This window comes from Silene latifolia, chromosome 1 (assembly GCF_048544455.1).
Source record: "Silene latifolia isolate original U9 population chromosome 1, ASM4854445v1, whole genome shotgun sequence".
In the NCBI taxonomy this organism is placed as follows: Eukaryota; Viridiplantae; Streptophyta; class Magnoliopsida; order Caryophyllales; family Caryophyllaceae; genus Silene; species Silene latifolia.
In genome coordinates this window covers 155,529,893-155,601,981 of record NC_133526.1, presented here as the reverse complement: position 1 = coordinate 155,601,981, position 72,089 = coordinate 155,529,893, and the positions used below count along the sequence as shown (strand labels likewise).

Sequence of the window (72,089 nt, the reverse complement as noted above, 5' to 3'; positions counted from 1 at the left end):
AGGAACATGACATAGATGACATTCTACTCTTAACGAGTAGTGAACCCGCAACCTATAAAGGTGCCATGACTAGTTCCGACTCAAAGCTATGGCTTGAGGCCATGCAATCCGAGATGGACTCCATGTATGAGAACAACGTATGGGATCTTGTTGACTTACCTGCTAAGGTTCGTCCCCTTCAATGCAAATGGCTTTACAAGATAAAGCATTCTGTGGAAGGTCAACAAGATATCTATAAAGCACGACTAGTTGCTAAAGGTTTCACCCAAGTGCCAGGTTTGCACTACGATGAAATATTTGCACCCGTAGTCATCTTTGCGTTCCATTCGGATTATCTTAGCGATTGCCGCTTTTCATGACTATGAAATTTGGCAGATGGATGTGAAAACCGCCTTCTTAAACGGTTTTTTGGAGGAAGAGTTGTACATGGTACAACCCGAAGGTTTCATCGATCCAGAACATCCTAAGAAAGTGTGCAAACTTAAGCGTTCCATTTATGGACTTAAGCAAGCTTCTAGGAGTTGGAATCATCGTTTCGACCAAGTGATAAAAGAAAATGGATTTACTCGATCGGTCGAGGAACCATGTCTATATATCAAGTCGAGTGGGAGCAAGATTGTCTTCCTAATATTGTATGTCGATGACATACTCCTAATTGGGAATGACATACCTGTCTTAACTTCGGTAAAAGTATGGTTGAAGAACCATTTCCAGATGAAAGATCTGGGTGAGGCACAAAGAATTTTGGGCATCCGTATCTATCGAGATAGATCACGTCGGATGTTATCTCTCAGTCAGGAGTCTTATATAGACAAGATACTAGAGAGATTAAGCATGACAAACTCCAAAAAGGGGTTTCTTCCTATGGCTCCAGGGGTGCATTTGAGCAAGTCTCAGGCACCAGAGACACCGGAAGAGAAAGAGCGCATGACACGGATTCCTTATGCCTCGGCTATAGGATCAATCATGTATGCCATGATATGCACACGTCCGGACGTGGCATATGCATTGAGTATGACAAGTCGATTCCAACAACATCCAGGTGAATCACATTGGATGGCTGTCAAGAACATTCTTAAGTACCTACGGAGGACTAAATATTGGGCATTGACTTATGGAGGCGAACAAAAGCTATGCGCAACCGGTTACGCAGATGCTAGCTTAATGGCGCTGCAGTCAGCTGGATTCGTTTTTACTCTTAATGGCGCTGCAGTCAGCTGGAAGAGTTCCAAACAAAGTGTTACAGCAGATTCTACGACTGAGTCCGAGTACTATGCCGCGTCTGAAGTTGCAAAGGAAGCGATATGGATGCGTCAATTCTTACAAGGACTATCTGTAGTGCCTAGTTCGAATGACCCGATCACCATCTATTGCGACAATAGAGGTGGCATCTTCCAAGCTAAGGAGCCAAAGTCTAGCAACAAGTCTAGACATGTACAACGGAAAGCTCATCTAATCCGAGATTACGTGGAGCAAAAGGAAGTAGTGATAGAAAAAATTGCTACAGATGATAACATAGCAGATCCTCTCACTAAACCATTACGACAAGATAAGCATGAAGGGCATGTTAATTCCATGGGAATTAAACGTGTTCCTGAGTTGTAGTACTCTTTTATGGATTAGATTCATTCTCTTTTGTACTCTATACGACATCATCGTTTTGATATTTATATATTTTGTTTTTCATGTGGATTTGTACGACAATTTTTGAACACCACAAAGTGAACTGAACAAACATAATATTTTTGGTCCTTAATTGCCCACGTGAGCTGATAACTCTGGCAATTATTTTGTGACGTTGGTTGATGGTGGGTTCAACGAGCCATAACTCAAAAGGTTGACTGACCAATCACAGAGGCGATTTATACGGATATCTCGTAGGACACAATTGTGACATCGACGTGGAGTCCTAAATGTTTTATAACATTCGGTGCCAGGTCGTGGATAGGACCTCCATGGTGATCCTAAGAGTCGATTCTTTTGACTATCGATTGTCTCTTGAGACTAAGGCGATTTTTTGGGTGACTTTGGTTTCTTTCTCACGGTCATCCGTAACAGGGGGCCAAGTAGATTTTTTCTGGGTCATTTCATGCTGTGCTTAGGTCGGAAGGAGTCGAGTTGAAGGAAATATTCAGCCTTTATCAGGTACTCGATATTTCTCAGGGCCACTCGAGGAGTCAGAATCGAAATGCATGGCCATGCTCGAATACGAATTCGTTTTATCAGTTGAGTTACTCTCTAGTCGGGAAACCACTCTTGATACTGGATCGATTGTAAAATACGACCTTTGCGGATCCGGATCTGCAAATTGTTTTACATTGAGTGGGAGAAATTTTAAATGAATATGAGAATCGGTTATCGCACATACACTTGTACGGACAAGTGGGAGTTTGTTGGAGCCGTGTCCTCTAGTTAGTGCGGATAACGTTATTGCACATACACTTGTACGGACAAGTGGGAGCTTGTTGGGGTGGTGTCCTCTGATTAGTGCAATAACATTTAAATCTCTAAAAGGATCAAAGGGTATACTTTTGTATTATTATCAGTTGGTCCACGTTTATCAATAACGGTTGGCTTGCTAGATAAGTTTGACGTTATTGTCATACTGATGGCGGTGATCAACTGGTCCCTAAAAGTCACACCTATAGGATACGTTTGAGAGATGTGACGGTATGGAAATACAGTCACGTTGATGCCTAATTTGACTAAACAGTTAGTCGGAGTTATTGACTAATAATTAGTCAAACGCGATGTTGAGATATTTATTTAATACAGATTAAATAATAATGGCTAAGACGAATTAAACGGTTAATTCGTAAATTGAATATAAACGATTATATTTAATTAATGTATATTGAATTAATTATACAATATTGTCATTGTCGGACAAGTATTAATATATCGACTGAGTCATGTTACTAGTTGATATTTTAATAACCGATAACCGATGACGATTTATAATAAAAACCCGTCATATACATTTTAGCATTTTCGTGTCGGACCATGGGTTAAAAATAAGGAGAAAGTGGAAAGCACACTCCCTCCTCTTGAAGCTCACGGCCGAAACACACAAAAGGGGAGCTTCTCTCCTTTTGTGACCTAATCATCTCATTTGCAAAACAATTAGGGTTTCGGGGCAATTTTCTTTGAAATTTCTAGATCTCACATCGAAAAACCTCACAACAACTCTCTCAATATTGCAAGTCAATTAGAGAGTATTTCTAGCACAAGGGGCATAGTCTCAGACGGTCTTGGGTGCAACGATTAGGAGGAAATATACTTTGATTTCTGTTCTTAGGCCGCATTCACAAAGGACCCGAGGTTGATTCTTGTTCTTTATCGTTTTCTCTATTGTTTTTCGTTTATGACCATAAATCGCATGTTAATTTTACGTTATAGTCCTAAAATTTAAGGGTTTTATACGGATATTACCCCACACGTACCGGATGGGTCCTAAAGAGATGGAGGAGCTCAGGAAACAGTTAGATGATCTGATAGAGAAGGGATACATTAGACCTAGTGTATCGCCGTGGGGAGCATCAGTTCTTTTCGTGAAGAAGAAAGATGGGAGTTTGAGGTTGTGCATAGACTAGAGAGAGCTGAACCGAGTGACAGTGAAGAACAAGTATCCTTTGCCAAGGATAGATGACCTGTTTGATCAGTTGAGTGGTGCATCAGTCTTTTATAAGATAGATTTGAGGTCGGGGTACCATCAGGTGAAGATGAGAGAGGTGGACATACCAAAGACAACTTTCACGTCGAGGTATGGCCATTATGAGTATGTGGTGATGCCGTTTGGGTTATCTAATGCACCGGCTGTGTTTATGGACTTGATGAACAGAATCTTCAGACAGTTTTTGGACAAGTTCGTGGTGGTGTTTATCGATGACATCTTAGTCTACTCTAAGACTAAGGAGGAGCATGAGGAGCATCTGCGGATTGTGTTGCAGACTTTGAGGGAGCATGAGTTATATGCTAAGTTGTCCAAGTGTGAGTTCTGGTTAGAGAAAGTTGCTTTTCTGGGGCATGTGATCTCTAAGGAGGGAGTAGCTGTGGATCCGGCAAAGATTGAGGCAGTGACAAAGTGGGAAGCACCAAAGAAAGTTGCTGAGATTAGGAGTTTCTTGGGTTTAGCTGGATACTACAGACGGTTCGTGAAAGATTTCTCCAAGATAGCTAGACCTATGACAGCTTTGATGAGGAAAGAGAACAAGTTTCGTTGGGATGAGAGTTGTGAGAAGGCGTTCAAAACATTAAAGGAGCGTTTGACAACAGCTCCTATCTTAGCATTGCCTGAAGGGATCGAGAACTTTGAGGTTTATACAGATGCCTCAAAGAATGGGTTGGGATGTGTGTTGATGCAGAACGGTAAGGTGATTGCCTATGCTTCTAGGCAATTGAAGCCGTATGAGGAGAACTACCCTACACATGATCTAGAGTTGGGTGCAGTGGTGTTTGCTCTCAAGATATGGAGACATTACCTTTATGGGGCGACCTTTAAGATATTTTCAGATCACAAGAGTCTCAAGTACATCTTCACTCAAAAGGAGTTGAACATGAGACAGAGGAGGTGGATGAAGCTGATTAGCGATTATGACATGGATATTATCTACCATGAAGGGAAAGCCAATGTTGTTGCAGATGCTTTGAGTAGGAAGAGTGTACATTCCTTGTGTACAGCTCTATCTTTGATGAGGTTGAGAGATGAGGTGGGGAAGTTTGGGATACATATGATGCAGAGAGGGGATGCTGTGGGAGATTTGACAGTGCAGCCTGATCTTTATGATGATATTCGAGGTAAACAGGCTTTGGATCCTAAGATGGTTGAGTGGAGAGTTGGGGTAGAGAAGGGGACAGTGTCTCGATTCTCTATTTATACAGATGGTAGTTTGAGGTTCGATGGTAGGTGGTGTGTCTCTAATGATGAAGAGCTGAAAAAGACAATCATGACAGAGGCACATTGTACACCGTATTCAGTACATCCAGGTGGTGACAAGCTATACAAAGACTTGAAGAACACGTTTTGGTGGCCTGGGATGAAGAAAGAAACAACTGAGTTTGTGGCCCGTTGTTTGACATGCCAGAGAGTTAAAGGGGAACATCGACGACCACAAGGTAAGATTCAATCTTTAGAGGTACCTGAGTGGAAGTGGGAATCCATTTATATGGATTTTATCGTGGGTTTGCCAAAGAGTCAACAGGGTAACAACATGATATGGGTAATAGTGGATCGACTGACCAAGTCAGCTCACTTTGTGCCAATGAAAGATACATGGACTAAAGCACAATTAGCTATAGCTTATCGAAAGAATGTGCTAAAGTTACATGGAGTCCCTAAGGACATAGTGTCTGACAGAGATGCGAGGTTTATCTCAAGGTTTTGGAAAGAGTTGGAGGAATCTTTGGGAACAACTTTGAAGATGAGTACAGCTTTTCATCCTGCGACAGACGGTCAAACTGAGAGAACAATCAAAACTCTTGAGGATATGTTACGAGCTTGTGTGATGGACTTTGGTGGTAGCTGGGAACAGAGGTTGGATTTGATAGAGTTTTCTTACAACAACAGCTATCACTCTAGTATTGGCATGACACCGTTTGAGGCTTTATATGGGAGGAGATGCAGGAGTCTGATTTGTTGGGACGACAGTGCTGAGGCAGTGGTTCTAGGACCAGATATGGTACATGAGATGGTTGAATAGATTAAGATGATCAGGGAACGGATGTGAGCAGCTCAGGATAGGCAAAAGAGTTATGCAGATCTACATCGCCGGGATATAGTGTTTCATGTTGGGGACAAGGTTCTTCTGAAAGTTTGTCCTATGCGTGGGGTTATGAGATTTGGGAAGAAAGGCAAGCTGAGTCAGAAGTTCATCGGTCCTTATGAGATCTTAGAGCGAGTTGGGGAAGTTGCATATCGCCTGGCTTTACCGGCTGCGTTAGAGAGAGTGCATAATGCGTTTCATGTATCGCAGCTGCGGAAGTATGTGAGTGACCCATCACATGTGTTAGAGGCAGAGAGCTTAGAGCTAGATGAGTCCTTATCATATCTTGAGGTACCTAAGCAGATTCTTGACCAGAAGGTTAGGAAGACTAGGAGTGGTGAGACAGCTTTGCTTAAGATCCTTTGGTCTAACCACGAGACTGAGGAAGCTACATGGGAGGCAGAGGATGCCATGAGAGAGCGTTACCCTTTCCTTTTTGATCAGGTATGTATGGTTACGGGGACGTAACCTTGTTTCTTTTAGGGGGGTAGGAGATGATCGCAAAGAGTTTTTAAGTGTTTTTACACCCTTTTTATGTTGAGTCGGTATAGTTGTTGTCATTGAGTCTGGTTGAGTTTGGGTTAGTAACATATTTTATGTTGAGTTTTGTTTTGGTTGTTGAGTCGGGAGTGCGTAGTGTGAGTCTTTGTTTTGTTGTGGTTTGAACTTCGGGGACAAAGTTCTTTTTAAGGAGGGAAGACTGTAATACTACGTATTTATGAGTCTCTGGGTACTCTATCGAGTAGGCCTTACTCTGTCGAGTAAGGGCGAGTTGCAGATTAAAATAGTTTCTGACCTGTTGGGTACTCGATCGAGTAACGTGGGTACTCGATCGAGTAAGGGGGCACTCGATCGAGTACCTTAGCTACTCGATCGAGTAGCCGGTTTACGGGGAGTTATTTCTCGGGTTTTGTTAATAATGCGATTAGAGTATATAATACTTCCGCCATTGTTCTTAAAACACTTTTCAAAACCTAATCACTGTGAGAAGAGAAATCAAACTACGTCATTCGCTTTAATCGCATTGTTGGCAAATCCCGGAGCTTGGAAGGTCGGATTTCACCTTTCTTTATACCGTTGTGATCCTTGCGTCGAGGATAAGACCTATATACCGTTTTTATAATGTTTCTTTAAAGTTGGTTAAACCCTAAATTGGGGAATTGGGGGTTTTGTAGTATGTTATGCTTGGTAGTGATTATATGTTTGTATGTTAGGAGGAGGATTCGTAGAGGAAGCTTTTTGATATCGGTTTGTGAGATCGTCGATTGTTGTGCTTTCCAGGTAGGGTTTCCCTACTCATTATTAGTTACATAATGTGTGGTGATTGTGCTGTAGTTAGTGATTGTTGATTGATTCTGACGGTTGTTGATGTTGTGTTGTGATTGTGATTGCTTGTCTCTGGTTCTCGAGATGCGTTCTCGGCTGAGTGGAGTCACTTGCGGGAGTGGCTTCACGCCCTAGTTTCACCCTTCGTGGAACCCACCACGGAAGGGGATGTGCACATTAATGGGACAAGGTTATCGCTCGGTATGATGAGCGGGGATTTGGTGGGTACGGCTGCGGTCCCCCACTGGAAGGGCTGGTCCAATGGACAGTCGGAGACGGAGATTGATTGGAGTGGGTGATTGTGTGTGACTGTTTGAGCTATGTTGTTTTTGATCGTTGATTATATAAATTGTGTAATTAGTATCGACCCTGGTTTATTGTTTTAAAACTGCGGTGATCCATTCGGGGATGGTGAGCAGATATTGAGCGGTATGAGTTGAGTCTCGGGATAGCTGGGATGTGCCACGGTCGATGATAGAAGTCTTCGTAGCTTAATAGTTTTCATAAACATTTCAGTTAGATCAGTAGACATTTGGTTTGAGAACATGTATTCGTATTTTGGTTTGGTTTTTGGATTGTAACCTTTCACTAAAGTATTTCTATTTAAACGTTGTTTCATTATTGTTTATTTGATTATCATTGCCTCTGGTAACCGAGATGGTAACATCCTTATACCTGGGTGGTCCTGGTAAGGCACTTGGAGTATGGGGGTGTTACAGTTGGCCTGGATCTCGACATTGTCGGCATACTGTTTGGCAAACTCAACTGTGATCTCATCCCAAGTGGTAAGGTTTTTCGGGTCCAAGGAGTAGTACCATTGGCGAGGAATCGATTCCAAAGAGGACGGGAAGATCCGGGTAAAGAGCTCCTGTTTGAACCCCTTAATGGCCATGTAGTCCTTGAAAGCACGGATGTGGTTGAGTGGATCCTCCACTCCCTTGAACTTAGGCACATCAGTCAGGGTGAAGTTGTCAGGTAACTGGTCCCCAACAGGTTTGAACCTTCGGTTATTCTCAAGGTGGATATTGTTGCCCCGGGCTAGAAGCTGTTCCTCCAGGAGTTTCAGCCCCTTCTCAGTTTCAGTCAGAGGTGGGGTATTATGTTCCCCAATTTCCTTGTTCTCGAGGGCGTCGATACGAGTCTCGACGCGATCCAGGGTGACCTTAAGAGCGGTAAGCAGGCTGGCTAGCTGATTAGTTGTGACATCTCTGTTTTTATCATTGTTGTTGTGGTTGACAGACGAAGTTGAAGACGGGGCCATGGCTCTGAGGCAGAAAAACGGCTCACATTACAACTCAACCCGACACGGTTCCAAGACTGAACGCAGACAACACAGAGGACGAGACAAAGATCGACTCAACAAGACGGGGTGACAGTGTGTGGTCCCTCGGTGCTGACTCGATTTATGACGTGACGGTGTTTGACCGAACCTTTAACACGAGTCCAACATGACGGCGTGACGCCATTGGACGGGTCTCGTGGTGAGATGACTCATAAGTAAAGACCCATAAGTACGTTCGCTTTGACTCGATAGACACGAGGCGGAATTTGAATGGTGGACTGAAGTTTTCGAAAATAGGAATTTTCAAAAAGATTCATTTGTCGCTTTAATGGGCGGCTTCCGAAGATAGAAATCTCCGCAAGTCGATCAGTTGAAAAGGGTTGTCTTAAGTTTATTTGCAGAAGACGGTTTGAGTTTGAGTCGGCTCGGAAAACAGTGTGTTGCTACCCAAGACGGTTTTGAAATTCAAAATTGTATGTTTTGAAAATCGAGTTTAAAATGTTTGAAAAGGTCTCGGGGACGGTGCATGGTCCTCGGGATCTGAAAGTGTCTCGAGAAAAAGGTGTGTGCTTTTCTCGGGTTTTGAAAAAGCCATTGTCGACGCGAAACGGGTTAAAATCCGTGTCTAGACGCGGCGATTATAACGGCGTAAAAAGGTGATTTGAAATGATTATACAAAACCGGGTTTGAAAATCGTCATTACGACGGCTTAGGAAGGCGTGTTGAAATGGTTATACAAAACCGGGTTTGAAAATCGTCATTACGATGGCCTAGAAAGGCGTGTTGAAATGGTTATACAAAACCGGGTTTGAAAATCGTCATTACGACGGCCTAGAAAGGCGTGCATCGGTCAGCGAAAGACCGAGGTTTGAAATGGGCATTATAACGGCGCGAAAAGGGTGTTTTTGAAAGTTTGAAAATGACACAGAAGGACTTATGATCAGATAGCACATAAGCACTCACAGTTCATTATATTATGCATCATGCTGGCACGGGTTTTGGCATAGAAGGATGGGTTACACACCAAGCAATCAAACCCCGATTTGCGAGAGGGATACCAATCCAAACAAAATGTGTAAGGAGGGTGCCCTAGCCTCGTGCTCGAAAGTGATGAAAGCTCTTTGACGAAACAGAAATGTGTAACGTCAATGGTATGCTTGACTCAATCGGGATTCAAAACGCAGGGATGAGAAAACTCATGCCGACGAGACGAGCCAATTGGTCGAAAAGGGTTAGGTTGTGGGCCCGGACAAGGAACCCGACCGTGACCGTAATATCAATTAATGCATTCCAACCAAGACCTCGTTCGAGTCTCACCATCTAGGGATCACAAAGACGTAAGTGTCCTAGTTCTCCCCAGCGGAGTCGCCAATCTGTGGACATGGGCCACGTCTCGGTCTGTGGATTTGGGGGGCCACCTACCAATCCGTAGTAACGGGCCACCTGCACGCCAAGCCAATCTGTGGACATGCAGCGGTCTTTTGAAAGCCACGCTCGGCGGCGTAAAAATGCTTTCGACCGGATCGTTTTAGATCGGTCGGTTTCGTCTCGGTAAGGGTCTCGAAACGATTAGAGATGTTCGGAGTCGCCAACAAGCATTTGTGGGATGCCTGGAACCCGTTCGAATTCCACTTTATACCTCTGTCAAATCGTAGCACAAAGCAGCGTTTGACATAGGTACTAAAGATAAGGAAATCGTTCCTCTTTAGCATCCTATCTCTAGAATGACTCTCGTACGCCCTGGATAAGGTCGTGCACTATCCAAAGTTTCTGAGTAAGAGGTGAAGGTACGTATTGGGAAGCCCTTTAATCAGACACCCAATCCCGCCCGCCTTTAGCGGCCTCTACTGATCGATCTTGGTTGGTTGAATGCAAAAGTTGATAAAACGGTTTAAATGCATGAATGCGCATCCAATGATTTAAACCTAACATGTGAGAGCTTTCTAAATCGGTTGACTTAATCCAAGTATCAAGTATAAGATGTCGAGTTGGATTAATGGTTGATTTGCATGCAAGACGGAAATTAAACATCCATTTACCGTATTAGGTTTAGGGTGCATAACATGATCCATTTGTCCTAGTAAGGCATTTTGCAAATGTGGTTTTGAATAATCGAATAGTCATCTGATCCGTCCTATATCCGGGTTAACCGGAGTCGGGATCGTCCTAGACTAATGTTGGAAGGGAACATGCCCTGTACCAGACGGCTATAAGAGGCGCGAGCCAGCCGGCGGTGTAAGGGGCCTCCCTCTGGTTTTGAAAATGAGAAATGGAGAGCCTGTTTAGGCGCGAGTTAGCCAACGGTTGTATGCCATGTTCTGAATAATTAGAAAACGTTATAAAACGTGTTGAAAATGGTTATTTGAACCCGGTTTGATTTGAAAGGGTCGTTTAGACCGCATTTGTTGATTTGAAGAACTAGACTCGAATAATCATCATTATTTGATAATATTCGGTGTCGGGTTCGATTTAAAAAACTTGACATGAATATTTTTGAAAATGATTATGGACTAATTGTTTTAAGTCCATTTTGAATGTAATTAGTCGATACTCATCATCGTACCCGGGTTAAAATCCGGCATGGTATGTAGATCCAAGGATGATTTCGTGTTGGTGACTAACATGTTTGTTTCAAAATGTAAACAAATGAAATAAAAGGCTTTAAAATACCTTTTAAATGTATTAACCAAATATTATCACCGAAACACGGATTTAACCGTCATGGTATGAAGAACCAAGGGTGAAAAATGCTTTATGGTTAAAACATGTGAAATGAAACAAAAAGGTTTCGAAAATACTTGAAATGGTAAAAACCGATTAGAAATATGAAAAATGGATTAAGGGAAATGACGAGAACAAACACGGTTGATCTCTGGTCTGAGTACTCCATTTAGGCGCGAGCCTGTTGGCGACATAAGGGGCTTCTGCCTCAGACCAAAAATCGGTTTTGGCTCGTTTATTCCATGTTTTGGTTCATGTTATGCATGTTTTAACATGTTAAAGTCATGAAACAAATGAAAACATAATAAAAGGGGATTTTTACACCCTCATACTTACATGTTTGGTTATGGCGAGTGACGGACGTAAGTGTAACAACTCGTTTGATCGGAAAAAACTCGGTTTAAAACCGTTTTGGTAAGTAAAAGAGTGTTATAAAAGTTAAGTGATGGTGTAGTGGTCAAAGTGGTCGGTCAAGTGATTTAATGCACGATAACGGTACCAAACAATGTGTAAGGCTCGTGTTTACGATCGGTAGGTCGTAAATACGCGTCGGATTGTGACTTAAGAAGTCGAGTCGAGAATTTTAAGGGAGAAAAGAGGGGACGGACACTCGCGTAAGTCTCAAATGGGTGGCATTTGAGGGGTATTTATAGGAGAATGAGTGGTTGTGTGAGTTTTGAGTGACGTGGCCACCTGGGCTACTCAAAGAGGCGCGAGCCACGTCGCGGGTCTTCGAGCTGTGTTGTCGCTTTCACAACAAACGCAATCATGATTTGTTCTATCCTAGGATTTGTAGTCATATGTTGGTACTTGACCAAACATAAATCCGGGAAATCTTAGCATAGAAGGTTTGAAATGTTTTGGTTTTTGTGTTTGATTCGGTTTGACTCGTTGTTGGAGTCGGGATTTGAATTTTTGAGTCGGTTTTTGGTCCGGTGTCAGTTTTGACTCTAGTTAGTGTCATTGTGACCCCGTCGTCGTGCATTAAACACTCCAGGTATTTTTAAAATGTTTTAAAATGTTTTGTTTTCAAAATCGTTTTAAGTTTTCCGACGTAAAGTTGTACACAAACTGTCGATCAAACGCTGCGATCCCAAAAGATGTTGTAGTCCAATAATCATCGGGTGTTTGTTGGAGTCTCAGCAGATACTGGGTATCTACAGACACTATCATGAAGATTTGAGTTAACAGATATATAGGAGTTCCAGGACGACATGATAATCATGAGTTTCGAGGAATTAAGTAAAGTAACAGTTGGGTAAAGAATTTGCATGGTATGAGATCAAGGTGGTGAGTCGGGTGACGATACAATTAAGGATTGAATTGGAAATAGTGTTGAGGTGATTTTTGTTGATGTATTTGATGTTCGTTATTTGGGATGATAACCAAAGATAGGAAAGAAACTGTGATGTTTAGAGATGAGTGTAAGAAGTTTGATGTACGAACGGTGGTAGTGTGGAGGTGTTGTCACTAGTGGTTAAGGGTGATGATAAATAGGAAAGATGGCAATTCTAAAGAGGTTGACTTTGTAGAGACCGAATTGATATGTATGTTTGTGAGGAAGTATAAGACGTAGTCTTAAGAGGCGGTCTCTGGTAATGAGTGTTAGCTGTATGGTTATGTATGGCAGAAGGTGCTGGTTATGTGAATGGGAGAATGTGTTATGACGGGCATACGAGTTAAGCTCGGGTGAGAGGTAACCTTTGTCAGGTGATAACTTACGTGATCAGGATTGAGTAGTTGTTTGTGATTACGGGTCTATGATGTGTATAAATGTTTGTGTGAGGTTTTGACCTCACAAGAAGTAGTATGGTGTGATAATTATAAAGTTGTTGTATGAATTTTCTATATGTTGAGTACGGTAACCTAATTGAATGGTAATAGTTTGATTGACCTGGCATGGTTAGTTATAATTGTATGTGTATTTATAATACATGTGTATTTCGTGAAATGGTAGGGATAATGGTCATGAGGTGCTTATCCGTTTATTCATATAATATGTTGCGTTGTGATTTAGTAAAGTGGATTTGAGTAAGTTTTCTTGTCCGAGAAGTTATTTCTGAGTCAGTGTTTATGGGATTGTGTATGTTGCGATGTCTATCAGTGTGGTTGTGGTGCCTCGGGTGGTGATCCGGGCACGATACTTAGTGTTGTGATGCGGGTATTTTCGCACTGCGCTGTGGCTGTTGATGGCGGTGTTGCGATGCCGTCACCGGTTGCGGTGGAGTAGGCGGGATGATTATGATTCGAGTTTCGAAAGTACATACTAGTTATACATAAATTGTTGTTTTGTTTGATGTTGCTTCCTGTGAGTTTCAGTTTGTACAGATAGACAGTTGTTTTGTTTATTGATATTTCTTACCAGTTAAGTTTGGGAATGAGGGTAGAGTATGATATGAAAGAGAGTTGTATATGTTTTCGTTGTTGTCATGGTATAGTGATTTTCTATTGATGGGACACAGTTGTCAGAAGTTGTTACAGTACATTTGATCTTATTGTAGATGAGGCATCGGTGCACATAGTCATGGCAAGTGATTCGTAGAACATGTGTGGTAATGATCTGAAAGCTGCAGGTGGTTCATAATCTTTCGTTGAGACAGTGAGTGTAGGGTGTTGGGAATTTGTGTCATGTTAAGTTATGTATGAGTTTTGCGGTAATGAAAGAAAAGAACTTGAAGATCTAGTGTGAGTGTATGTACTAATTGTGGATCGTAAGTTATGAGTATGGAGATAGGTGCAGGTATAGAGGATTATGTCGTTGTGGCAGTAATAGGGAACAATTGAAGTTTTGGTTAAGCTAAGGATTTTGAGGTATAGGTTAGGTGGTGTGACGAGTGAATTGAAGTATGCGAATTGTTTAAGTAAGAGAGCCTTAGATATATGCATGGCGAGTGTTTAGATTATAGGTGGTTATCTTTGACATGCGGTAGCGATGGGGATAATGAGAAGATATAGCTAGGATTTAGTATTTGTGAGTTACGAGGACGTAACATTTATCTTAAGAGGAGTAAGATGCGATAAAAGATATTTTGATGGTTGTGCATATGGTAGTATAATTGGAAGTAGAGTGTTGGTGTAGCATAAAGGACGGATATTTGTTTTGATTGATTTTATTAAAGGTCATGACCGTGCTTGTAGTAGTTCGATGTTTAGGAATGGGAGAATATTTCAATAGTGTTGATAGTTGGATGATGATGTTATGAGTGTGAGTAAACTTCGAGGACGAAGTTCCTTTTAAAGGTGGTAGAGTGTAACATTCCGTTTGATGTTATGAGTATCTTGATATTGGATTTTCTAGTGGATGATATGTTACGGAGCTAGCAGCGTTTGTGTTGGTAGTGTATGGAGTTAGTGTCGAGAGAGATATAATGTAGTTGATACGATATCGTGAGACATGTTGTGGAGGTAGGAGTAGTTGGTGGAGTTAGTGTTAAGAGTTCATGTTTTATAGGGTGAGGTTTTATTTTGAGTTCTTAGTTGCGTTGTTGTGTCTTAATCGAGTTGGTAGATTTGTTTTTATGTATGGGTTGAACTTCTGGGACGAAGTTCTTTTTAAGGAGGTAAGACTGTACTACTACGGTTTTATGAGTCTAAGGGTACTCTATCGTGTGGGGTTTACGCTGTCGAGTAAGAAGTTTCTGACGCAAAACAGTAGTCTGCCTGTAGGGTACTCCATCGAGTAAGTTGGGTACTCGATCGAGTAGGGGGCACTCGATCGAGTAAGTGCCTTACTCGATCGAGTAAGTGTGTTTGACGGGTCTGTTTGACGGGTTTTGCTAATAACGAGAGATTAATATAAAACGCTTCCGTCATTTTCTTTAATCACCTTTCACCTTTCTAAACCTTTCAAAAGAAAAAGAAGTTATGTAGTTCTCTCTCGTCGCGTTGTTGGCAAATCCTAATGGCTAGAGTCGTCGGATCGTTAAGTTCTTTACGCCGTTGAGACCGTCGTATTATGGGTAAGATCCTTGTACCGTTTTTATATTGTTTCATTGAGTTTGGTTAAAACTCTAATTGGGTAGATTTGGGGATTTGGGGGTTTTTATGATTGTATGATTAAGGTAGTATTTGTACGAATGAATGTGTAGGTGGAGGGTTCGTAGAAGAGAGGTTTTGAGACAGCTGCTAGATCGTCTGATTCTGTGATTGCTGTTCCAGGTAGGGTTTCCCTACTCAGTATTAGTTACATAATGTGTGGTGATTGTGCTGTAGTTAGTGATTGTTGATTGATTCAGACGGTTGTAATTTCATATTGTTGATTGTTTCAGACGGTTGTTGATGTTGTATTGTGGTTACTGTTTATTTGTCTGTGTTCTTCGGGGTGCGACCCTGGCTGAGTGGAGTCACTTGCGGGAGTGGCTTCACGCCCTTGATTCGCCTTCTGTGGAACCCGCCACAGAAGGGATGTGCACATTAATGAACATGTGTTTATCGCTCGATGGAGATGAGCGGGGCTTAGGTGGGAACGGCTGCGGTCCCCCACTGGCGGCGAGGAGTATCTATTGCGATGGGTACTCTGGCAGGGCTACACACTTTAGTGTGTGGTCAGTTATGAGGTGATTGGAGATGGAGACTGGGTTTGTGTGTGAGCTGATTGTATGATTGTTTCAGTGTGGCTTTGATTGTGTAATTAGTACTGACCCCGTTTAAATGTTTTAAAAACTGTGGTGATCAATTCTGGGGTGGTGAGCAGTTATTTTTTTTTTTTTTTTGGTGAAGAGTAAGTATATATTAATAAAAAAAAATAGGGTATCACAAGAGTTATGAAAGAATACAATCAAAAGGAATCAAAACTAAAACAGCATTATGAACAAATTGAGATACTATCTATCCAAATCTGGTCATCATGCTTCAGTGGCTTCACATTCCTATGCTTCCATCTCGTCAAAACCTCAGAACAAACTTGATTGATCAATCTCTGTGGGGCAGTCACCTGTTGAATAAGACGGGCCTGATTCCTGACAGTCCAGATAGCATAAGTAACACCCACATAACACGCACCAGTAATTAGCTTCTGAAGAGGACTAGTAGCACGATTTTTGGAGAACCAGACTACCATTTCATCCATATTGAAGTGAATATTCAGTTTGTCTTGCAGGAGGAGAATGCATTGCTTGCTGTTGTGGACAGCGGGGGGCCCACGGGGGCGCTTGGGAGGAAGAGAACAAGCGTTTGCATTTTTGTTGGAGTCGTCACCAATTTTTATGGGAAATTGGAACCGTTCGAATACCTCGTGCCATGTCAAGACACAAAGTAGAGACATGAACACCAAGAACTCGTTACCCTTAGCATTCTATGTCTAGAATGACTCTCGTGGATGCCAATGAACACGGATGTTCGCAGAGATCTGGAGTAAGGGGTGAGGGTACGTATTAGGAAGCTCTTTTGATCGAACACCTAATCCCGCCCGCCTCGATAGCGGCCTCTACTAATGATTAGGGAAGTTATTCGTACTTGATATATCGTCGATTATATGCATGCAATGCAACATCCAAGTTTTAATCCTAGCATGTGAGAATTAGGCTAAGTCGGTTAACAATTAGTTAGCATACAATTAATGTCGAAGTGGGATTTAATGCTCAATTACATGTGAAGGCATACAAATGATACAAGAAATAATGATAAATACAAAAAAGAAAATTGCAATAAAGAAAATTACAATAATTACAATGGAATAGGCAATTTATGTCGAAAATACCTTTAAAACGGATAATTTGAGAAAACGAATAAAGGAAAGAATTAATAAATTAAACAGAAGGTGATAAAACGATTAGTAGTTAATTAATACGTAAGCTAAATAACTAAGTCAAGGCAAAAACGGAGTTCAGAGACAGAATTCAACCGGGACAAAGCAATAGAGTGCGTCTTTTGAACAGCGCAGCGATTCTTTGCGTCTGTTCTCGACCGAATTCTAGCCGTGAAGTTTTAATTGCGTGTTGTTAATACTCGTCGGTAAATTTAATGATTGATTAAATTATTTACTCGGATGAAAGTGATTAATAGGTTATTTACATGTGAATGAGGGTCATAAAAACAATAAAACATGGATGAGACGGAATTAAACGAATTAATAAGATTAATGAGAATTATTAACAAGTTAACAAACTAAATCAATTAATTAGGTTAAATACAACGGATTAATGACGAATATATGATAGATATGACAAATAACAGATGTAAATATGTCAATGATGAATTCCAGAAACTCAATATTGATGAATTGAATCTCGAAAACCCGAATTGAGTTTAATGACGAGAACCCGCAAATATTGATTACTTGGGATTTAAGTCGAATTTATGATAAATTATGTGCTAATGAATGATAAACAATATACATGCGAAATTATTGTGCTACGATAATAAAGAATTAAAGAACAAACGAAACAAAACAAATACTTGACGAATTACAGAGGACGAAGGAAGAAGAAAGGAAGCAGGAACTGCGGCAACCTCATGTAGAGGCGCAGCAGGAACTGCGCTCCTTCGAAGAGGCGCAGCAGTTGCTCCGTCCTTTCTCGACAGTTTGTCTTCTGAAAATCCGTAAAAAGGGTTTTAAACAAAGGGTTTTAGAAATCGGTTTTAATGAATATTTTCGACATAAACCTTACATTAATGATACAAAAAGTAAATAACAATAATAAAAGAGAGATTATACACCCTCAGACTTACATGTTTGAGGAAACGAGATGAACTAAGTTATCGATTAGCGATGCTCGACTCGAATGTAAAGAAAGTGCCCTCGTAAGAGGAAAACGAATAAAGTTGATTAAGTTGATTGATTGTGGAGTTGGTCAAATTGGTCGGTCATGCAAATGAGGCTGGTACTCAGAAGGATCCGAGCTTACGTGGTCGAATGTTCAAGCACGTAGGCGCCAAAAAGTAAGAACAAAGGTCTAGAATGCAAAGGGAGAAGAGAAGGGCGGACACTCGCGTGAGAAATATGAGGAGCAAAGGCTCCTATTTATACTAATCACGTGAAGGAATAGGGTTTCGGAGACTCTTTGGAAGTGAATCTCGGAAAGATATGAACAAGATACGAAAATTACGCAGAAAATGACCAGGGAAGAGGCGCAGCAGCCACTGCGTCTCTTGAAGAGGCGCAGCACCTGCTGCGTCTGTTCCCAAGTGGTTTCCTCCTGCGAAAGAAAGATTTCCGTGTTTAAATTATGGAATAAAGAGATAATTCGGTTTTCCTTAATATTTTGTGTGAATATTACGGGAAATTATTTACCAAAGAATAAAGATTATGAAATATGGAATAGAAATATCCGGAACATTCCAGAACATTCTGACTCGGGATTTAACGGCTATCAGAAAATGAAGACGGTTTTAGGCCCGGACTCCAAATGTACTCTAATTACTGTCAAAACGACCATATCGGCACGTAGATGACAACTAAGAGGTAGACATTAATATTTGAGCGATCACTTGACGATAAACTTACGAACTGTCACAAATCGTTCTGCGTACCAAACATGCGGCCCAATCATAACCGGGTGGTTTGCGGGAGGTGCAGAAATGAGGTATCTACAGAGCCCCCACTTTGACTGAGGCTTGGACAAGGCGAAAGTCAAAGTATAGCCATCAGGTCAATCGAAGATTACAACCTGACGACTATGGCGACGCGAGGCGGCTCAAGGGGTCTGAGCCAAGGACCTGTCATCGGGAACATTTTAGAGTCTGTCGACTATCGGGGAGGGTCGTTTAAAGTCCATTAGACTACGTAAGGAGACTCGCCAGCCATAAGAAGAAATCATACCTGAGATTCTTTGGAACTCCAGGGAAAACAAAATGCGATATCGGGAGTAGACAGCAGGACACAGTCGGGAACTGCTGGGAGAAATCTGCTTGTGTTCAGCTTCAAACAAACTTCGGAAGAATTGGGGTTGATGTTGATCTCCATGTCTCGAGAGGGAAAGTCTATCCGCTTACTCTCGTTGGGGAAATACAATGAAGGCGTGTCGAAACACCTGTGAAGGAATAAGTGCTCGTTGTGACAAGCGAAGTCTTGGAAGCAACGAATAACGTGTAATAGTCTGCTGTTGACTTAGAAATGTGGGCCGGAACGAAAGATAATCAGGGCCGAAACGAAAGATAATCGTCAAACGGACCAAAAAGATAAAATAGCATCGGGGAAGAGGCGCACCAAAGATGGGCCCACAAATAACGAACTCATAACGAATTTTTTGAAAAATCGTAAGGAGGGAACACCAGGAAGAGGCGCAGCAAGAGCTGTGTCTCTTGGAAGAGGCGCAGCGCCTGCTGCGTCTGTTTCCAAAGGTGTGTCTTCTGCGTAAAAACGCGATAAACAGAGGGATTATTTCATTTGTTTCGAAACACAAATCACACAATACTCTCTCAAATCCTAACCATTTACGCCAAGGTTTGATCCAAAAGCTTGCATTAATCATGACTAATAGAGGTATGTGTCTCATTCTTGCATTAATCTTCCATATTTGCTCAATTTGGATCGAAAAAATTAGGGTTTTTGACCCAATTTGATCGAAAATTTGGGGCTTTTCCCCCAAATGGATTTGCCTTGTGAAATTGGTATTAGAAACGGATAATTGGTAATATAAGGAACATAACCATGTATTTGTCTCGAATTTTCGTTGAATTTTGAGCATTTGAGTGAATTTGAGACGGTTTCACAGCTAAACCGTAAATTGCTTCGAAAATAGCCTTAGGATTGCCCATTTGCGATGAAACTTGATATTTGGGATCCTTGAATGATGGGTAAACTTCCTACCATCTCGGAATTTTGGTTTGTGATGGCTTTTTCAGGACACTTTTCTAGGGCATAATCGCCGTTATAACGAAATGCTGCCAAAATTTCGGCTCGAACCCGGAACTAGGCTTCAAATTAGGCTGGACTGAACCCTAATTACCACATGAGTGATCGGGTTTGTGAGATTATGGCCAAAGATGGCGAGAAAGAGCGATTTCAGGGCTTCCGAAGGCTCGAAAATCCCTTAACTAAGGCTTGTCGTCACGTGACGCGGCCTAAAATACTTTAATGTTGCAGGTGATGAGGCTTCTACCTCTGGGAGAGCTCCCATGGAGATAGACACTGCCGTGGTCGAGGAGGCTTTGGAGCAAGCTTTCACCGCTGCGGTGATGGCTGCTGGGGACGAGATCCATGAGGAGGAGGCTGTTGAGGAGGAGGAGGCCCCGAGACGGGCCAACGTTGGACGAGGAGGTCGTCAGCTGAGGGGAGCACCCGAGTGGGCTGAGACTTGGGAGAGTAGGCACCTGCTTTGGGCTGCAGAGGGTCACCTGTCCTACAGGACGGTGAAGAGCTTGGTAAATAGGAATTCACTACTCATCACCTTCTTCCTTCTTTCATTTGTTCATATCTCTTCCAATTTTATTTCAAAAACTAAATATAGCTTTGTTTCAAATCACAATAGGAGGCCGGGAACATCAGGTCGTTCTCGGGTTACACGACAGTGATGGAGTGCTACGAGCGGCTGTCGGTGGAGGAGCGCGCCATGATCGAGCGCGGAGCGTTCGGTGCTTTGGTGTAGGCCTGGAGGGGTATCGCGAAGAGGAAGCTGCGGGCTAACCTTAGCCTGGTCCGCGCTTTCTTGGACCGATTCCGGGATACGACTTCCACTTTTCACATGCCTTTTAGTGAGGTGGGAGTCACTCTGGAGGATTACGACATGATTTCTGGTCTGCCATGCGGGTCTGAGGTTGTGGAGTGGCCGGAGACTGCCATGAGGGTGGACTCGGCCGAGGCTAGGAGGTTGATCGGCTGGAAATTGTCGCCGAGGGCTGTCACAGTGCCGGGTTTGGTGCCCAGCTCCTACGTTCGAGACTACTTTGCGGGAAAGATCCCGGCGCTGGTGACGATTGACGGGAGGGAGACGACTCCTCCTCCATGTACTGCTGAGCAGAGTGCTCGCTTGTGGCTTTGGTGGTTTCTGTCTTCGATTTTCCTCGGAGACAAGGGAGAGAGGCTGTCGACGAAGCTTCTTCCCTTCCTTTCTGACCTGAGCTCCCTAGGGCGTTGGGACTGGGTCACTGCTGGTTTTGCGGTCCTCATCCGCTTCATGAGAGCCATGGTTCGTCCGGAGTTGATGGAGAAGAGGACTTCTCCTGGCGCTGTCGGACCTGGACTACTGTTGGAGGTATGAACCTTCATTTAGACTAAAATCAATTCCTTTCTTTATCAAATCACGAAAGATCGCCATTGACTATTTGCTTCACAGGCGTGGGTGTACTCCTACTTTCCGGACCTCGCGCCCAAGAGGACGGAGCCGTTGGAGAAGGCCTATCCCGTGGTAAGGGATTGGGTGATGTGCAGGACGAAGAGCAAGCGTTCTTCTCACGGTGTCTACCGGCGGGACGTGAACGCTCTTTAGCTGGACAGCGTAAGCATCTCACTTATATTCATTTGCTTCTTCATTGCTTTTATCGATCATAAGAATGATCCTTTGTTTGTCTTGTCCCAGTGGGTGCCCAGGCCTTGGGCGGAGTACGCTGACGCGCCTCCTTTTGTGGCTGAGGTCCTTCGACCTAGGAGCTCGAGCCGGCTACTGTTGAGAACGTCGATGGGTCCTGTGTGGTACTTGGGCGAGCGTTTGGCTCGTCAAAGCTCTCGGGATGTGTTGACGGTTCCCATCGATCCTCCTAGGACGATGTTCAGGGAGCCTTCTGAGGCTGAGAGGGAGGCCGACTTGGCTGGCGTCGGTGGTGACGCCCTGCTTCTTCCTGGCGAGGACTACTCGGCGTTCCTTTACGGGAGGTTGGCGTACTGGCCGGTAGTGGTGAGTATATTTTCTCTCCTTTATTCTTGATTCTGAGAATTACGATGAAAGATCATCGATTAATGAGAACCATTTGACTTCGCAGGAGGTTGAGGCGGCGGGCATCAAGCCCCCAGAGTACCCCGAGACCCTCGAGTACACTGACGCGACCGGGAGGACGACGATCTCCGAGCTGCGTGACTTTGACGTGGCTGTGACAGATGCTGGCCTGGACTATTGGCAGCATCTGATTCAGAGGGTGAGCCTCCAATTTACATTACTTTTGTGTAAGAACACATTTGATTGTCTGTTCAATTATTTGAGAACTTCTTTTTTGAAAATCCAGGTTGCGCCGTCTCGGTTCGTGGCATTATGGAGGGTGGCCAACCGGCTGCGAGCTACTGCCGTCAAGGCACTTGTCGGCGGTCGAGGCCGTCAGGTATGAACCTTGTGTCGATTTCATTTTTGAATTTCGATTTTCCACTTTCTTGTAATTTCTTGAAATGACTGACATGAGCCAATTTTATTGTTTACAGGGGGACCGTGAGCTGGAGCGAGAGTTGGCCCAGTCTCGGGAGGAGACAGCTCACTTGTTGAGGGAGCTCGAGGTTCGAGACGCCGAGATTGCTGCTCTCGCGGCAAGAGTTGCGGAGCTGGAGGGCGACCGACAGTAGTTTAGTTTTGTTTTTGTTCGTTTGTTGGCTGTATTTTGCACATCTGTACATTTTGACCTTCATTTTGAACATTTCGGACTTTGTTTGGGGCGCGAGCCCCCAGTTTGTTGCACATTTCCCCTTTTTGAGTTGTATATAAGATTGCTTGAGTGCCTTTACTGCTGGGTTGTGTTGCTTGTATCTGCAGGTTAGCTTTGAACAGGTTTGGTAGATGACGGTTTACGCCGTCATGCTGCCGAAATTTATATAGAAATCAGGCAAAACATACATTTGTATATACATATGGCCTGAATTAGCGCAAAACGAAAGACTCAAAAGCACGGAAAAATGACCGGACGGTAGGGAGGGTTACCCCTAAAAAAAGAAAAAAATAGAAACCTATAAGTTAGAAATGAAATGAAAAAGGAATAAAAGAAATATATAAATGAAATAAATATATACATTTGAAATGAATTAAATGAAAATTATTTCCTAAAAAATAACGAATTTAAAATAAAAATTATTTCTTAAAATGAAAATGTGCAAGTGTGATAAAACTGCGAAAATGTCGATGTCGCCTCGAAATGCGTGTCCGCGGAATTAGGAAACACGAAATATGGTGATTTCCTTGTATTTACCAAAATAATAACCCATAGGAATAGGAAATTATTCGTCACGGAATTAGGAAAGATCCAACACGGAAAATCACAGAAGTGTAACTGAGGAAGAGGCGCAGCATGAGCTGCGTCCCTTTAAAGAGGCGCAGTAGGTGCTGCGCCTGTTCCCAGGTGGTTCCGTCTTGGCAGATTTTTGGAAACAGAAATTAGTATAAATAGAGACGTTGATAGAGCTTTTATTCACACAATTCTTCCGTCTCTTCTTCGTCTTATTACATAAAATTATCAAAATAATCTCTCATCATGAATACTTTGGAGATTCGCTTAAAGGAATGGACCAACGAATTTTCAAACATGGAGAAATATGATATGGGCGCCTATAATCTTGGATCATTGTTGAGTTTAAAGCTTATCAAGGTTGTTAAACCGTTCTTGGATGCTTGTCTTGATTATTGGGACCCGAATTACCATGTTTTTGCGTTCCCTGGAGGCGATATTTGCCCATTTCCTGAAGAAATTGCTGCGATTGGTGGGTGGGACCCTTAACACTTGCCTGCCATTCCTTCTACTTCGCAAGGGTACAAGAACAAATTTAGAGACTTGCTTGGGTTGACTAGACTTGAGGTTGACCGTCTAGTGACCTCGAAGGGAGTGCGAATGTTGGACTTCATTGACCGATTTATTAACAGGGCTGACCCCACCGTTTCTTATGTTGCTAGGCGAAGGGGATTCGGGTTTTGCTTGTTGCATGTGTATGTCTTTCGAGGGCATGTTGATGAAGACTTGAGAGGTGATCCCCGTCTTCTGGGCCTTGTTGAGCAAATGGAGCTGTGCAGGAGCCCAGCTTGTTTATGCCTAGAAGAGATCCTGTTGGGTTTGGATAATAGGAAAGCCAACCGTGACCTACCGTATTTGGGAAGTCTCGTCATTCTGCAGGTAAAAGAACATTTTCTTCTTTTTTCTTTCTTTTTCTTTCTCTTTTTGGTTTTTTGTTTTTTTTTTGTCTAATACCCGCTTTTGGTAGGTTTGGCTTATGGAACGACTTCGATTGATCGAGCCCCCAGTTCATGTTCCTTCCTATCATGCTCGTTCGATTGCGATGAGGACCAGGCTTTACATGGTGGACTTCACCCGAGTCTGCAATTATTGGGAGAACAAACTGAAGAGTGATGATGGCCCTTTAATTAGGTGGATTGTACCGTGGTGGCACCTCAAATCTGTCACTGGAGTGTCTTCTTTGGATCCTACTCGATCCGTGCGCATTCCTGGCTTGGAATTCATGGTGTGCATCTTCCCGGAAAGGCTGATGAGACATGTTGGACTAAAACAGATGATTTCGAAGCTTGATACTGTCCCGCAGACTGCTGTGGCGCTTACTACAGAGAGCCGAAGGGAGTGGGCCATTAAATGGGCTCAAAGAAATGCATGGTTCTTGAACTCTTCTGCTAATGCCTTGTGGGTGTCGGATTCTTATCTGCGATGGAGGAAAGCTACTACTCCGGAAGAGCGCGAGAGATTGAGGAAGCGCGAGCCCGTTGACTAAAAGGTGCGCGAGGTGGAAAAGGAGAAAGAGAAACATCTGACCGAGGGAGAGGAAGAAGCCGGGTTTCGAGTTGTTCATCCTTCGAAGAAACCGAAGACCTTTCCTGTCGTGGATATGGTGATTGGAAAGAACGGGAAGTCTAGGCCTCGAGAAACACCGTTGGTGATTAGGTCCGAAGTGGCGCAAGAGCGTCCGGCTCGAGGTCGTGACAAGAAGTATGACAAGAATGACAAGGGCAAAGGGAAGATGGAAGAATAGCCCGAGTCTTTATTTATTATTTATTATTATTAATATTGTTGTAAAAAAAGGTGGGGTTTTTAGAATCCTAGCCTATTTTATTTTTATTATGTAGCGTACTATTTACTAGAAAATAAATGAAATAAAAAAAGGTTAAATGGTTATGAAACCGTCGCGATTTTCTATTTATTATTCTTGTGAAATTCCAAATGCAATGCAAATGTCCTTCTATTCACATTTTAAAATAATGGGTTGTATCCTGTGAAGGATTGCCTACGTATTCATTTAGAAAATGAAATCAAACCCTTGCGCGTAGTTCGAGTAAATGTAAAAGAATAATTGTTCTAAGCAAGAGCTCGTAATGAACTTAGAAAATAAGCATGAGCTTTTTACTTACTCTGAAGGTGCGAATTTAGTTTATTTGATGATATGAGGATGACAAATTTGTCAGAATGCAAGAGCAAAGTGACACTAGCTTATTTCAGCTTGGCCAGGGGCCGTTTATTTAGTGCCACAAGAGCGACACGTGAGGTTACGCGAGGCGCGTTTTTGTTCCTATTCTAGGCATAGTATCGTTTTAGTTGGTCGAGGTTTGTTGGGTTTGAAAATTCATTCCCATCTAGGTCTGTGATTCTAACCGCACCCCCTGGAAGTATGGACTTGACTAGGAATGGTCCGGCCCAATTAGGTTTGAATTTTCCTCGTGGGTCAACAGGTAAAAGAGCTCTAACCGATTTGAGTACTAAGTCTCCTTCCTTGATGTTTCTTGGCTTAACCCTTTTGTTGAAAGCTCGTTTGATACGTGCTTGATATGTTTGGACGTTATGCAAGGCGCGTAGCCTACATTCATCCAGGAGGATGAGTTCTTCATATCTATCCCTCTTCCAATCGGCTTCTGGGATTTGACTTTCGAGTAAAATACGCAAGGATGGTATCTCTAGCTCGACTGGTTGTACGGCTTCCATGTCGTAGGTCAAATAGAAAGGAGTAGCCCCAGTGGGCGTCCTAACAGATGTACGATATCCCCACAAAGAAAAGGGTATCTTGCTTGGCCAATCTCGATAGTTGTCAGTCATTTTCTTGAGAATCGTGACAACGTTCTTGTTTGCTGCCTCTACCGCGCCATTAGTTTGTGGTCTATAGGGCGAAGAGTGGTGATGTCTAATTTTGTACTTGGCTAGCAATTGCTCCGTCTCAGCTTGGAAATGTGATCCATTATCACTAATGATCTCATGTGGGCAACCATATCGACAGATGATGTTGTTTTGTATGAACTTTGCCACGTTTTTAGCCGTGAGACTAGTGTAGGAAGCCGCTTCTACCCATTTGGTGAAATAGTCGATTGCCACTAGGATGAAACAGTGACCTCCTGTTCCGGCGGGGGTTATCTTCCCGATTATGTCAATTCCCAAGGCAGAAAATGGCCAAGGAGATGTCATCGTATAGAGCAATGAAGGAGGGACATGTTGTACATTCCCGAAGATTTGGCAATTGTGGCAATGTCTTACGTATTTGATGCAATCGGATTCCATTATGGTCCAATAATACTGACGTGGGCGTGTCGTTGTACGCCCAATCAAAACACATTTATAATACTCAACATACAACTAGTTAGTGGTAAGTCGAGGTCGATCCATGGGACGGTGTGCTTTGGGTTCTAAGTCTATCTATCTCAATTTATGCTAGTGTCACAATTGGTTTGGGTTTGTAGTTGTGTCCTAGGCTAATGCAAGCAATAAAGTAAAACAAAAATAAAAGAGAGATGTAAACAAATGATTAAAAGCACTAGGATGTCATGGGGTCATAGGGGATTCATGGTGTTGATCATACAAACATGTTTACAAAGTTGCAAGCAATTAATGTTGTGGAGGAACCGAGTTGGTTTATGTCTTACGGTTCATAGGAAGAGTTGGGTCCCGGAGCCGAATCGATTAGATTGTACAACACCTACAAGTCGACTTACTTTCTTCCTATTCAACTTCTATGCATGGTCTAACAAGACTCGAGTTATTTTATATCTTACAAGTCAAGTTGAATAGATAAGAGATGGTTGTAAATGCAAGGATTCATAGGCTTGGCATTTCATCAAACATAACATGTGCATAAAGTTGACATCACAACAAGCAAGCAATTTAATCATGTGAACATATTAGATTAAGCATGAATCAATCCCGTGTTGGTTTCCCCTAATTACTCATTAATCCTGGCTAAATAACTACTCACTCATTATCATGGGAAACATGTCATTAATGGTGTCAATCATCACAACAAGTATAAACATGATAATGAAATGAAGAAATGAACAATAAAGAGTAAAGAGTAAAGGAATTATACCAACTTAAGATGATCCAAACAATAAAGCAAAGAATAATAGAAGAACTTGATGATTGATGGAAGGTTGTCAATCTCCCAATAAACCCAATAATCTTCAATTACCCAATAATAAACTTGAATAATAAACTTGAACAATAATTAAGGAGAGATTAATGTGAGATTTGTGGAAAGATTAAAGAGCAATCTATTCTAATCTACTCCTAATCTAATCTAAGAAAGCTTGATTTAATCTAAGGAAACTTTCTACTCTCAAAACTTGATTGAGATCCCATTATTACAAATGGGGTATTTATAGTAGGGATTCATTAGGTTAACTAAGGCTAAATTAGTAATTGCACTTTTTAGATTTGAACAGGGAAACGCCGGTATTTTTCGAACGATGGGCATCTTTCATTGAGGCTTGAAGAAGATGAAATTGTGCTGCCTTGGAATCCGGGCGTCTTAGGCACGGGACGGGCGGATTCGGTGGTCTGGGCCCGGGCGTCTTTGAGAGAAGACTGGCAGATTCTGGAGATTCTGCCCGGGCGTCTTTGGGGGAAGACGGGCGTCTTCTGAGAAGACGGGCGGATTCCTGAGAAGACGGGCGGATTCTCTTCCAGTGAATTTTCTTGTTTTTCCCAGCCAAAAGACGGGGGTCTTGTGGGGAAGACGGGCGTCTTGAGGGGAAGACGGGCGTCTTGAGGAAGACGGGCGTCTTGAGGGGAAGACGGGCGTCTTGGCGAACAGCTTCTTTGTTTGAGCTCGGATTGTAAAACGGACGTCATTTTCTCATCCGGACTCCTATTGGAGTGATTCAAAAGCCTAGATCACTTGTTTTTTCGACGCTGTTCCATCTAGCATATTTTCAGAGCCAAAGGAGCAACCCTTGGTTCGGTTTTTGAGCGATTTCTTCTTGTAATGCCTTCCCTCTCGTCATTCTTACTTTTAACCCTTTGATCCTTCTATATACACTTTATTCCTATATAGTTGGTCATCATTCTTGCCTCCTCTTCATACTAGTCCATCTAATATCATCAATAAGCTTCCAAATATGCACGAAAGACGGGAATTTCCGCCTTATTATCTCCTTTTCTACAAAACATATGAAATGCGATAGAAAAGCAAATAGGAAGGTTTTGACGGATAAAATGGCCATGAAATGCTATAATAGTATGCAAAATAGGCTCAATTAGGGGACTAAATGTGCGCAAATAATGTTCACATCAAATATCCCCAAACTGAACCTTTACTCGTCCCGAGTAAAGAGGTGACTAAAACTAGACCCTTATTTAAACTAACCTACTAATATAGCCGATATGAGACAATTAGCGGGTCTCACTCCGCCCCTTCAACTCACAACAAGACAACCATGAGGTAGGATACCTTCTTGCAAGGCAAGGTGGGTCTTGCCAAAATGGTGACACATCCAAACATTAAGCACACAAAATCAAATAATGGATGCATCTACAAAAGAATAGCCACTTTCCTCATCTAAGTGGCGGAAATTATCTACAAGGGAAGCAATTCAAGGGTACACATTTCTTCATAGATGCAATTTCTTCAAACTACTAAGCCTAGAAGGATACCAATAAATCACCTCCAAGTTGTGTCAAGCTAGGGTACCTTTGTCCTCAATCGTTAAATGCTTTTGTCAAGAATAGATTCCCTATGGTGTTAGAAACACTGGAGGATCGCGGAATTCCCCCTCTTGCCTAGACAAGAAGAAGGGTCGTCCCCTCTCTACCATGCACAAAAATGGATACGATGGATAAAGGGATCAATAGATATTTGAGTTTCACTTTGGGAGTTTGCTTTTGTTGTTGATTTTTCCCCCCAACTTCTTGTGGCATATAACATTTGAGAACACTTTCTTGCCATTTCTTTTGATTTTTGGCATTTCAACACTTGACAACTTTTCAACTTTTCGCATTTTCTTTTTGAACATTTTCAAAGTCACCCCATATGTAGCGAGGGTGCCTTATATTTGAAGCTTTAGGAGTTCTATTTTTGCGCCTCTTTTCATTTGATGCATTTTTGCAAACTTTCTTTCAATTTTCATTTCATTGAACTTAAATTGATTTCTTTTTGTGTCCATTCCCTTTGATGAAAAAAATGTGGTAGAACATGGATGATGGATGGATGGATGCATGGTTTCAAGGGTCACCTTGGAATAAACGGTAGCCAAGGAGTTATCACACTACAAGGTACTCTTGACTGGGCCTTAATCCATGGGTCAAAGGATACTAGCATGACACATCCTAGGGTGTTTTACAAGTATTCTAACAAGAAAAGTCTTAAGAAGAAAAAGCATCTACTAGGGCCTATATACACTTGTCAAGCTTCCCAAGTAGACGGTTTCGCAAAATTTTCTAACATGCCATGATGCAACTAACATTTATACATCCTAATGCAAATGATTCTACCAACTAATATGACATATAAACTAAATGCAAGTCCTAGATTCACATTGTTATACCGCATTAATCAAAATAAAGCCACATAGTCATTAACATAGAGAGGAAAAAGGAGATTGGAAAGATCATACCATGCGGTCTTCAATATCCTCATGTCTCGGATGTGGCGTAGTCAATCAATGTGAACAAGGATAGAACAAACACAATATATACAACAATATATACATGACTACACTACAAAGGAAATGAACATGTTTTTGGATTTTTCAATTTTTCAACTTTTATGGTTTTTGATTTTATGAAATTAAAGAACATATTTTTGGGATTTTTTAAATTTTTTAAATTTTTATGTATTTTGGAATATAAATTCCCATCCCCCACTTTATTTTGGACATTATCCTCAATGTACATGTAGGAGTAGGAATGAAAAAAAAAATACATGTTTTTTGGATTTTTGATTTTATGGAAATAAAGTACAAATGCAATGATATGATATGAATGAATGCATGCTCTAACTAAATGCAATTCTATATGACATATATAACAAATGAATGCAATCTAAACTATACTATATGATGCATGTTTTCTATTAAGCTATGGTCACCTATGATCAAACCTCCACAAACCGATTTAAACACTATCTCTAGTGTAGAAAAGAATAGGATTGGTCATTAGTGACTATGCATGAATTCTAATTTATATGCAACTATCTACATGAATCATGTGAGATATATTACAATGCAAACTATACTATATGAACTAACTAATATAAATGCAATACAAATGCAAGCTAAATGTATATGTATATAACTAAATGCAAGTGTAAAAGTAATGCAAAGCTAAAGGAAATGGTATCTTACAAATTGTGGTTTGAGGGAGGACTCCACCAAACTCATTCCTTGTTGTCATGGTTATTGATGTTGTCCATGTTGCTCAATGCTCTCAATAATCGGTCAAAGACTTGAGCACAATCTTCAAATAAGCACAAGTAGGACCTTGGCCACTTCAAAATAGAATATAGCCAATACTCCACAAGGGGCTTCTTATGGAAATTTCTCCCCTTCTCTTTGGCCTTTCCACCATAGCCTTCTTGGTTCTTCAAAATAGCAAGCTTAAAATTCTTGTCATCGGGAGGCTTCCATTCTCTCCCGTCTCCCTCAAATATGGTGATAGCATTTGGATTTATCAATCCTTCAAGAGTAGAAGGAGAATTCTCATAACAATGATGATGAGGTAGCTTTGGAATTGATATTGTGGGTGCCAAACCTCCACAAGCACGTTCATTTGCAATTTTGTTCTTGAGGTTCTCCACCAAGTACCCTTTATATGATGATTTGACTTTTTGGAGAAGATCCACCATATCATCTCCAACAATCATAGGTTCCATGGTGGGTGCAAAAAGGTCTTCATGGTCAATAGGAGAGAGGAATTCATCTTCTTCATAGAAGCATACCTCAAATTTCTCAAGAATGGGCTCCTCAAGTAAGGCAATATCATAACTCCATTCCCCTTCTTCATTGCAAGACACATATTCGGCACAAGCTTCTTCCATAGGCTTGTCATCATCGCTATCTTCATACGAATCATAGATAGGAGCTTCACTACTCTTCATTAACTCTTTCTCCAACACCTTAATGTACACATCAAAAGTCACACCCTTATACTCACAAAGGCTAAGAGTATTTGGCATACTCAACCTCATATCTTCTTCATCAAATACCACACTTTCATACTCACAAGAGCTCAAAGAGATTGGCTCTTCCCACTTTTCATCTTCTTCATCAAAGGTCATTACCTCAAATTCACATTCATGGTCAATGCTCAAGGATTGGTGGGGAGTGGTTGGTTGGGTGGTTTCTTGGGTTGCCTTTATTTGGGCAATTCGAATCTCCAACTCCTCACCTTGGGTAACAATGCCTTGAAGGACATTGTCCCTTTTTTGGCTCTCTTCTAGCATTTGTTTGAAGAAGTTTTGTTGATCTCCCATCATTTGGAGGATCACATTTTGAATGGGCTCATTTTCTTGTTGTGGGTAGGTGTGGAAGTGGTTGTATTGTGGCAATTGAAACTCATTATGAAGTGGGTATTGGGTGGGTGGTTGTTGTGGGTATTGGATGTGGTGATTTTGGTGGGGAAAGTTGGGGTAGTAGTTAGGATTTTCATTGTATGAATAGTAAGGTAGGTTTGTGTTGACTTGCTTCTCAAACTCCCCATACCCATAGTCATACTCAAAAGATCCACCACATACTCCATGTACCAAGTCTTGAGTCATCATCATGGTTAAGACAAGGAAACAACTACAAGCATGGAAACTACAATAAAACGGTAAAAACAATCCTTGAGGAACAAGTTCCTCAAGGTGAAAGCAAAATCAAAATAGACAAACAAGTAAGAACTTAATCACATAGCACCATCTCCGGCAACGGCGCCATTTTTGACGTGGGCGTGTCGTTGTACACCCAATCAAAACACATTTATAATACTCAACATACAACTAGTTAGTGGTAAGTCGAGGTCGATCTATGGGACGGTGTGCTTTGGGTTCTAAGTCTATCTATCTCAATTTATGCTAGTGTCACAATTGGTTTGGGTTTGTAGTTGTGTCCTAGGCTAATGCAAGCAATAAAGTAAAACAAAAATAAAAGAGAGATGTAAACAAATGATTAAAAGCACTAGGATGTCATGGGATCATAGGGGATTCATAGTGTTGATCATACAAACATGTTTACAAAGTTGCAAGCAATTAATATTGTGGAGGAACCGAGTTGGTTTATGTCTTACGGTTCATAGGAAGAGTTGGGTCCCGGAGCCGAATCGATTAGATTGTACAACACCTACAAGTCGACTTACTTTCCTCCTATTCAACTTCTATGCATGGTCTAACAAGACTCGAGTTGGTTTATATCTTACAAGTCAAGTTGAGTAGTTAAGAGATGGTTGTAAATGCAAGGATTCATAGGCTTGGCATTTCATCAAACATAACATGTGCATAAAGTTGACATCACAACAAGCAAGCAATTTAATCATGTGAACATATTAGATTAAGCATGAATCAATCCCATGTTGGTTTCCCCTAATTACCCATTAATCCTAGCTAAATAACTACTCACTCATTATCATGGGAAACATGTCATTAATGGTGTCAATCATCACAACAAGTATAAACATGATAATGAAATGAAGAAATGAACAATAAAGAGTAAAGAGTAAATGAATTATACCAACTTAAGATGTTCCAAACAATAAAGCAAAGAATAATAGAAGAACTTGATGATTGATGGAAGGTTGTCAATCTCCCAATAAACCCAATAATCTTCAATTACCCAATAATAAACTTGAATAATAAACTTGAACAATAATTAAGGAGAGATTAATGTGAGATTTGTGGAAAGATTAAAGAGCAATCTATTCTAATCTACTCCTAATCTAATCTAAGAAAGCATGATTTAATCTAAGGAAACTTTCTACTCTCAAAACTTGATTGAGATCCCCCTATTACAAATGGGGTATTTATAGTAGGGATTCATTAGGTTAACTAAGGCTAAATTAGTAATTACACTTTATAGATTTGAGCAGGGAAACGCCGGTATTTTTCGAAGGATGGGCATCTTTCATTGAGGCTTGAAGAAGACGAAATTGTGCTGCCTTGGAATCCGGGCGTCTTAGGCACGGGACGGGCGGATTCAGTGGTCTGGGCCCGGGTGTCTTTGAGAGAAGACGGGCGTCTTTGGGAGAAGACGGGCGTCTTCTGAGAAGACGGGCGGATTCCTGAGAAGACGGGCGGATTCTCTTCCAGTGAATTTTTTTGTTTTTCCCAGCCAAAAGACGGGGGTCTTGTGGGGAAGACGGGCGTCTTGAGGGGAAGACGGACGTCTTGGCGAACAGCTTCTTTGTTTGAGCTCGGATTGTAAAACGGACGTCATTTTCTCATCCGGACTCCTATTGGAGTGATTCAAAAGCCTAGATCACTTGTTTTTTCGACGCCGTTCCATCTAGCATATTTTCAGAGCCAAAGGAGTAACCCTTGGTTCGGTTTTCGAGCGATTTCTTCTTGTAATGCCTTCCCTCTCGTCATTCTTACTTTTAACCCTTTGATCCTTCTATATACACTTTATTCCTATATACTTGGTCATCATTCTTGCCTCCTCTTCATACTAGTCCATCTAATATCATCAATAAGCTTCCAAATATGCACGAAAGACGGGAATTTCCGCCTTATTATCTCCTTTTCTACAAAACATATGAAATGCGATAGAAAAACAAATAGGAAGGTTTTGACGGATAAAATGGCCATTAAATGCTATAATAGTATGCAAAATAGGCTCAATTAGGGGACTAAATGTGCGCAAATAATGTTCACATCAAATATCCCCAAACTGAACCTTTACTCGTCCCGAGTAAAGAGGTGACTAAAACTAGACCCTTATTTAAACTAACCTACTAATATAGCCGATATGAGACAATTAGCGGGTCTCACTCCGCCCCTTCAACTCACAACAAGACAACCATGAGGTAGGATGCCTTCTTGCAAGGCAAGGTGGATCTTGCCAAAATGGTGACACATCCAAACATTAAGCACACAAAATCAAATAATGGATGCATCTACAAAAGAATAGCCACTTTCCTCATCTAAGTGGCGGAAATTATCTACAAGGGAAGCAATTCAAGGGTACACATTTCTTCATAGATGCAATTTCTTCAAACTACTAAGCCTAGAAGGATACCAATAAATCACCTCCAAGTTGTGTCAAGCTAGGGTACCTTTGTCCTCAATCGTTAAATGCATTTGTCAAGAATAGACTCCCTATGGTGTTAGAAACACTGGAGGATCGCGGAATTCCCCCTCTTACCTAGACAAGAAGAAGGGTCGTCCCCTCTCTACCATGCACAAAAATGGATACGATGGATAAAGGGATCAATAGATATTTGAGTTTCACTTTGGGAGTTTGCTTTTGTTGTTGTTTTTCCCCCCAATTTCTTGTGGCATATAACATTTGAGAACACTTTCTTGCCATTTCTTTTGATTTTTGGCATTTCAACACTTGACAACTTTTCAACTTTTCGCATTTTCTTTTTGAACATTTTCAAAGTCACCCCATATGTAGCGAGGGTGCCTTATATTTGAAGCTTTAGGAGTTCTATTTTTGCTCCTCTTTTCATTTGATGCATTTTTGCAAACTTTCTTTCACTTTTCATTTCATTGAACTCAAATTGATTTCTTTTTGTGCCCGTTCCCTTTGATGACAAAAATGTGGTAGAACATGGATGATGGATGGATGGATGCATGGTTTCAAGGGTCACCTTGGAATAAACGGTAGCCAAGGAGTTATCACACCACAAGGTACTCTTGACTGGGCCTTAATCCATGGGTCAAAGGATACTAGCATGACACATCATAGGGTGTTTTACAAGTATTCTAACAAGCAAAGTCTTAAGAAGAAAAAGCATTTACTAGGGCCTATATACACTTGTCAAGCTTCCCAAGTAGACGGTTTCGCAAAATTTTCTAACATGCAACTACATGCCATGATGCAACTAACATTTATACATCCTAATGCAAATGATTCTACCAACTAATATGACATATAAACTAAATGCAAGTCCTAGATTCACATTGTTATACCGCATTAATCAAAATAAAGCCACATAGTCATTAAAATAGAGAGGAAAAAGGAGATTGGAAAGATCATACCATGCGGTCTTCAATATCCTCATGTCTCGGATGTGGCGTAGTCAATCAATGTGAACAAGGATAGAACAAACACAATATATACAACAATATATACATGACTACACTACAAAGGAAATGAACATGTTTTTGGATTTTTCAATTTTTATGGTTTTTGATTTTATGAAATTAAAGAACATATTTTTGGGATTTTTCAAATTTTTTCAATTTTTATGTATTTTGGAATATAAATTCCCATCCCCCACTTTATTTTGGACATTATCCTCAATGTACATGTAGGAGTAGGAATGAAAAAAAAATACATGTTTTTTGGATTTTTGATTTTATGGAAATAAAGTACAAATGCAATGATATGATATGAATGAATGCATGCTCTAACTAAATGCAATTCTATATGACATATATAACAAATGAATGCAATCTAAACTATACTATATGATGCATGTTTTCTATTAAGCTATGGTCACCTATGATCAAACCTCCACAAACCGATTTAAACACTATCTCTAGTGTAGAAAAGAATAGGATTGGTCATTAGTGACTATGCATGAATTCTAATTTATATGCAACTATCTACATGAATCATGTGAGATATATTACAATGCAAACTATACTATATGAACTAACTAATATAAATGCAATACAAATGCAAGCTAAATGTATATGTATATAACTAAATGCAAGTGTAAAAGTAATGCAAAGCTAAAGGAAAGGGTATCTTACAAATTGTGGTTTGAGGGAGGACTCCACCAAACTCATTCCTTGTTGCCATGGTTATTGATGTTGTCCATGTTGCTCAATGCTCTCAATAATCGGTCAAAGGCTTGAGCACAATCTTCAAATAAGCACAAGTAGGACCTTGGCCACTTCAAAATAGAATATAGCCAATACTCCACAAGGGGCTTCTTATGGAAATTTCTCCCCTTCTCTTTAGCCTTTCCACCATAGCCTTCTTGGTTCTTCAAAATAGCAAGCTTAAAATTCTTGTCATCGGGAGGCTTCCATTCTCTCCCGTCTCCCTCAAATATGGTGATAGCATTTGGATTTATCAATCCTTCAAGAGTAGAAGGAGAATTCTCAAAACAATGATGATGAGGTAGCTTTGGAATTGAGATTGTGGGTGCCAAACCTCCACAAGCACGTTCATTTGCAATTTTGTTCTTGAGCTTCTCCACCAAGTACCCTTTATATGATAATTTGACTTTTTGGAGAAGATCCACCATATCATCTCCAACAATCATAGGTTCCATGGTGGGTGCAAAAAGGTCTTCATGGTCAATAGGAGAGAGGAATTCATCTTCTTCATAGAAGCATACCTCAAATTTCCCAAGGATGGGCTCCTCAAGTAAGGCAATATCATAACTCCATTCCCCTTCTTCATTGCAAGACACATATTCGGCACAAGCTTCTTCCATAGGCTTGTCATCATCGCTATCTCCATACGAATCATAGATAGGAGCTTCACTCCTCTTCATTAACTCTTTCTCCAACACCTTAATGTCCACATCAAATGTCACACCCTCATACTCACAAACGTAAGAGTATTTGGCTTACTCAACCTCATATCTTCTTCATCAAATACCACACTTTCATACTCACAAGAGCTCAAAGAGATTGGCTCTTCCCACTTTTCATCTTCTTCATCAAAGGTCATTACCTCAAATTCACATTCATGGTCAATGCTCAAGGATTGGTGGGGAGTGGTTGGTTGGGTGGTTTCTTGGGTTGCCTTTATTTGGGCAATTCGAATCTCCAACTCCTCACCTTGGGTAACAATGCCTTGAAGGACATTGTCCCTTTTTTAGCTCTCTTCTAGCATTTGTTTGAAGAAGTTTTGTTGATCTCCCATCATTTGGAGGATCACATTTTGAATGGGCTCATTTTCTTGTTGTGGGTAGGTGTGGAAGTAGTTGTATTGTGGCAATTGAAACTCATTATGAAGTGGGTATTGGGTGGGTGGTTGTTGTGGGTATTGGATGTGGTGATTTTGGTGAGTAAAGTTGGGGTAGTAGTTAGGATTTTTATTGTATGAATAGTAAGGTAGGTTTGTGTTGACTTGCTTCTCAAACTCCCCATACCCATAGTCATACTCAAAAGATCCACCACATACTCCATGTACCAAGTCTTGAGTCATCATCATGGTTAAGACAAGGAAACAACTACAAGCATGGAAACTACAATAAAACGGTAAAAACAATCCTTGAGGAACAAGTTCCTCAAGGTGAAAGCAAAATCAAAATAGACAAACAAGTAGGAACTTAATCACATAGCACCATCCCCGGCAACGGCGTCATTTTTGACGTGGGCGTGTCGTTGTACACCCAATCAAAACACATTTATAATACTCAACATACAACTAGTTAGTGGTAAGTCGAGGTCGATCCGTGGGACGGTGTGCTTTGGGTTCCAAGTCTATCTATCTCAATTTATGCTAGTGTCACAATTGGTTTTGGTTTGTAGTTGTGTCCTAGGCTAATGCAAGCAATAAAGTAAAACAAAAATAAAAGAGAGATGTAAACAAATGATTAAAAGCACTAGGATGTCATGGGGTCATAGGGGATTCATGGTGTTGATCATACAAACTTGTTTACAAAGTTGCAAGCAATTAATGTTGTGGAGGAACCGAGTTGGTTTATGTCTTACGGTTCATAGGAAGAGTTGGGTCCCGGAGCCGAATCGATTAGATTGTACAACACCTACAAGTCGACTTACTTTCCTCCTATTCAACTTATATGCATGGTCTAACAAGACTCGAGTTGGTTTATATCTTACAAGTCAAGTTGAGTAGATAAGAGATGGTTGTAAATGCAAGGATTCATAGGCTTGACATTTCATCAAACATAACACGTGCATAAAGTTGACATCACAACAAGCAAGCAATTTAATCATGTGAACATATTAGATTAAGCATGAATCAATCCCATGTTGGTTTCCCCTAATTACCCATTAATCCTAGCTAAATAACTACTCACTCATTATCATGGGAAATATGTCATTAATGGTGTCAATCATCACAACAAGTATAAACATGATAATGAAATGAAGAAATGAACAATAAAGAGTAAAGAGTAAAGGAATTATACCAACTTAAGATGATCCAAACAATAAAGCAAAGAATAATAGAAGAACTTGATGATTGATGGAAGGTTGTCAATCTCCCAATAAACCCAATAATCTTCAATTACCCAATAATAAACTTGAATAATAAACTTGAACAATAATTAAGGAGAGATTAATGTGAGATTTGTGGAAAGATTAAAGAGCAATCTATTCTAATCTACTCCTAATCTAATCTAAGAAAGCTTGATTTAATCTAAGGAAACTTTATACACTTAAAACTTGATTGAGACCCCATTACTACAAATGGGGTATTTATAGTAGGGATTCATTAGGTTAACTAAGGCTAAATTAGTAATTACACATTTTAGATTTGAGCAGGGAAACGCCGGTATTTTTCGAAGGATGGGCATCTTTCATTGAGGCTTGAAGAAGGCGAAATTGTGCTGCCTTGGAATCCGGGCGTCTTAGGCACGGGACGGGCGGATTCGGTGGTCTGGGCCCGGGCGTCTTTGAGAGAAGACGTGCGGATTCTGGAGATTTTGCCCGGGCGTCTTTGGGGGAAGACGGGCGGATTCTCTTCCAGTGAATTTTCTTGTTTTTCCCAGCCAAAAGACGGGCGTCTTGTGGGGAAGACGGGCATCTTGAGGAAGACGGGCGTCTTGAGGGGAAGACGGGCGTCTTGGCGAACAGCTTCTTTGTTTGAGCTCGGATTGTAAAACGGACGTCATTTTCTCATCTGGACTCCTATTGGAGTGATTCAAAAGCCTAGATCACTTGTTTTTTCGACGCCGTTCCATCTAGCATATTTTCAGAGCCAAAGGAGCACCCCTTGGTTCGGGTTTCGAGCGATTTCTTCTTGTAATGCCTTCCCTCTCGTCATTCTTACTTTTAACCCTTTGATCCTTCTATATACACTTTATTCCTACATACTTGGTCATCATTCTTGCCTCCTCTTCATACTAGTCCATCTGATATCATCAATAAGCTTCCAAATATGCACGAAAGACGGGAATTTCCGCCTTATTATCTCCTTTTCTACAAAACATATGAAATGTGATAGAAAAGCAAATAGGAAGGTTTTGACGGATAAAATGGCCATGAAATGCTATAATAGTATGCAAAATAGGCTCAATTAGGGGACTAAATGTGCGCAAATAATGTTCACATCAAATAACCCAAACGTGTGATTTTCTTTGCCATCATGGGCCCACTCATGTGAGGGCCGCATTCTCCGTCGTGGACTTCTTCCATCACTTTCCGTGCCTGTGAATGATCAAGGCAATGTAGGATTACACCAAGAGGTGTTCTTTTGTACAATTCTCCTTGCATGAGAATGTATTGGGAAGCTAATAGGCGTATAGCACGTTGTCCCCTCTTTTCCATATCCGGTGGATAGGTACCGTTGAGCTTGAAATTCAGGATTGCTTGGAACCAGGGTTCCTGTGCGATTTCCTCTTCATCGGTGATTTGGTAGACATAAGCTGGTTCTGACCGTCGTTCGATGCATAAAGGCATTTCCACCATGTGATATGGCATATTAATCAAAGATGCAAGTTTTGCAAGAGCATCTGCAAATTGATTTTCTTCCCGAGGTAAGTGTAGGTAGGTCACGTGATCAAAGAATTGGGCCACTTGGTCTATTCTAGCTTGATAAGGTGCTAGGCTTTCGCTTCGGATTTTCCATGATCCCGTAACTTGATTGATGATCAGTGATGAATCCCCATGTACTCGGAGGTTTTTAATGCCTAAGCTCATTGCTGCTTGTAATCCAATGAGACAAGCTTCGTATTCTGCAGCATTGTTTGTCACCTCGAAGTCGAGTTTGACAGAGATTGGTGTATGCTCGCTTTCAGGAGAAATGAGCAACACTCCTATTCCAAATCCTCTTAAATTTGATGCTCCATCAAAGTAAAGGTCCCAGGAGTCTACATCGGTTTTGAGTATATCCTCGTCTAGAAATGACCAAGTGTCTATTGTTTGTGCATCGTTGATGGGATTTTCTGCGAAGAATTCGGCAACAGCGCGCCCTTTTATAACTTTCAGAGGCACGTATTTGAGATCGAACTCTGAGAGCATCAAAGTCCATCTTGCTAGGCGTCCGTTGAGAACGGGTTTCTCGAAGAGGTATTTGACTGGATCCATTTTGGAGTATATTTTGACGGAGTAGCTAAGCATGTAATGGCGTAGCTTCTTCGTCGCCCACACAAGAGCGAGGCATGTCTTTTCGAGTTGTGAGTATTTGCACTCGTACTCCAAGAACTTCTTACTAAGGTAGTAGATAGCCCTTTCTTCACTTCCTACAGTTTGAGCTACCATGGCACCCATGGCTGTTTCGGTTATTGTGAGATATAAACCAAGAGGTTGATCTCGTTGAGGTGGCATGAGCACTGGTGGTTTAGCCAATATCTCCTTGATTCGGTCAAATGCCTTTTGACAATCATCATCCGACATGGTGTGGTCTGTTTTCTTGAGCTTCTTGCTCGCAAATCATGGTGAGTTTCGATATGAATCGACTTATGTATTGCACTTTTCCCAGGAATCCTCTGACTTCTTTTTCTGTTTGGGGTTGTGGCATTTCGATCAGAGCCTTGATTTTCGAAGGGTATATTTATATACCTCGTTGGCTAACGACGTATCTTAGGAGCTTGCCAGATGTTACTCCGAATGTGCACTTCTGAGGATTGAGCCTCATGTTATACTTTCTTAGCCTTGCGAAAAATTTGCGAAGGTTCGCAATATGCCCCTCTCTTTCCTTGGACTTGACAATCATGTCATCTACGTATACTTCAACTTCTTTGTGCATCATGTCATGCAAGAGTGTAGTTGCGGTACGTTGATATGTAGCTCCGACGTTGATTAACCCAAACGGAATGACCGTATAACAATAGGTTCCCTATTGAGTGACAAAGGCGGTCTTATGCATATCTTCCATGGCCATCTTGATTTGGTTATAAACCGCATATCCATCCATGAAGGATAGTAATGCGTTGTCTGCAGTATTGTCCACCAATATGTCGATGTGTGGTAGAGGGAAGTCATCTTTAGGGCTTGCTTTGTTTAAGTCCCTAAAATCAACACAAACACGGATTCTCCCATCCTTTTTGGGTACAGGTACTATGTTGGCTACCCAGTCAGAATACTCGGAAACTTTGATGAACCCGGCTTTGAATTGCTTATCGACTTCCTCCTTAATCTTGAGAGCCCATTCTGTTCTCATGCGACGAAGCTTCTGTTTTACAGGTTTGAAACCTGGCTTAATCGGAATTCTATGTTCGGCGATATCCTTATCGATCCCTGGCATGTCTTTGTAGGACCAAGCGAAAACATCTTTGAATTCGTTTAGGAGGTCTATGAAATCGGCCCTTTCGGTAGAGCTCAAGGTAGTCCCTATCCTAAGTTCTTGGGGTTCTAGTTCGGTTCCTACATTGATGGGTTCGGTGTCTTCTATTACTGGTCCCCCTTCCCCTTCCTGTAGTATTTCTTTGGCTACGTAGGGAGGTATTTCGATTGAGTCTGGGTCTTGGTCATCCTCAGTATCATCATAAACAGAATTGCACTCAAGATAACACAAAGAGTAAGCAGAACCTGACTTATTCATATTAAAGTTTGAGAAAAGTTGAAACAAAGAAGCCATCTGATCTGTGGTCAGTGCCGGCAAAGGGACAGTGGTTGAGACATTTCCCGAACTACTGTGACTACTCGAGGCTAAGCTAGGAGAAACAAAGGGAATGGGGATGACGACAGGAGGAGACTCCTTAGTGACTTTTCTAGACTCCGACTCTGACTCCGACTCCGACTCGAACTCATCGTCTTCTGGTTCTCCTTTGAACATCTCTTCTTCTCCAGTGGTGAGCTTGAAGAGTCTTCCTTGATTGTTGGTCCACTTGATTGATTTCCTCCATCCTTTCTGCTGACTTGCGTTAGTTTCTGTGATTAACGCGGTAGGGTTGAAGTGATCGTCTTGAAGTATCATGGTAATGATCTCATCCTGCGTGGCTCTAACGAATCGATCCTCTCCAAACAATAGGCTAACAGCCTGTTCGTCTAAGCAAGGTTCTTGACGAGTTTTGACGGTAGGAACCATTTCTGGAGGGATGAAGTAGCAATCGTGAAAGATCTCGATTCCGGCTAGCTTTCTCTCGAGATGGTGCCAAGGTTCGGGAAATCCGTGAAAGAGTTCTAGACTTCCTTCTTTGACAAAGTACCCAATTAAGGTAGGGAGATAGGGTCGCATTTGGACTCCTACATACTTACGATTTTGAACTTGAGCAAGCATCTCGAGAACCTCCTCTTTAGTGGGTTTGTACCCTAGTCCAAGTGGTATCCTCTTTGAGTTGCCTTCCTTGTATGGTGCAAAGGTGTTTTTCCGAATAGGGTTCAAAGGCATTCTAGGGAAGTATCCCTGGGATTTGAGTATGTGGTTGACCACCAAGTTGGAGTATGGACTGTAGTATAAGGGTGCCAATTCGCTTTCTATGACGCTTACGCTTTGGAAGCCCCCAAGTTCATATACTGGGTCTACAAGGACTTGATTGTTCGACTTCTTTTCGATTATTGCTTTGATGGGCGACGAAGTGATTGTTACTACCTCGCCATTTAGTGGGATCTTGATCTTTTGATGAAGAGTGGATGTCACCGCTTTGGAAGCGTGAATCCAAGGCCTTCCTAGAAGTATGTTGAAGGAAGCTTCAATGTCCACTATTTGGAAGTTAACCTTTCGCTCAATTGGCCCTGTGGCTATGGTTAGTTTAACAAGTCCTACTACCTTTCGTCGTGTACCATCATATGCACGAACACCTTGATTGGTAGGGGTCCAATCCGACTCTTTCATGCCTAATTTGTACGCCGTTTTGAGGGGTATGACGTTGACCGCAGAGCCATCATCTACCAAGGTCATTGGCACATTCTTCTTTAGACAAATGACAGTGATGTAAAGAGCTAGGTTGTGACTGGCGCCAAAAGGTGGCAAATCTTCGTCTGAGAAAGTAATAGGATTACTTAGCTTTGGTGAATCTTGGAAGACCAAGTTGACTACATCTTCGGGTGTCGAGTTATGTGCTACATTTAGCTTGGCCAAAGCTTGCAGTAAAGCTTGGCGATGTGGGAATGAGCTTGCTACTAATTGCCAGACTGAAAGATCAGCCTTTGTCTTCTGTAATTGCTTGAGCAAATGGTCAGTGGGGTCTTCTTCGTTATCATTTGGTGTGACAACGTTGGTTGGACTATTTTGAGTAGTGCTTTGATATGGACGACCCGAACGAGTTAGGTGGTCCACATCTTGGTCTTCACCATTTTGGACTATTTCTTTGACTAGGAAGTTTTCAATGAGATACTCGTCCTCATCATCATCGGCCCAAACTCCATTGATTGTAGCTAGTTCCCTCATTCTCATGATTTCATCTTCTAGTCGTATGATTTGGTCGACTAGTTTATCAACTACGGTGACTATTTCTTGCATAGTAGCATTTTGAGAGAAGGTTAGTGGTACGTGCTCCTTGGGTGTTGCATTGGGATCATGTAAAGTTGTCACCACATTTTCTAATTCCCAAACTTGTCTATCCACACTCCTTGCCCATGTGATGAAGTCGGAAATGGTAGGGGAGATAGTAGAGTAGAACCCCTCACTCTCGATTGCATGGATTTCATCTTCAATTGGAGAAATGAGGTGTGAACAATCTAAGGTAGATTCGTCACATGTAATCACTAGAACTCCAAGAGGATTCTGAGTGTTATTGGGTTTACCTCCCGGCGGTATTGGTAGTCGACCATCTTCAATCATGTCTTGAAGCACATTTTTCAATTTGTAACATTTTTGTGTGTCATGCCCCTTACCCCTATGGTATTCACTGTACGAGTTCTCGTCCCAGAATTTGGATTTCCTTTCAGGTTCGGGAGTAGGTCCAATGGGTTGGAGTTTGCCCTGTTTCATTAACCTCTTAAGAGAGTTGGAGTAAGTGTCCCTAAGATTTGTGAATTTCCTTGGTGGGGTACTTTTCTTGGATGGCTCGAGAAGGTTAACCTCGTCGGTCTTGCTAGTGGAGCCGTATGAACGACTTGTTGAGCCTTGATATCCTCGACCCACCGTTTTGGACAAGAGCCTTTTACGGATGTCATCTTCAATCCTTGTTCCTAGTACAGTTAAGTCCTTGAAACTTTTGATGTTTTGGTATCTCAAATGATTGGCATAGATGAGTTTGAGATTATCCACGAACTTCTCCACAAGGGTAGCCTCATCCGGGCGTTCAACTAGTTGGGTACTAGTCTTCCTCCACCTACTTAGGAAGTCGGTGAATCCTTCTTTGTCATTTTGGGTAAGAACCTCTAGAGTGCGCATGTTAACTTGGATCTCGGCATTATCCGCATATTGTTTGGCAAACTCGATCGCGGCGTCTTCCCAAGTAGCGACCTTCTTGTGTTCTAAGGAGTAGAACCATTGTTTTAGGATGGTGTCAAGAGATGAAGGAAATATCCTTAAGAACATCTCGGGTTTGATGCCTTTGATAGACATGTAATCCTTGAAGGCACGGATGTGGTTCAAAGGGTTCTCGTGCCCCTTGAATTTAGGGATATCCCTCATATTGAAGTTGGTTGGCAATTTGGAATTGACGGCCTCGTACTTACGATTATTCTCCCTGTAAATGTCATCTCCTTTAAGGTACATCAATTACTCCTCTAAGTATTGGAGCCTTTTCTCGGCTACAGTTAGTCCCATGGGAGGATTTTCGTCCCTGGATTCATCCGCGGAGTCACCTATTATTTCACTTTCATGAGGAGGCAACCTCCCCTCTACGGCATAGATCCGGCCCTCGATGGTCTCAAGGCGATCATGGACTTGGTCTTGGGTAACATGGATTTGGGCTAGCGCAGCTATGATTCGATCATTACCATCTTGAAGTTGGTGGAGGTTTGTTTCGCTGGATCCAGGCATCTTGAAAACTGGACAAGAGATCGACGACGAATCAAAACACGATCGACCATTCTAACACACTTGCTAAAAGAAGAAATGTTTTGACTCGTGAAGTGGGTGTGTTCCACTTGTGTTGAGCGAGCTTTGAAGAAAGGAGAAAATTTTGAAAATGTGTATCCTAGTCAACCATAGTGTAGTTGTAGGAGTGGACTCGAAGTGAGGTTTTGAAATGGGATTGTGGCCCGAATTTTGACTCGACAAACGGACAGAGTTTTGACTGGGTTTTGCGCTAATCAATGGCCTATTTCGAAATATTTATTTAAAAAAGGGTTTTGATTTTTGCAAAATCGTCATGGTTTTGTTTAGAAATGGTGATCACGTAAGGTGCAAACATTTAAACAAGCATTATAACGGGATGCTGAGTGCATTTAAAAGGGTTTTGGTTTAAATGGTGGGTTGCCATACCGAACCATTAAACCCGAAGTCTGTGGAGAGGCTCGTACCAAACAAGATTAAGGCCGATTCCTAGTCCATTTCCTCAAGTAGTGAAGGTCCTTGATACAAACAAGAGTAAGTATCATGGTATGGATGACGTCAATCGCTATCCATCATTAGGCCCAAATAAGAATTAGGACCGTTTAGACGGGACGATTGGTCGAATGGGTTGGGTTGGGCCTAGGAAGGCCGAATAAAACGGTCTAGGAAGACCGAGTTATGAAAACCGACAATTATCTTGTACAAACTATTCCCTAACCTTGTTCAAGTTTCACCCTTGGCTACACGTAAGTGTATTATCCCCAGCGGAGTCACCAAACTGTGGACAGCGGGGGGCCCACGGGGGCGCTTGGGAGGAAGAGAACAAGCGTTTGCATTTTTGTTGGAGTCGCCACCAATGTTTATGGGAAATTGGAACCGTTCGAATACCTCGTGCCATGTCAAGACACAAAGTAGAGACATGAAAACCAAGAACTCGTTACCCTTAGCATTCTATGTCTAGAATGACTCTCGTGGATGCCAATGAACACGGATGTTCGCAGAGATCTGGAGTAAGGGGTGAGGGTACGTATTAGGAAGCTCTTTTGATCGAACACCTAATCTCGCCCGCCTCGATAGAGGCCTCTACTAATGATTAGGGAAGTTATTCGTACTTGATATATCGTCGATTATATGCATGCAATGCAACATCCAAGTTTTAATACTAGCATGTGAGAATTAGGCTAAGTCGGTTAACAATTAGTTAGCATACAATTAATGTCGAAGTGGGATTTAAAGCTCAATTACATGTGAAGGCATACACATGATACAAGAAATAATGATAAATACAAAAAAGAAAATTGCAATAAAGAAAATTACAATAATTACAATGGAATAGGCGATTTATGTCGAAAATACCTTTAAAACGGATAATTTGAGAAAACGAATAAAGGAAAGAATTAATAAATTAAACAGAAGGTGATAAAACGGTTAGTAGTTAATTAATACGTAAGCTAAATAACTAAGTCAAGGCAAAAACGGAGTTCAGAGACAGAATTCAACCCGGAACAGGCGCAGCAGAGCTGCGTCCTTTGGAATAGGCGCAGCGATTCTTTGCGCGTCTGTTCTGACGATCACATTTGTGAAGTTTTAATTGCGTGTTGTTAATACTCGTCGGTAAATTTAATGATTGATTAAATTATTTACTCGGATGAAAGTGATTAATAGGTTATTTACATGTGAATGAGGGTCATAAAAACAATAAAACATGGATGAGACGGAATTAAACGAATTAATAAGATTAATGAGAATTATTAAAAAGTTAACAAACTAAATCAATTAATTAGGTTAAATACAACGGATTAATGACGAATATATGATAGATATGACAAATAACAGATGTAAATATGTCAATGATGAATTCCAGAAACTCAATATTGATGAAGTGAATCTCTAAAACCCGAATTGAGTTTAATGACGAAAACCCGCAAATATTGATTACTTGGGATTTAAGTCGAATTTATGATAAATTATGTGCTAATGAATGATAAACAATATACATGCGAAATTATTGTGCTACGATAATAAAGAATTAAAGAACAAACGAAACAAAACAAATACTTGACGAATTACAGAGGACGAAGGAAGAAGAAAGGAAGCAGGAACTGCGGCAGCCTCACGAAGAGGCGCAGCAAAAACTGCGCTCCTTCGAAGAGGCGCAGCAGTTGCTGCGTCCTTTCTCGACGGTTTGTCTTCTGAAAATCCGTAAACAGGGTTTTAGAAATCGGTTTTAATGAATATTTTCGACATAAACCTTACATTAATGATACAAAAAGTAAATAACAGTAATAAAAGAGAGATTATACACCCTCAGACTTACATGTTTGACGAAACGAGATGAACTAAGTTATCGATTAGCGATGCTCAACTCGAATGTAAAGAAAGTGCCCTCGTAAGAGGAAAACGAATAAAGTTGATTAAGTTGATTGATTGTGGAGTTGGTCAAATTGGTCGGTCATGCAAACGAGGCTAGTACTCAGAAGGATCCGAGCTTAAGTGGTCGAATGTTCAAGCACGTAGGCGCCAAAAAGTAAGAACAAAGGTCTAGAATGCAAAGGGAGAAGAGAAGGGCGGACACTCGCGTGAAAAATATGAGGAGCGAAGGCTCCTATTTATACTAATCACGTGAAGGAATAGGGTTTCAGAGACTCTTTGGAAGTGAATCTCGGAAAGATATGAAAAAGATACAAAAATTACCCAGAAAAGGACCTGGGAAGAGGCGCAGCAGCCACTGTGTCTCTTGGAAGAGGCGCAACACCTGCTGCGTCTGTTCCCAAGTGGTTTCCTCCTGCGAAAGAAAGATTTTCGTGTTTAAATTATAGAATAAAGAGATAATTCGGTTTTCCTTAATATTTTGTGTGAATATTACGGGAAATTATTTACCAAAGAATAAAGATTATGAAATATGGAATAGAAATATCCGGAACATTCCAGAACATTCTGACTCGGGATTTAACGGCTATCAGAAAATGAAGACGGTTTTAGGCCCGGACTCCAAATGTACTCTAATTACTGTCAAAACGACCGTATCGGCACGTAGATGACAACTAAGAGGTAGCCATTAACATTTGAGCGATCACTTGACGATAAACTTACGAACTGTCACAAATCGTTCCGCGTACCAAACATGCGGCCCAATCATTACCGGGTGGTTTGCGGGAGGTGCAGAAATGAGGTATCTACAGCTGTAAACACACTTGTAAAATAAATGAGGATGAGTTTCAGGTTCTAGACCACAAATGAAACAAGTAGTATCATGCCCCATTCCCATTTTAAGAACCCTATCCAGGGTTAGGAGCCTATTCTGTTGAGCAGCCCAAAAAATAAAGGAGGTTTTTGGTACATTCAGAGAGTTCCAACACACAAATTTCCAAGGAACTTTCCCAGTTTTATGTCTGATCCAGTTATACCCAGCAGCAGCAGTATAAGGTTTATCAGAATTCAACCATAAGTTGCCCACATACCCTTGCTTAAACTTGTCTTTCACATGGACAATTTTCTTCCAAGACCAGCTACAATCAAGGGGAGGAGAGTAATCATGCCAAGCAGTACCTTTCATATACACATGATTGACCCACTTGACCCAAAGGTGGTCCTTTTTAGTGGCCAACCAGGCAGTGTACTTAGCAAGAAGGGCTCTATTCCAAAGCTGAATATTAGTCAGTCCCAGACCACCCTCTTCCTTAGGGGTACAACATTTGTCCCAACTAACATTAGGAGCTCTAAGATAAGAGTCCTTACCACCCCAAAGGAAATTCCTACAAATGGAATCAACCTTTTTCATAATCCCAGAAGGTAAGAGAAAGAGAGAAGCCCAATAGGAATGTAAGGTAGACAAAAGGACCACCTTAAACTATATGACGCGTATGGGATAGCTGGGATGAGTCATCACGTGGCAGTTAGAAGCCTTCCGCCGTGTCAGACGATGTTTTATAGTTTTGACAGTTTTATCAGTAGACCGTCTGAGAACCTTGTATTTCAGTTTAACAGTTTTAGTTTTGATCATGTAATCACTTTAAACTATATTGTTATTTAATTATGTTTCTTCATTGTCATTTGATTATCATTGCCTCGGGTAACCGAGATGGTGACGTTCTTATACCTTAAGTGGTCCTGGTAAGGCACTTGGAGTTTGGGGGTGTCACATTAGGCGTCAAGGAAACACCTGCAAAGACGCAAATAGCAACCACAAATACGACAAAAAAAATAAAGCCTAGATAGTTCACAGTCTATGGTTCGAAAACCAATTATTACACACAACAAAACTGAAATGTTCAAAAATCAACTAAAAAGCTTAAAATCCGGGTTGCCTCCCGGACAGCGCTAGTTTCAGACAGGTCCTAACTCGACCTTCTTTTCTTCATCCAATTGCTCCAGTTGGTCACAATCAAAGCAACTCAAAGCTCTTATCATAAGATCATAAATCTGAGCATGTGCTACACAAGAGCATAAGTAGCACCAAAATAGAAAAGGAGCATATGAAAGCAATCTGAAGTACCGTCTCAGCCTAACAAATTTTCGATGACAAATATGGTGAAACATTATTAGCTTATTTGTCCAACTGGGAGGGGGTGGAGTATTGAAACATAAGGCAGAAGTCGAATAAGGTAATTTACTATCAATCATAGCAATAATCATAAAGTTATCTTTAATTACCTCAGGTCGGTCGCTCCTAACATCAGAATCATGGATAAAAGAATATATTACCTCAACCGTGCTAAGAACATTCTCTGACTCAGCTACCTTCTCGTTCCCCTCCTTTATGGGTTCTAACCCGTAAATCGCAGCCTCTAAAGCATCCAACTCGGCTTTAAAAATGGGGGATTCACCATAACCATTGTCTTCTTCCAAATTATCATCCAAAACGGACCAAAGTGATATATCATTGCTCTCTGTGGCTATATCACTCGATCGAGAATGCATAGTGCTCGATCGAGGAGTTTCTTCATCAAAAATACTCGATCGAGGAGTACTGACCATTCGATCGAGTTGTTCTTCCTCATCCTTACTCGATCAAACACTCACATCTGGTCGATCGAGCAAATCCTCCTCCAAATTGTTCGATCGAGTGTTGGAATCTGCTCGATCAAACTCCTAATGCTGAACCGTGGTGAAATATTCGAGAAAAGCTTCACCTTTATTAGCACCTTCAACTTCAGAGTCATACATGTCTTCATCATCAATAGACAACTCATGTCTTTCATGGGAAAGACTATTCTCGGTAAAAACAACATATACCGTCTCTGAGTCCCTAGAATCCGACTCTGCATCTAATTGAACTAGTTGAGATTCATGTAGCGCGAGGTGAGCCTCTCTAGATTTCTCGGTTTCTTGCATTTGAAGTGCAAGTGCCTTCACCAAAAACTTCAAATCAGCAATTTCTTCATTCTTTGTGACAGGAGGAGGGGTTTGTTGTTGCGGTGGCCAGATAAATGGATGCTTTTGATAACCTCGTTGCTGCAGCGGATGTGGTGGCTCATATACGAAGGAATGACTAGCTTGTCTACGCTGCCTAAACGCATAGACCTCGTCGTTCTCTGCCAAACAAATAACAGCTTCGTGCCCAGTAGCACCAAATCTCTCACAGTGCACCACTTGTTGCGCCATAGGATGGAACATAGGTGGAAGATCAAAGGTACTCAAGCCTTCCCTTTGATGATCTTTTACCTAGATCTGCCTAGGTAGGACCTGTAGGACTTATCAAAACAGCACTAGAGGAAAAGAAAAGAATGCCTCAAGGAATAAATTCCTTGAGGCTAAAGACAGACAAAAATAAAACAAGCAAATAAAATAGTTGCCTCCCCGGCAACGACGCCAAAATTTGACACGGCTGTCGCAACCCTATCAAAAATAAAACCAACCGGATCTAACTTATGCAGCAGAAGTAAGTCGGGTGTCGTATCTACAGGGAGGCGGTCACTATCTACTTGTTATTCTAGTCTGTCTAATGTCACTAAACTGGGGGTTTCGTTGATTTGTTATCTAAACTGACTAACTAAAGCAGAGAAAAGAATAAAAGGGACTAACAATAAGGAGAGAGAACTAGGATTGTCGGGTCACCAATGAATGTCAGATAATTACAGCTAAGGCCACAGATCGGTCACTTGTATCAGTCTAAGGGGCAGTGAATACGTCCTTTCGGTCCTCTATTCACCCTAAAACACTACTAACTTAACTTTCGCCCTTATTAGAGTGTCCTAATGTTCACTGCAGGCCTTACCCCTTCTAATCTTTCGATCTAGGTCAAGGCGTACCAAATCAACTAGCTAAATGTGTCGACTCAAGCAGCTAAATGCAATTAAATGCAGTGATTAACAACAAAGACATGATTTTAGCAACAGATCTGCAAACCTAATTAGCAACTAACATCAACTCATTGAATCCCCTAAATCCTAGCAAGGAAATTAGCTATGCATAGTGGTAAATAAAGCAAGAACGAAAGATGAAGAAATAATAAACAACATGATAAAAAGAGATGTGCAAAAGGGAAATAACATAAAAGAGAGAAAAGAAATTACAAGAGTTCGGATCCGAAAGGGAAGAGCAACGTCGAATAGAATAAGAAACAGAGGAAAAAGTTATATGAAAGATGATAAAACCTAATTAAGTCTCTCCTATTTATAGGGGAGATATTTATTTTCCTAAGATACGATGACAAGATATTAAAATCTTGCGTCAGATAGAAAAGTACTCGATCGAGGACTTTAGAACTCCTCGATCGAGTAACTCCTAGAAAAAAACCTCTCGATCGAGGACATTAGGTACTCGATCGAACACTATCAAAAAGGCACCATTCGATCAAGGACATTAGGTACTCGATCGAACAAGATAGTACTCGATCGAGTACTTTCCAGCGCACAATTCCTGCTTCGCACACTGAACTTCAAACGGCTGCCATTTCTTCGTTACTTGGGCAAATAGAGCGTTTCTTGTGGCGTTGGAAAGATAAGAGGACAAGATTTCATCTCCAATTAGAATCACTTGAAAATCATTTGTAGAACTTAAGATATGACTCTTCAAAGTAGGCACTAGCAAAATAAAGCTCTTCCTTTGTCCGCTAAGCTTCCTTACTTCTATGCGCATCTCAAAATAGTGGTCTCCAAGCTCCGACTCAACTCATCTCCTAAATGCATGCATAGGGACATGTTTTAGGCTTGATTACGCTCCTCTCCGGTTCATACCTGCAAATAATAGAAGAGAAACCAAAGTAGACAATTCGGGGGACATTTGTAGCTAAACACTACTAAATATGCATAGGAATGCGTGCAAATAAAATACAAAATGCCTATATAAAATGCACGCATCAGTGAACAACATCACGACTCAAATCACAGGATAGTATAACTGACAATCCTACTTATCAGATGAACAACAGTAACCAACGACATAAGCAAACACAATGGCATTTAATAACTGAACACAACACAACATGTGAACAAGTATTATTGATTAATGTTATAGTAACCTTAACCATAACATGAACTCGGGATGCGAGGTTATAGTAACCTCGACTATAACTTCAACACATATAACTTGAAATATAACCTTGACACGGAACTCAAAGTTATACTAGTTCCAACCATAACCTTGAGCCATAAATCTCAGGGTTACGTTAATTTCAGCTATAACCTTAACTCGTACATCAATGTTATAGTAGATTAGGCTATAACCTGGATTCATATTTCCAAGGTTATACCTCAAACAGCCATAACTAGAGTAACGATCCAAAGTTGTACTAACTTCAGCTATAACACTCGAATCATCATCAAGGTTATACTAGCTTTAGCTATAATTTGGAGAGCACTCTTGGCCGCCTATCATGCCGCCACTAGGGTTTCATTCGTAAACCCTAATTGCGCTCATGACACCCGTATTTAACGTATAACAACATATTATATATAATTAATACATTAAAACATCTACAAACTTACGAAAACATAATTAATCATGATAATAAACAATCAAACATGTACCAATCATAATAAACAATCATTAAATCATATTAATTACATCAATTGGCATAAACACAATTAAAAGAGAAACACCTAGTTACCTTATTAGTAATTAATGATACGAAATAAGAATGAAAACTCCATTAAAGACACGACCATCAAATCCTTGTCTCCAACGAACATGTCAACTACCCAAAACCACCTTTAAGGACGCACGAACCCATGTGCAAGAAGTCGTCCATGCAGATCCTCTTTTAAAACATCAAAGGAATGACACAAAACGAACCCTTGAAAACACCATGAAAAGATATTCTTCTTTACCCATAAAAATAAGAGACCCAAAACGTAGGTTTATACAAATAATCCCCATAAAATTATTTGGAGATAAATATGTTGTAGAGATAAGAGTAAGGATTGTGAAAATATAATTTGTGTGTGAGTTTGGAGGAAGGAAAGATATTCAACAATGGAGTCAAAGGGAGAAAAGAAGAACAAAAGAAAGAAAGAGAGGAGGAGAGGCGTGTGGAGGTAACGTGAGAAATAAGTGAGCAGCTTGCTTGCTTGCTTTAGGGTTTTATATTTGTAAGAGGGTTAACAAGTGGGCTTTGAGTCCATTAGTTCATACAATGGATTATCTGATTACCAATTGGATTAGACCATATTAAAACGCAAGGAGAGATTATAATAAAAAGATAATCATTAAATTAAAATAGTTAAATAGTGCACGGACATTTTAACCTATCCGAAGTAGGTCAAAACGAGAAATAATAAAATATAGAACGGAAGCTATAAATATAAATATTTCCAAAATACATTTATAAACTTTGAAATAATTAATTAAATAAAATACTTATATGATAAAATATTATTATAAAATACGGGATGTTACAATCCAACCCCTTAAAAAGAAGTTTCGTCCTCGAAACTTGAATTTCAAAGATAAGATTAAAAGAAGGTAAGAATTACAAGTGATCATCAACAAAGTCATCTCGGAATCCTAACCGCTGCACACTCTGATCCTTGTCCAAACTTAAACCAAAGGAAACATCCCAATCCTCAAAGTTATTATCATCTCCATTCACTTTACAATCTCAAAAGTCATATCAAACTCATACCATCACACATGAAATGATCATTAAGCCAACATCTAGTCCTCATATTTCAAACACTCATCCAACTACCATTTACCATCATTAAACAAGATATACGACCTCTCAGAATCCACATAACTTTTAACAAATACTCCAATTTTAGTTTACCATTCACCACAAGATCTAACATCAGTCAAAGCCCCAAACAGATAATCTCTAAACCAAGAGTTTCTTTCGAATGAGAAAACTCCTCCATTCACGAGTGCCATTAAATTATTGCTACCATAACATCCTCAAAGTTGGTAGCGCTTACCTCCATTTACAACTCTTAAGTTCAAAAGCCTTTAATAAATCTCGATGATTCTCAATATATATCTAATATCCAAAGTCATCAATCTCAAACCCCAAACTCCGACTAAACTGTCAAAATTCTATGCAGCCGCAAACTCATGACAAAATTATTAGTCGCACTCTCAAGAACCAGTCACTTCATTTGAACACTTATGATCATGACATTCCTAAATACCCAAGGAACTATACATCTTTAGATAAGCTAGTACCTATTGTACCGCAACATACTTGCAATCGATGACGCATTTCCATCAAAGCAATTAGTAATGATATCACCATACAAATCTTACTATCTGTATTGATATAAAAATCAAGCTTATAACCTCAATTTCTAATCACAGTTTACTATCCATGAACATCATCTCAACATCACAAATCCACCACAAAACTGTATGAATCTATGCCCTTCAATTAATCACTCATACTCTTTAAATGAAACATCTTTAACCTTAGATATAACAAACAAACATCTATGTACCCTCAATGTAAGTACATCCTCGAACTTTCAGAGCTCAAAATAACACCTTTAATACACCTTCTCCAAAACTCTATATGTTATCCCAAATCACACTCGCATACAACTATGTTACTATGATCTCCACCTTGAATAACCAAGCGTCAAACTCCAAACTCCAAGCATCTAACATCGCTCGTCAAAGGATCCAACCTTCCAGTACAAGATGATCACAAGTAGCTCTAAAGTGATTTCAAACATTTTCAAGTTACCATGAAAGAATCAATAACTTGCAAACCAAAACAAAACATTTTCGTGTAATACCACAAAGCAAGAGAACACATTCTTTTCCGAAGTAAAAGCTTAGAGAGAAATTAATAAGAAAAGGGTAATTACAAAAGTTCAAATAAGAAGGAACTAGAGTTTAAATAAAGAACAAATAGAGAGTAACGATAAATAAAACAAACAGAGGACAAAGATAAAATAAACTTTTGGTCTGAAGGACCAAATAGAAGAGGTATGGTTAACACGTGCAAGGACGACAAGAATAGACGACTCCAAGAACTAGTCTATCTACCCGAAGACGATACTTTAAGATAAAATAAATAAAGCAGATAATCAGGGTCTTACAATTCTGGTACAATCATCACTCAAGGTAACGACGTCTCACAACATCCTTTCATCAAATCTCCATAACACTTCAGGACCAACCAATCTCTATATAATAACCCCTTTACAATCACTACATTCCTTAGATTATTAACTCTCAAGATCATAAACTCTCATGACATCAACTCTCAAGTCCTTCCACTCTCAAGAACTCCATCTAATCACACCTAACGAATCAATCCATAGCAATCTCTATACCCTCAAAATATGCACACCACGATCCATTATAATCATCGTCAACATGTCCGTTCACTAAGTCAACTCTAGAGCACTTTGACATTAACATCTCACAAGTCCATAAATTATTGTTTGTCTCTCTCAAACAATCCTTTAAAACGTATGATCAGTAAATAAATCCTCAACGGATAAATCATAAAATCTTTTATAACTCACAAATAGTTATTAACGATTCTTACTCCTCAAACATGGTATTCCATTTAAATACGAGCAAAGTCTCCAAAATTCCCAACATGCTCAATCTAAACTCCACGATAACATTCAATCAATTTCCATTATTCTATCCTCAATCCATAAATAACTCGCATAAATTTTCCTTTAACACAAGACAATATCCAATAATTCTCACGGAGAAGAGTATAAGTCTCAACATTCCCAAATAACCATAAAATAAATCTACTCATTGTGTCTCTCACTTCTTGCGAAACTATAAACCACAATCATACATCTTATTGCACATATCATCACCATTTATCATCAATAAGGTTTTGCTCAAATACATAAAAGAACTTAACACCTATAATCCCAAAGGAAACATTGTCATAACAACTTCTATTCCCAAATAAACCTCATCTCAACAACCTGTAATCCCAAAGTAAACTTCTTCGTTACCAAACTCATAATAAACACGCTCTTCTCTTTCATACTTGAACATCTCAATCTGCCAATCAATCCTAACTTTATACCTCAAGAAACCACTAGGGGATCAACCTCGAAATTACCTCAAACAAGGACACAACCATAAAATGATCCAAAAGGATGAAAGTACGATAAGAGTAAAGCTCGGGTTACCTAGGATTAAAAGTTTTGACAGACATGTACCCATACGCACGATAAGTAACATGTAAGAAACATTTTCAAAATCGACCATCTTTCAAATCAACAAAGCATAGTCGAAAAGCCGTTCATGAAAACAAATTTTATACAATTAATGACGAAATAAAACATCAAGTCATAAACAACACAATACTTAAACTATACATTTAATACAATTAATGACGACAAAAATTGAGACATAAACAAACAAATACATGAACAAAACAATTAATACCATTAATAACAATATGAAATATTAAAGCACAAACAAGCAAGTAAATGAACAACACATGGAATACAATTAATATCGACATGAAACATCAACACATAATCAAACAAGTACATGACTGACAACACATGTAATAAAATTAATAACGATAAGAAACATTAAGGCATAAACATGTAAGTACATGGTCAATACATGTAATAGAACTAATAAAGGTATGAAACGTTAATTAAGGCATAAATAAACAAGTCCTTAATTGTTTCTACACTACTTACTCTCACTCATTTACTAAGTCATTCTATTTTAGTCATTACTAAGCAAGAGTTAGGAGCGTGTTCGCTCTAATACCAATTGTAACAACCCGGATTATAAAACAAAGGAAAAACGTAATATAAAGTAAATATCAGAGTATAAATCTAATAAAAGGGTCAAGGTGGTGGAAACACCTGACCAATCCGGTTCGCTACTAAATCCAAAACAAAACTAATACATTATTCAAAGGTTCTCAAAACATGAAAACAACTCCTAATTTATTATTCATCTCGCCGCACAGTACTTCCCAGCAAGATATCATCCAAAACAGTAATCATCTGAACAGCCTGAGAATGGGGGTCGACAATCAGTCGGGAGTAACTAAATGCTCTCCCAGTCATGTTTACAACAATTGAATATAACTAACAATCATTAACAATTGAAATGCAAAACCAGTAAACATGTGAGACCATCTATACTCATGAAAACCCATTACAGCTTATCATGACTTGATCAATCTTAAACGGACGAAATCATGCAAACCTAGATCATATGCAACCACTAGACCATGTATACTTACAACCAAAGTAACACACGACCCATAACAACTTAAGGCACAATGCTAGCATTAAAGCATAGCGAACATGGTAAACACACAATCCACAGCAACAGAAGGCATAAAGCTAGCAACAAAGCATAGCAAATAGAGCGAACGCCCGTTAGAGCGTATAACCACTGCCTCTAACTTGGCAGAGTGTATAACCACTGCCTCTAGCTGACGGAGCGTATAACCACTACCTCCATCGGTGTGGAGCGTATAACCACTGCCTCCATGGTACTATGTATAGCGTATAACCACTGCCTAAATGTCTAAGACATGGCCAGACTCTCGATGCAAACCGAACGAAGCTCGGGACCTAGAGCGTATAACCACTGCCTCTGGCCACCTCCGAACATAGACAAAAATAAATCCCGCATCAACGGGTGGCGTTGGTTCATTTCGATAGTATATAACTGAAAGTACCGTCATCTATTCAAACTAGCAACAAACCAATGCACAATATAACCGACTGTACCAACATGCGTGAATAAAATCACGACTCAACTCATAGGATAGTATAACTGACCATTCTACTTATCATATGAACAAGAGTAACCAACGACATAAGCAAACACAATGTCATTTAATAACTGAACACAACACAATATGTGAACAAGTATTAATGATTAATGTTATAGTAACCTTAACCATAACATGAACTCAGGATGCGAGGTTATAGTAACCTCGACTATAACTTCAACACATATAACTTGAATTTATACCTACCTCAAGTATAACCTTGACACGGAACTCAAAGTTATACTAGTTCCAACCATAACCTTGAGCCATAAATCTCAGGGTTACGTTAATTTCAGCTATAACCTTATCTCGTACTTCAATGTTATAGTAGATTAGGCTATAACCTGGATTCATATTTCCAAGGCTATACCTCAAACAGCCATAACTAGAGTAATGACCCAAAGTTGTACTAACTTCAGCTATAACACTCGAATCATCATCAAGGTTATACTTGCTTTAGCTATAACTTTGGAGAGCACTCTGGCCGCCTATCATGCCGCCACTAGGGTTTGATTCGTAAACCCTAATTGCGCTCATGACATCCATATTTAACGCATAACAACATATGATATATAATTAATACCTTAAAACATCTCCAAACATGCGAAAACATAATTAATCATGATAATAAATAATCAAACATGAACCAATCATACAAATCAATCATTAAATCATATTAATTACATCAATTGGCATAAACACAATTAAAAGAGAAACACCTAGTTACCTTATTAGTAATTAATGATACGAAATAAGAATGAAAACTCCATGAAAGACACGACCATCAAATCCTTGTCTCTAACGCACATGTCAACTACCCAAAACCGCCTTTAAGGACGCACGAACCCATGTGCAAGAAGTCGTGCATGCAGATCCTCTTTTAAAACATCAAAGGAATGAAACAAAACGAACCCTTGAAAACACCATTAAAAGATATTCTTCTTTACCCATAAAAATAAGAGACCCAAAACGTAGGTCTAAAGGTCTATACAAATAATCCCCATAAAATTATTTGGAGATAAATATGTTATAGAGATAATAGCAAGGATTGTGAAAATATAATTTGTGTATGAGTTTGGAGGAAGGTGATGCATAGATTTTATATAGACTTATTGTACCATATTTGCACGCATCTCTATGCATTTTGTGTAGTGTTTAGCTACAAATGTCCCCCGAATTGTCTACTTTAGTTTCTCTTGTATTATTTGCAGGTATAAATCGGAGAGGAGTATAATCAAGCCTAAAACATGTCCCTATGCATGCATTTAGGAGATGAGTTGAGTTAGAGCATGGAGACTACTATTTTGAGATGCGCATAGAAGTAAGGAAGCTAGGCGAGCAAAGGAAGAGCTTCAAATTACTAGTGCCTAATTTGAAGAGGCATATCTCGAGTTTTACAACTGTTTAACATGTGATTCCAATTGGAGATGAAATATTGTCCTGTTAGCTTTCCAACGCCACCAAAAAAGCTCTATTTGCCCAAGTAACGAATAAATGGCGGGTGTTTGAAATTTAGTGCGCGAAGCAAGAATTACGCGCCGATCGAGAAGTTAATCTACTCGATCGACCACCTAATCTACTCGATCGACCACCCAAAGTACTCGATCGAGAGGTGCTTAATTGGAGATCCTCGATCGAGTAACAAAAGTACACGATCGAGAGGTTTTAGCTTGGATTTGTTCGATCGAGTGATATGAACATGCTCGATCGAGTGCTTTTCTTTGGACGCGTGATTTTATCTTAATATCGTGTCTTAGGTTTAATAAATATCTCTCCTATAAATAGAAAATACGTCATTAGGTTTAGGGATCAACTCTTTTCACTAGAAAAACTCTTTACTGTTCATCGTTACTTTGTTCCTCTACTTTCTGGATCTCGCTTATGTAATCTTTCTCTTACTCTTTTTCTATTTAATCTTTCCTCTGTTTTGTTTATATCTTTTATTATGTTTGTTCTTGCTTATTCTTTCGTTATTGTTTTACTAGTTATCATGTGTAGCTAGTCCTTTAATGCTAGGATTAGGGGAACCATGGTAGTTTAGCGATGATGCGAGAGTTGGCTTAGAAAGTTTTGTTGTGAGAATTATTTCGTTAGCAATATAATTGTAATCATTTAGTTGAATGCATGCAACTGAATTAGTTAACTTGGTTAAATTCAGACCTAGATTGAAAGATTGGAATGAATAGACCTGCTATGAACAATAGACTACACTAGTGAGGGCGAAAGCTAAGCCAGTAGTATTTTAGGACGGATAGCGGACCGAAAGGACCTTTCCTTTACCTTTCTCACATCAGATCGACCGACCTACTTTTAGCTGATTTGTATAATATCATGGTGAATTGATATCCTGGCATGCTTATCTCTACTTGATTAATCTCTTATTTCATCCTTACTTTTAATTTAGTTCTTGGTTAGAAATCAACTCAAACCCCCCGTTTTGTGAACTTAGACATACCGAATAACGAGTAGATAGTGACCGCCTCCCTCTAGAAACGATACCTGACTTACCTCTACTGCATTAGTAGAGCCAGTTGGTTTTATTTTTGATAGGGCTGCGACAGCCGTGTCAAATTTTGGCGCCGTTGCCGGGGAGGCAACTATTTTATTTACTTGTTTCTTTTTGTCTGTCTTTAGCCTCAAGGAATTTATTTCTTGAGGCAGTTCTTATCTTTTCCTCTAGTGCTGTTTTGATAGGTCCTACAGGTCCTACCTAGGCAGATCTAGGTAAAAGATCATAAAAGGGAAGGCTTGAGTACCTTTGATCTTCCACCTATGTTCCATCCTATGGCGCAACAGGTGGTGCACTGTGAGAGATGTGGTGCTGCTGGGCATAAAGCTATTATCTGCTTGGCGGGGAGCGATGAAGTCTATGCGTTCAGGCAGCATAGACAAGCTAGTCACCCCTTTGCATATGTGCCGCCACATCCGCTTAGAAACGAGGCTATCAAAAGCCTCCATTCGTTTGGCCACCGCAACAACAAGCTCCTCCTGATAAACAGAAAGAAGAGATTGCTGAATTGAAGTCTTTAGTGAAGGCACTTGCACTTCAATTGTAAGAAGACGATAGATCTATGGAAGCTCAAATCAAGGAACTTGAGTCTCAAATTGCTCAGTTAGCTTCCACGTCGAACTTTAGGCACTCAGAGAAGCAAAAAGAGCTCGATCGAACTGGCTACAATGCTCGATCGAATGGATTATCTTAGGAAGAGCTCGATCGAACGGATCTTTTTGTTCGATCGAGTAATATTCAGGAGGAAAGTTCTCGATCGTGTACCATCTTTGCTCGATCGAATATAATGGCCATGGAGAGCAATCATATGTCATCTAGGTCCGCTTCGGATGACGATTTGGACAAAGACAATGGTTATGGTGAATCCCCCATTTGGAAAGTCGTGCTGGACGCCTTAGAGGCTGCAATATATGGGACAAAATTCATAAAAGAGGGGAACGAGAAGGTAGCTGAGTCGGTGAATGCTTCTAGCACGGTAGAGGTAGTATACTCTTTTATCAATGATTCTGACATTAGGAGCGACCAACCTAAGGTAGTTAACAATTACTTCATGATTATTGTTATGACTAATAGTGAATTACCTCATGTGACTTCTGCTTCCTGTTTTGATGCTCCACCCTCTCTCGGTTGGACAAATAGGTTTATAAAGTTTCACCATATTTGTCATCGAAAATTTGTTAGGCTGAGACGGTACTTTAGTTTGCTTTCATATGCTCCTTTTCTATTTTTGTGCTACTTATGCTTTTGTGTAGCACCTGCGTAGATTTATGATCTTATGCTAAGCGCTTTGAGTTGCTTTGATTGTGACCAACTGGAGCAATTGGATGAAGAAAATAAGGTCGAGCTGGGACCTGTCTGAAACTAGCGCTGTCCGGGAGGAAACTCGGATTTTTAGTTTTTTTAGTTGATTTTCGAACATTTCAGTTTTGTTGTGTGTGTAATAAATGGTTTTCAAACCATAGACTGTGAACGATTTAGGCTTAGTTTTTGGTCGCCATTTTGTTGGAGCTTATGTTCTCCACAAATTAGTGTGATAACATTTGTAAATCTCTTACAGGTTCACAAGGGTATACTTCGTATTTTAATCAGTTGATTAACGATTACCTAATAACAGTTGGCTTGCTAGAAAGTCTGACGTTATTATCATACAGATGGCGGTGATCAACTGATCCCTAAAGGTCACACATATAGGATGTGTTTGAGAGATGTGGTTATAGAAATATAATCACATTGATGCCTTATATGACTAAACAGTTAGTCAATGTGTTGATAAGACAATTATTTAATGAAGATTAAATAATATTAGTTGAGACGAATTAACTGTCAATTCGTAAATTGAATATAATAAGTTATATTTAATTAAATGTATGTAATGTTAGCTTGGACGAATTAATATGATAATTCGTAATTAAATGTAATCGGTTATATTTAATATCAACAAGATGAATGTGTCATAGTGGTAATAGTGAGGGTACTCAAACCAAGAGGTCATGGGTTCGATCCTCACTAGATGACAATTTATATTTAACACATTTATACATTTTTGGAATAACCGAAAATAAGGATTTTAATCCTTATTATTTCGGTTCATATGGGCCGATTTTTGGAAAAAGAAAATCAACCCTATTTCTCCATATACTCGGTTATAAGGAGAGTTAGGGGTTTTTTTCTAAACCTAATTCATTTTTCCCATTTGCTTGCCTCTCATCAAAAACACAAAAACGATAAACCCTAATTTAATTTACTGAAATTTGAGGGATCGATTCTAGCAACAAGTTAAGGGCATATCTCATATCGTCTTGGGTGCAACTGATAGGCGAATATCAACTTTGATATTGTTCTTAGGCCGTATTTGCTAGGACCGAAGGTTATTTCTTAATCCTTTACAATTTTGTTTATGCAATTCAATTTTATGACTAGTTTCATCATGTCATAATTCGTTATAGTCCTTAAATTTAAAGGGATGCATACAGATAAATCCCACAAGTGGTATCAGAGCCAAGGCCACGAATTTTAATTTTGATGATTTTCATAAAATTGGATGTAAATTTATGTTTTAAGGCATTTTTGCCGCAAAAAAGACATAAAAAAAGGCATTAGGGTTCTTGTTTTAATTTGAGCCGGAATTTTTTTTTTTTTTTTTTGGTTACTGTTCATAGTGGCCTGATTAAAAAAAAAAAGTTTGTTTTGGTTTTTACAGAAAAATCGTGAAGATAAAAATAAAAAAAGAGGGTTTTTGTTTTTGTTTCGGTTTACAGCCGAGAAAAAATAAAAATAAAAAAAAAATTTCAGTTCCTGTTACTGTTCACGAACAGCAGATTTAAAAAAAAAAATTGTTTTTTTTTTTTCGGTTTTTGAAGAAAAACTGAGAAAATTTTTTTTGGGATGTTTGTTTATGCCGAGAGCATTTCTTTGAAGAAAAAAATTTCTGTTTTTTTCTTGTTGTTTTTGGCCTATTATGATTATACATTAAATTTGCAATGTATGATAAATAATTGTGAAGCGGTTCATAATTCATAAATACCTAATTTTTTTAAAGCAGTTTAAAATATTGATGGATTAAATTCATATTACAAGTTTAATATGAATTAAGATTAAAATTAATGTGATTAATTGAGGAATTGTCACTTAATTTAATCAATTAAATAGGTGGTTTGGATGAAATTAATCTACATAATTAAAGAATTATGTTTTGCATGTTTAATTTTTTTTTAGCTGATGCTTTTCTTTTGTTGAATGAATCGTTGAATGAATTTATTTACGTATTTTTTTTGCAATCAGTTGTAATTTGTAATACTTAGTGTGGCCTTAGTCAAATTATGTTTTCGTAATGAAGGAAACATAATTTTTATGTAATTATGAGATCTCGAATCTCCTTTGTTTTTCTTTAGTTTTGGGTTTTGAAATTAGAATGCAATAAATAGGTTTATTATGTAAATTTATTTATTGTAATTTTCAAAGAAGACTAAAGATGGAGATTGGAGCTCACTCCCGCTACATGGATCAAGATTGTAGACACCTCAAAATGTCTACCTAGCCTTGCGGGTACCCGATGATGAGGCTTAAATTTAAGGACTCGATGAAAATTGACAATGTTATAATTAAAGGCTCTTGATGCTTATTCTTCGAGAAATTACTCAAAATGTTACAAAAGCAACTTAAAGCCTTCCATTTCTTTTCATTTCACTTGACAAATATTTTATAAGACAGTCAAATAATATATCATCCGCCTAAAACGGATTAGATTTATATTCAAGTGGCTCAAATATACTCGTCATATTAATGTTCAAACCTGGTCCAAGAATGTAAGAAAGGCTATCTTATTAACCCATAATGCATAATTAATTTACACTATTAAAGGCAATCCACCTTTCGATCAGCTACAAATTATTAGCTGTCTTAGTACGGATTATGGAAGCCACTCCTAAATAACAAGAGTAAAACTTTATCTATTATTTGTATATCATTGTCCATCATAGTGGAATAGTTATGACTTACGGAGTATGAGCATTGGAGTTTGGCAAGGGCAAACAAACGTGGATGAATAGAAGATCGAGTATGAGATTAAGATTGACAGCGGGAGGATAAGAATTGCTAGGCTAATAAGATAAGGATTTCCATGGTTTCCTTATTATTATCAAATACTGCCAATATGAACTCCAACTACTATAAAAATCGTGAGACCTTCACAAAAGAGAGACGGACAAACACAAAACCAGACGAAGCACAAAAAGTAATACTGAAGACAAGATTCACATAATACCAGATTCACATATACAAAGCAAATACCAGATCCATACTCATACAAATTACCATCTCAAATATACTATCCCAGTTTCAAATCAAACTTCATACAACATCCACATAGGCCTGGGGTACCAGATTCAAATAAGCTTTTCTCTATTCTTTTATATTGTCTTATGTATAAAATTGTATAATTAACCTTTTCTTTTGTTTAAATCGTCAAATATATAATATTACAAATAAATAGTAGAGGCCGTTAGTTTAACGGGCGGTCCGGGTGCCTAACACCTTCCCTGACCGTACCTTTACCCCCGAATCCGCAATTTTTGGTTCAGACCGGAGTGACGGATCAGTCCCCATTCCAGGGATCAAAAAGGACTTTTCCGTTAAATTTGTTTTTGTATGTTTTTTATAAAACTTACTGACGACTCCATATTATTTATATATTTTACAGTGGCGACTCCGTCGGGGACTCATTCAGAGGGTAAGACTTGAAATTTGTTTATAATTTTATATATCTGACGAATTTTTTTTTTTTTTCAAGGTACTTGTTGCTTAGTGAAATTGCTCACTATTTGTCAAATTTAGCTCGTGAAATTGCGCACTATTTGTCAAATTTAGCTCGCTGAATTGGAGGTTACATTAGTATTTAATGCATAAGCTTGACAGTAAAATCGTGTTTGATAATGTTCACTGAGTATATGAATGAGTTGCTGATTTCTAATTGTTCTTTTGGCACATATGCACAGGTGTTGAACGCAAGATAAACTGTTTGCTACGATGTGATTTTTTTTTTCTTTTTTATGTATTTCTTATCATATACTCCGTATCTCTTTTATTGTGTATATTACTGAGACAAAAAAGGCATAGGCTCTCCGTAAGTCAATATTATGCCATCTTAAGCTACCCTATTTCACCCTCGGTAAAGTATGTTGTATACTTAGAAGGTCCATTCGACCGACTAGGCCTTACAAATATTTTCCACCTCATGACGTCGCGTTTTGGCAACTCTAAATCCATCCAAATGATTTGAGGGGAAAGACAAAAGCGAGAGATACCCTCGGGTATTTTAATGTCGTGAGTACCCAATTACCACCCGTAAACCTAACCATAACTCCCGTAGAACCTTTAATTAGGGCAATTTATATATAATTCATTCTGATTGTTTGCTATTATTCATCTAAAATTAATTCATGCGTACGAGTCTTCATGAGTAGTTTAGCGTAAGGACTAACAGTAAGTTTATTATGGCTCTTGTATTCTTATCGGGGCTGCACTTGTTTATGTACATAGAAGTCGCATTGCATATGCACCTTTTAGTCTAATAATGAACAATTAGATACATGCTTGCATCCGTCACATTTATTTATTCATCCATGCATTACAATTAGCTTGTCTTCTGCACCCCATAAGTCATTGACTCATTGTGTATATTACTTTCAAATTTCTTATTTCGGTAAAAAGAGGTCTTATTTTTTCAATTTATTTCAAAAAAAAAAAAGTTCTTTACTAAATAAAAAATAGAGGTCTTAATTTGATTTTTTTTTTCCATTTAACTTTTTTTTTTCTTTTTTTTCCAATAATAAAAAAATCTCACCTGTGATCCATGTAGAAATCTGTATATATTGTATTACACATCGAGCTCTTCTATTAATTTCTCCATATTCTTGTCTAACCTCGTAAAAAAAAAAAACCTCTACAACCAATTAGGGTCGTGCATGTCATAAGTCTAGGGTATCGTGTCTTTAAATTAATGTAAAGCTAATGACTCACAGCAGTTAATAAAGGATTCCCAAAGTCCTTGATTTAGATTAGCAAGCACCAGTACGTAGTTCAGTAATGATGGGTTTAGGAATGTGGTATATTAGGAAATGATTATTCTATCTTCTTAGCTAGTTGCAATACCGGTTATTTTAAAACCCAATGTCAACAGTCTATAGTACGAGCAAGTGACCAAATGCATAAATTTAGACTCCATCTCACTCAATTATATCCGCTCTGCCTTAGGCGCACAGATGATGGGGGTTGATAACTCACACACTCCATATTGGTTATTATTATTAATAGTACATTTGATAGTAAATAGGATAATACTCCGTAGTAAATAGGACCATTCAAGTCCTTTTTGAGTTGAATAAAAGAAAAGATGAGCACATGTTATTTTTATTAGTCACTTGTTCTACTTTTTACCCTTAACTAGTAGAATAGACTTGAAATACTTTAGGACGTATCTCTTTAGTGTAGATCAATCGACCTCTTAGAGTCAGCCTGAACAAGGGCGTGCATTTGACCATCTTTTCCATCTCTGTGGTGTGATAATTCCTTGATCGCCGTGTCTCTAGGTGACCTCTAGGTTTGGAGACTCTCTCTTTTTACCGATTTGTCAAATTCTCCATATTTCATATGACTACTAGTCTAAATGAGCACAACTCTCTGTCTACCATATTTGTAGTTTCTCATATCTCAAATGACTACCAGATGAGCACAAACTCATATGATTGACCATTTTAGCAAATATTATCATTCAATCTCATCGGTGCTTGAAAACTAGCTCAAAAATATTCAAACCAGATTCTCAGTACACCCGTGTTCAAACATAACAAATAAGACACGGGAGCGCACACTCCATGCTATTAAAAGAAGAGAGGTGACCATTAGTCCCTTAAAATGAACTTAAGATGTGAGTCCAAGTACCAATACAAGCTCAAAAATATTCAACCAAAGACTCTCATAAGTCAACGAAAATTCCAGTCAAAGTTGCAATCAACTCTAGTAGTGACGGAAGTGTCAAAAAGTCAAAGACAAAAAAATGCATGATCTCAAAGATACAAATCCGGTTTCAAAAGTCTCAAAAATCAAAAACAAAAAATTATGATCTCAAATAAATACAATATCAAAAGTCTCAAAGCTCTCAAAATTTCACAAGACTAAACAATTCCAGTCAAGTTGCAATTTAAATGTCAGAGTAGTCATTTTTCATTCCTCAGACAAGTCAATCCACAGTTTCATTGTCTCCATTCCTCTTGGGACGATCCTTTCATTCACTTAGGTGAGTGAGAGAGACACACAGATCTCCAGTGTCTTTTAACGCCATAGAACCTTCTACTCCACTCCATTTATCACCCTCGTTCAACATCTAAGAATTCGGGGAATGTACACTAAGTTTATACGGTCACATAAGTATTTTGTTTCTATGTTATTAGTTTTGCTTAATTAGTAGAGCTTGTTACTTTGAAGAGGGCAGAACTCATCAAAAATATGACTCAAGTTCACATGTCAAAAAAATGATAAATATTCTCCACAGCAGAGATATTTTCAAGAGTAGTAGTGTCCAGTCCTTCTACTTGGATTACATTTGGGTCGGCCCCATCTTTTTCAAAATATTTTCAAAAAAAATAAAAATAAAAACTTTTTCAATACTCATTTCAAATGTTTTCAAAACATAACATTTTTTTTGCATCATATCTAGGACATGCATTTGCATTTTATGTGTCATATATTTGTCACTAACTGCTCAAGTTAACTACTTTGTCATTCATCTTCCAGATTCATCCAAAGTGGGGGCTTTTTCATAAAGTCTCATCTTCTCGTAAAATAAAATTTTGCCAGTTTCAAAATCAATCAATTCTCCAGCTCTTTTCGTGAAATAAAATTTTACGATCCTCAAATCAGCTTCTTTATCAAAATAAAATTTTGAAATTCATCTTGGTCGGCGGGCCCTGACACGCATTTTGAGTTCTTAAAATAAAATTTTCTGAACTTGACTTTTTGCAAAATAAAATTTTGCAAATATCAAATCCTTTGGTCGGCAGGCCCTGACATGCATTTTAAGTTCTTAAAATAAAATTTTTTGAACTTGCCCTTTTTGCGAAATAAAATTTTGCAATTTTCAAACTTATCGGTCGGCGGGCCCTAACACGCATCTAAGTTTGTAAAATATAATTTTACGATCTTATCCATCCTTTTTCAAAATAAAATTTTGAAATCCTTTGGTCGGCAGGCCCTGACATGTATCTGAGTTCTTAAAATAAAATTTTCTGAACTTGCCTTTTTGCGAAATAAAATTTTGCAAATCCTAGTTTGTAAAATCAAATTTTACATTCTATTCCCTTTCAAAATAAAATTTTGAATCCTCGGTCGGCGGGCCCTGACACGCATTCGAGCTTGTGAAATCAGATTTTGCAGGTTCACTCTTCAGCTAAACAAAGTTTGGCTATTCCAGATTCCAGACCAGCAAAACAAAGTTTTGTTTTACCAGATTCCAGACCGGCGAAACAAAGTTTTGCCATGCCAGTTTCCAGAATGGTGAAACAAAGTTTTACCAGCTCCATTCCAGATTGACAAAACAAAGTTTTGTCATGCGGCCTCATCAAATTGAACAAAGTTTGGCTATACCAGTTCCAAACCAGTGAAACAAAGCTTCACTATGCCAGTTTCAAACCAACGAAACAAAGTTTCGTTGGACCAGTTCCAGCTTCATTCCAGGTTAGTAAAACAAAGTTTTACTAAGCCGACCCCAATTCCGATTCATCGCAGACGGGTATTATAAGAGGCCCGTGACGTTTCTTATCCTTTATCCGTCTCCGATCGGGACTACTTTGACCTTCGTCTTACTCAGACTCGGTCAAAGTGGGGGCTTCTGTAGACACCTCAAAATGTCTACCTAGCCTTGCGGGTACCCGATGATGAGGCTTAAATTTAAGGACTCGATGAAAATTGACAATGTTATAATTAAAGGCTCTTGACGCTTATTCTCCGAGAAATTACTCAAAATGTTACAAAAGCAACTTAAAGCCTTCCATTTCCTTTCATTTCACTTGACAAATATTTTATAAGACAGTCAAATAATATATCATCCGCCTAAAACGGATTAGATTTATATTCAAGTGGACTCAAATATACTCGTCATATTAATGTTCAAACCTGGTCCAAGAATGTAAGAAAGGCTATCTTATTAACCCATAATGCATAATTAGTTTACACTATTAAAGGCAATCCACCTTTCGATCAGCTACAAATTATTAGCTGTCTTAGTACGGGTTATGGAAGCCACTCCTAAATAACAAGAGTAAAACTTTATCTATTATTTGTATATCATTGTCCATCATAGTGGAATAGTTATGACTTACGGAGTATGAGCATTGGAGTTTGGCAAGGGCAAACAAACGTGGATGAATAGAAGATCGAGTATGAGATTAAGATTGACAGCGGGAGGATAAGAATTGCTAGGCTAATAAGATAAAGATTTCCATGGTTTCCTTATTATTATCAAATACTGCCAATATGAACTCCAACTACTATAAAAATCGTGAGACCTTCACAAAAGAGAGACGGACAAACACAAAACCAGACGAAGCACAAAAAGTAATACCGAAGACAAGATTCACATAATACCAGATTCACATATACAAAGCAAATACCAGATCCATACTCATACAAATTACCATCTCAAATATACTATCCCAGTTTCAAATCAAACTTCATACAAATAAATTGTCCCAACTCCATATAAGCGTATAAGAGCCGTTAATTTACGACAAAGTTGAAATTCATTAATAGTCAACATCCACATAGGCCTGAGGGTACCAGATTCAAATAAGCTTTTCTCTATTCTTTTATATTGTCTTATGTATAAAATTGTATAATTAACCTTTTCTTTTGTTTAAATCGTCAAATATATAATATTACAAATAAATAGTAGAGGCCGTTAGTTTAACGGGTGGTCCGGGTGCCTAACACCTTCCCTGACCGTAGCTTTACCCCCGAATCCGCAATCTTTGGTTCAGACCGGAGTGACGGATCAGTCCCCATTCCAGAGATTAAAAGGGATTTTTCCGTTAAATTTGTTTTTGTATGTTTTTTATAAAACCTAATGGCGACTCCATATTATTTATATATTTTACAAAGATGGAACATTGAGACAAGCTTCTCGGGTCCAAGGATGGATTCCAAACTTGTATTTAATGTTCATTTTGATAGGATAAGCCACACTAGGACTTTATTATTGCTTTTACGTTTTTCATTCCTAGTGCTTTTCATTCACATGATAGTTTATGCATCATATTCCGCCTAAAACCAAACCACTTACTAGTAAAATGCATAAAAATTGACTCATATAGGTTGTATGTTAGTTTTCATGGACATACAGATGTCACAGACTTATTAAGCCATCACCTTAGTTTATTCATTCTCGCATGCTAGATATTAGTTCACTTAAAATGAATTAAAATAAAGTTGATGGGATCTTCCTCTAAAACGGAAATTGAGATTAGTCTTTATAAGGGCAAACAACTATGAATCCCTTCTTCGTCGTTAGGCATAATATGACCCCTTCTACGTTGGGTAAGTAGTTGTGTTGACTTAGTTTACCTCAACATCATGGTCCGAAGAGTTTCTCGTGATTATGATGGACTAAAGATAGAATTTACAGAAATTTATCGACCAAGAATTCTAACGGTAGAATTAGCTAAAAGGTTAGCTTATCAATTTACAGAGAATTGAGTCTTGGGATCATTTATATAATTCTTGAGGGAGGTCAATTGTATAAATGTTTTGAGTCTTCGCGTTATGACAGTAGTTCATTAGACTTAAAAATATAAACGATGCACATGCTTATTATTTTTATTCTTTTTCTCATGATGTAGAACACGTTTATTTTGATAATACTTTGTTACAACAAAATTTCGGAAATAACGCAATCTAAATGCCTAGTGCCACACTTGGACGCGAGTCCTGGCTGAAAATATTCATGGACCGGATGAATCGGTTCACACGTCGAAAAACGACGGGTCCAACTTTTTGCGGATCGGGCGGCAAAGACTACGGAATGTCGCCATTGCCGACGGTAAGCTCAAGTACT

General features: G+C 39.6%; 1 protein-coding gene and 1 long non-coding RNA gene across 2 annotated transcripts; one reads left to right on the top strand and one right to left on the bottom strand.

Annotated features, from left to right (window-relative positions):
• Positions 1-15,895: 15,895 nt before the first annotated feature.
• LOC141658812 (uncharacterized) lies at positions 15,896-49,092 on the bottom strand. Its single transcript, XM_074465615.1, has 2 exons — positions 48,492-49,092; positions 15,896-16,143 (listed from the first exon to the last, which is right to left on the bottom strand). The coding sequence occupies exons 1-2, from the start codon at positions 49,090-49,092 to the stop codon at positions 15,896-15,898; spliced, it is 849 nt and encodes a 282-aa protein (XP_074321716.1).
• Positions 49,093-64,850: 15,758 nt separating this feature from the next.
• On the top strand, positions 64,851-66,155 carry LOC141610799 (uncharacterized). The gene is made up of 2 exons (XR_012528410.1): positions 64,851-65,714; positions 65,980-66,155. It is a non-coding gene; the product is annotated as an uncharacterized LOC141610799 (long non-coding RNA).
• Positions 66,156-72,089: the final 5,934 nt, after the last annotated feature.

What these genes read in the sequence shown, in the direction of transcription:
- LOC141658812 (XM_074465615.1), bottom strand. Translation starts at nt 49,092, where the DNA reads ATGAAAAAGGTTGATTCCATTTGTAGGAATTTCCTTTGGGGTGGTAAG. An exon ending in TTACAAGTGTGTTTACAGCT is followed by an intron (nt 16,144 to 48,491) that starts GTAGATACCTCA and finishes ATGAAATGGTAG; the next exon opens with TCTGGTTCTCCAAAAATCGT.